At 44.1% G+C, this 62,929-nt stretch overlaps 4 protein-coding genes across 5 annotated transcripts; 1 reads left to right on the forward strand and 3 right to left on the reverse strand.

The window, feature by feature from the left end:
* Positions 1–14,500: 14,500 nt before the first annotated feature.
* On the reverse strand, positions 14,501–18,633 carry LOC139541272 (proteasome subunit beta type-5-like). Its single transcript, XM_071345734.1, has 3 exons — positions 18,370–18,633; positions 17,457–17,763; positions 14,501–15,092 (listed from the first exon to the last, which is right to left on the reverse strand). The coding sequence occupies exons 1-3, from the start codon at positions 18,586–18,588 to the stop codon at positions 14,803–14,805; spliced, it is 816 nt and encodes a 271-aa protein (XP_071201835.1). The 5' UTR covers positions 18,589–18,633; the 3' UTR covers positions 14,501–14,802.
* Positions 18,634–24,160: 5,527 nt separating this feature from the next.
* Positions 24,161–25,066, reverse strand: LOC139540605 (proteasome subunit beta type-11-like). Its single transcript, XM_071344426.1, has 2 exons — positions 24,736–25,066; positions 24,161–24,531 (listed from the first exon to the last, which is right to left on the reverse strand). The coding sequence occupies exons 1-2, from the start codon at positions 25,064–25,066 to the stop codon at positions 24,161–24,163; spliced, it is 702 nt and encodes a 233-aa protein (XP_071200527.1).
* A 6,113-nt stretch (positions 25,067–31,179) lies between these two features.
* Positions 31,180–45,647, forward strand: LOC139541274 (protein sel-1 homolog 3). Of its 2 annotated transcripts, none has more exons than XM_071345735.1 (24): positions 31,180–31,414; positions 32,014–32,584; positions 32,804–32,930; positions 33,570–33,691; positions 33,913–34,028; positions 35,053–35,117; positions 35,321–35,444; positions 35,600–35,732; positions 35,905–36,045; positions 36,184–36,401; positions 36,512–36,691; positions 36,780–36,902; positions 37,038–37,178; positions 37,288–37,350; positions 37,438–37,614; positions 37,725–37,852; positions 39,841–39,924; positions 40,119–40,200; positions 40,401–40,476; positions 40,698–40,801; positions 40,972–41,093; positions 41,198–41,312; positions 41,720–41,783; positions 42,320–45,647. In XM_071345735.1, exons 1-24 carry the CDS (start codon positions 31,349–31,351, stop codon positions 42,622–42,624), a joined length of 3,447 nt encoding a protein of 1,148 aa, XP_071201836.1. In that variant the 5' UTR covers positions 31,180–31,348; the 3' UTR covers positions 42,625–45,647. The 2 variants fall into 2 exon arrangements, with proteins under 2 accessions (XP_071201836.1, XP_071201837.1); XM_071345736.1 differs by having other exon boundaries at positions 42,335–45,647.
* Positions 45,648–46,353: 706 nt separating this feature from the next.
* Positions 46,354–56,246, reverse strand: LOC139541275 (sodium-dependent phosphate transport protein 2B-like). Its single transcript, XM_071345737.1, has 12 exons — positions 56,197–56,246; positions 55,953–56,087; positions 54,169–54,297; positions 53,681–53,824; positions 53,207–53,318; positions 52,849–53,044; positions 50,617–50,712; positions 49,652–49,772; positions 48,737–48,904; positions 47,899–48,015; positions 47,602–47,726; positions 46,354–47,483 (listed from the first exon to the last, which is right to left on the reverse strand). The coding sequence occupies exons 1-12, from the start codon at positions 56,240–56,242 to the stop codon at positions 46,932–46,934; spliced, it is 1,941 nt and encodes a 646-aa protein (XP_071201838.1). The 5' UTR covers positions 56,243–56,246; the 3' UTR covers positions 46,354–46,931.
* Positions 56,247–62,929: the final 6,683 nt, after the last annotated feature.

Below are 62,929 nucleotides of genomic sequence, written 5' to 3' on the forward strand. Positions count from 1 at the left end.
TGTGGATGGACCAATTCAGGTTGTACATGATGTCTACGGCGAGGAACTTGAAAACTTTTCACCTTCTCCACTGCTGTCTGTCGATGTTGATAGGGGGATGCTCCCTCTGCTGTTTCCTGAAGTCCACGATCATCTGCTTTGTTTTGTTGATGTTGAATGAGAGGTTTTCCTGTCATCACACTCCGAGAGCCCTCACCTCCTCCCTGTAGGCTGTCTCATCGTTGTTGGTAATCAAGCCTATTACTGTTGTGCCATCTGCAAACTTGATGATTGAGTTGGAGGCGTGCATGGCCACGCAGTCATGGGTGAACAGGGAGTACAGGAGAGGGCTGAGCACACACCCTTGTGGGGCCCCAGTGTTGAGGATCAGCGAAGTGGAGATGTTGTTTCCTACCTTCACCACCTGGGGTCGGCCCGTCAGGAAGTCCAGGACCCAAATTCGCAGAGCGGGGTCGAGACCCATGGCCTCAAGCTTAATGATGAGCTTGGAGGGTACTATGGTGATGAATGCTGAGCTATAATCAATGAACAGCATTCTTACATAGGTATTCCAGTGTGCAGTGTGATGCGATTGCATTGTCTGTGGACTTATTGGGGCGGTAAGAAAATTGAAGTGGGTCTAGGGTGACAGGTAAGGTGGAGGTGATATGATCCTTGACTAGTTTCTCAAAGCACTTCATGATGACAGAAGTGAGTGCTATGGGGCGATAGTCATTTAGTTCAGTTACCTTTGCATTCTTGGGTACAGGAACAATGGTGGCTATCTTGAAGCATGTGGGGACAGCCGACTGGGATAGGGAGAGATTGAATATGTCCGTAAACACACCAGCTAGCTGGTCTGCGCATGCTCTGAGGACGCAGCTAGGGATGCCGTCTGGGCCGGCAGCCTTGCGAGGGTTAACACATTTAAATGTCTTACTCACGTCGGCCACAGAGAAGGAAAGCTCACAGTCCTTGGTAGATTTTGTATCAAGACTGCCCAAATGTGCCTAACTGGTTTATTAATAACTTTTCAAGTTCATAACTGTGCACTCTCCTCAAACAATAGCAAGGCCCGTCTGTCCTGAGCCGCTAGAGCCGTCCGACATTCGGTACTGTCACGTTCTGACCATAGTTCTTTTGTGTTTTCTTTGTTTTAGTGTTGGTCAGGACGTGAGCTGAGTGGGCATTCTATGTTGTGTGTCTAGTTTTCCCGTTTCTATGTTTGGCCTGATATGGTTCTCAATCAGAGGCAGGTGTTAGTCATTGTCTCTGATTGGGAACCATATTTAGGTAGCCTGTTTTGTGTTGGGTTTTGGTGGGTGGTTGTCTTCTGTCTTTGTGTGTCTGCACCAGACAGAACTGTTTCGGTTTTTCACATTTGTTGTTTTGTATTTTGTAGTGTTCACGTTTATTGTCTTTATTAAACACGATGAACACTAACCACGCTGCACTTTGGTCCTCTCCTTCGTCCACAGAAGAAAGCCGTTACATGGGTGGTGTACGCGCCTCCAAAGTCAGACCAGAAGACCGCTCCGTCTTCCTCTTCTCCGGCAGCGTTGTTTTGGGTCAGCCTCTGGAATCAGTTCAAATGCCCTGGGTGGTTCGGACAAAGTATCCACTTCGGAAAAGTCGTATTCCTTGTCGTAATGCTGGTAAATTGACGTCGCTCTGATATCCAATAGTTCTTCCCGGCTGTATGTAATAACACTTAAGATTTTCTGGGCTAACAATGTAAGAAATAATACATGCAAAATACTGCAAAGATTTCTAAGGACTAGAAGCGAGGCAGCCCTCTCTGTCGGCACCATCTTGATCAAGCCTTCATCTGTGACCAACAGATGCATATCAGTATTCCCAGTCATGTGAAATCCTTAGATTAGGGCCTATTGAATTAATTTCAATTTACTGATTTCCTTATATGAACTGTAACTCAGTAAAGTCTTAGAAATTGTTGCCTGTTGTGTTTATATTTTTGTTCAGTGTACTATACAATCGAAGTTACCTGCTGCAGTTTATCTCCGAGTTCTGTGCTTAGCTCTTTTGCCGTCAGTTGCCCTCGGTGTATCATACAATGCGTCCATATGGCAGAGGGAGACACATTAATAACTAAAGTGCAGAGGCCTGCCCGCCATCCCGCCATAGATGGAGCCCCATCCGTGCAAAAGACCACCATTCAATCCCATGGAATATGTTTTTCGTCAATATAGCAACGCAGCACACTGAACATCCCCTGTGCTGTTTCATGCTTGGGGAATCGTGAGACAGAACAATATGTTCTCATGAATATTATCCCCTGACATGTATAGCGAACAAAGGTCAAAACATGGGCATCTCAGCCCTCACAGCTAATGTCCACTTGGAGAGCATAAGCTGGGGAGTTTTTGAGTCGTTCAGTCAGTTTCCTCTTGATTGCTAGCAATAGCATAAATTCTTCTTTTAACAGTGTTATCTGACAAAGGTATTGATGTGAGTTTCTGTGCCTCTGTCTCCCCACACATAGCTTTTACTATATCAATTGTGGCCAGTAATATCAAAGTCTCTGCAATAGTGTGTGGTTTCATAGCGTAGCAGGCCTAGCCATTCACCGTGGGAATGATTCAAGTGCAATGGTCAACTGCAGAGTTTTCTCATGATCTAAGGGCGCTCTCTGGTTGAATTTTATCTTTTAGATTTGACTGATTTTCATTTAGATTTTTAAGGTTAACCACATTACAATGACTTTAAAATACAAAGACCACATTTTTTTTGTATAGATACAGTATATGCAGTGCATTCAGAAACTATTCAGACCACTTAACTTTTTCCACATTTTGTTACATTACAGCCTGATTAAATAATTATTTTCCTAATCAATCTACACACAATACCCCATAATGACAAAGCGAAAACAGGTTTTTACATTTTTGATAATTTATAAAACATTTAAAACAGAAATATTCAGACCCTTTGTTTTGAGACTCGAAATTGAGCTCAGGTGCATCCTGTTTCCATTGATCATCCTTGAGATGTGTCTACAACTTGATTGGAGTCCACCTGTGGTAAATTCAATTGATCGGACATTATTTGGAAAGACACACACCTGTCTATATAAGGTCCCACAGTTGACAGAGCAAAAACCAAGCCATGAGGTCGAAAGGAATTGTCCGTAGAACTCCGAGACAGGATTGTCTCGAGATACAGATCTGGGGTAGGGTACCAAAACATTTCTGCAGCATTGAAGGTCCCCAAGAACACAGTGGCCTCCATCATTCTTAAATGGAAGAAGTTTGGAATCACCAAGACTCTTCCTAGAGCTGGCAGCCCGGCAAAACTGAGCAATCGGGGGAGAAGAGCTCCAGAGTTCCTCTGTGGAGATGGGAGAACCTTCCAGAAGGACAACCATCTATGCAGCACTCCACCAATCAGACCTTTATGGTAGAGTGGCCAGGCGGAAGCCACTCCTCAGTAAAAGGCACATGACAGCCTGCTCTCAGACCATGAGAAACAAGATTATCTGGTCTGATGAAACCAAGATTTTACTTTTTGGCCTGAATGCCAACCGTCACGTCTGGAGGAAACCTGGCACCGCGCAAGGTGGTGGCAGCATCATGCAGTGGGGATGTTTTCAGAAGCAGGGACTTGGAGACTAGTTAGGATCGAGGGAAAGATGAACGGAACAAAGTACAGAGAAATCCTAGAAGAAAACCTGCTCCAGAGTGCTTATGACCTCAAACTGGGGCGAAGGTTCACCTTCCAACAGAACAACGACCCTAAGCACACAGCCAAGACAACACAGGAGTGGCTTCGGGACAAGTCTCTGAATGTCCTTGAGGGGCCCAGCCAGTGCCCGGACTTGAACCCAATCTAATGTCTCTGGAGAGACCTGAAAATAGCTGTGCAGCGACGCTCCCTATCTAACCTGACAGAGCTTGAGAGGATCTGCCAGAAAGAATGGGATAAACTCCCCAAATACAGGTGTGCCAACACTCAAGGCTGTAATCGCTGCCAAAGGTGCTTCAACAAAGTACTGAGTAATGGGTCTGAATACTTATGTAAATGTGATATTTCAGTTTTGTATTTGTAATAAATTTGCTAAAAACTGTTTTTGCTTTGTCATTATGGGGTATTGCGTGTAGATTGAGGGAGAAAAACAATGTCAATAAATGTTAGTATATGTAACGGTCCTGACCTGTTTTATGTTGTTTTTGTATGTGTTTAGGTCAGGGCATGTGTTTTGGGTGGGCAGTCTATGTTATCTGTTTCTATGTTGGTTGTGGTTGCCTGGTATGGCTCTTAATTAGAGGCAGGTGTTTTGCGTTCTCCTCTAATTAAGAGTCATATTTAGGTAGGGTGTTCTCACTGTTTGTTTGTGGGTGATTGTCTCCTGTGTCGTCGAATGTATGTACCATACGGGACTGTTTGGCTGTTCGTTTATTTTGATGTCGTCTGTTTCCTGTCCGTGAGTTTACGTTTAGTTATGTAAGTTTATGTTCAGGTTTCGTCAACGTCGTTTTCTTGTTTTGTAAATTTGTAAGTGTTTTGTTTCGTGTTGCCATCGCGTATCAAATAAAAGATGGCTTATTTCCCGAATGCTGCATATTGGTCTGATGATCCTTCTCTCCTCTCCTCGTCCGAGGATGAGGAGAGCGACAGCCCTAACAGAATCACCCACCACGCTAAGACCAAGCGGCAAGGGAATGCTCAACAGAGCAACAAGGACTCCTGGACTTGGGAGGAGATCCTGGATGGTAGAGGACCTTGGGCTCAGCCAGGGGAATATCGCCGTCCCAAGGAGGAGTTGGAAGCAGCGAAGGCTGAGAGGCGCTGGTATGAGGAGGCAGCGCGTCGACGCGGTTGGGAGCCCGTGAGTCAGACCCAAAAATTTCTTGGGGGGGGGCACACGAGGAGTGTGGCAAAGCCGGGTAGGATACCCGAGCCAACTCCCCGTGCTTACCGTGGAGGTAGAAGGCGTCGTACTGGTAAGACACCGTGTTATGCGGTAAAGCGCACGGTGTCCCCAGTACGCGTGCTTAGCCCAGTGCGGGCTATTCCACCTTGCCGCACTGGGAGGGCTAAGTTGGGCATCGAGCCGAGTGCCATGAAGCCGGCCCAACGTATCTGGTCTCCAGTACGTCTCCTCGGGCCGGCGTACATGGCACCAGCCTTACAGGTGGTGTCCCCGGTTCGCCTGCATAGCCCAGTGCGGGCTATTCCACCTCGCCGCACTGGCAGGGCTACGGGGATCATTCAACCTGGTAAGGTTGGGGAGGCTCGGTGCTCAAGAGCACGTGTCCTCCTTCACGGTCCGGTATACCCGGTGCCACCTCCATGTACCAGTCCTCCGGTGGCAGCCCCCCGTACCAGGCTGTCTCTCCGGGTTCTCTCTCCAGCTGTTTCCTCCTCTCCAGCGCAGCCAGTGCCTAGACCACGCACCAGGCTGTCTCTCCTTCTCCTCCCTACAGAGCCGTCCTGCCATGACCAGCCAGAGCCGTCCTGCCATGATCAGCCAGAGCCGTCCTGCCATGACCAGCCAGAGCCGTCCTGCCATGACCAGCCAGAGCCGTCCTGCCATGACCAGCCAGAGCCGTCCTGCCATGACCAGCCAGAGCCGTCCTGCCATGACCTGCCAGAGCCGTCCTGCCATGACCTGCCAGAGCCGTCCTGCCATGACCTGCCAGAGCCGTCCTGCCATGACCTGCCAGAGCCGTCCAGCCAGGACCTGCCAGAGCCGTCCAGCCAGGACCTGCCAGAGCCGTCCAGCCAGGACCTGCCAGAGCCGTCCAGCCAGGACCTGCCAGAGCCGTCCAGCCAGGACCTGCCAGAGCCGTCCAGCCAGGACCTGCCAGAGCCGTCCAGCCAGGACCTGCCAGAGTCTCTCAGCCAGGACCTGCCAGAGTCCCTCAGCCAGGACCTGCCAGAGTCCCTCAGCCAGGACCTGCCAGAGTCCCTCAGCCAGGACCTGCCAGAGTCCCTCAGCCAGGACCTGCCAGAGTCCCTCAGCCAGGACCTGCCAGAGTCCCTCAGCCAGGACCTGCCAGAGTCCCTCAGCCAGGACCTGCCAGAGTCCCTCAGCCAGGACCTGCCAGAGTCCCTCAGCCAGGATCTGCCAGAGTCCCTCAGCCAGGATCTGCCAGAGTCCCTCAGCCAGGATCTGCCAGAGTCCCTCAGCCAGGACCTGCCAGAGTCCCTCAGCCAGGACCTGCCAGAGTCCCTCAGCCAGGATCTGCCAGAGTATCTCAGCCGGGACCTGCCCCTTGTCCCGGTGCTGCTCCTTATCCCGGTGCTGCTCCTTATCCCGGTGCTGCCCCTTGTCCCGGTGCTGCCCCTTGTCCCGGTGCTGCCCCTTGTCCCGGTGCTGCCCCTTGTCCCGGTGCTGCCCCTTGTCCCGGTGCTGCCCCTTGTCCCGGTGCTGCCCCTTCTCCCGGTGCTGGCCGTTCATTTAGGGGATGTTAGTTTTAGGGTGGTCATTGGGAGGGGAAGACAGAAGCGGGGAGTGACTATGGTGGTGTGGGGACAGCGTCCAGAGCCGGAGCCACCACCGTGGTCAACTGCCCACCCGGACCCTCCCCTGGACTTTGTGCTGGTGCGCCCGGCGTTCGCACCTTGAGGGGGGGGTTCTGTAACGGTCCTGACCTGTTTTATGTTGTTTTTGTATGTGTTTAGGTCAGGGCATGTGTTTTGGGTGGGCAGTCTATGTTATCTGTTTCTATGTTGGTTGTGGTTGCCTGGTATGGCTCTTAATTAGAGGCAGGTGTTTTGCGTTCTCCTCTAATTAAGAGTCATATTTAGGTAGGGTGTTCTCACTGTTTGTTTGTGGGTGATTGTCTCCTGTGTCGTCGAATGTATGTACCATACGGGACTGTTTGGCTGTTCGTTTATTTTGATGTCGTCTGTTTCCTGTCCGTGAGTTTACGTTTAGTTATGTAAGTTTATGTTCAGGTTTCGTCAACGTCGTTTTCTTGTTTTGTAAATTTGTAAGTGTTTTGTTTCGTGTTGCCATCGCGTATCAAATAAAAGATGGCTTATTTCCCGAATGCTGCATATTGGTCTGATGATCCTTCTCTCCTCTCCTCGTCCGAGGATGAGGAGAGCGACAGCCCTTACAGTATAAGGCTGTAACGTAACAAAATGTGGAAAAAGTCAAGGGGTCTGAATACTTTCTGAATGCACTGTATATATTTTTTCTTCAGAGTTCTGGGTCTGAATACTTATGTAAATGTGATATTTCAGTTTTGTATTTGTAATACATTTGCTAAAATGTATAACCTGTTTTTGCTTTGTCATTATAGGGTATTGCGTGTAGATTGAGGGGGAAAAACGATTTCATAATTTTTGAATAAGGCTGTAACGTAACAAAATGTCGAAAAAGTCAAGGGGTCTGAATACTTTCTGAATGCACCGTATATATTTTTTCTTCAGAGTTCTGGAAATTCTCCCATGACCCCATTTTCATTTCAGGGACGCAACCCTTAGTTTGGGAACCGCTGATATAGCCTATTCTTGTACACTCATCCTAGCACCTGTGACCCAGTACACATTATCACTGAAGTCAGAGGGTGCATCCATCAATCAGCCAGTTGTAAACAATATGGTGTTTTTGTTATGGGAAAGTGTAATAGTTTGAGTCTGAAAATAGTCCGTCACCTTGCAGCCTTGCACTCACAAATAAGAATGCTCTGCATTAGTCATCTCCCCATTAATCACTCTTCAATGGCCTCTTCGAGGTGGTGGCTGTTGAGGTAGAAATATGCTGAGTAGAGTAAAACTGAGGTTGGTGAATACCACAAGAGGTTGGTGGCACTTTAATTTGGGAGGACGTGCTCGTGGTAACGGCTGGAGTGGAATGGTATCAAATACATCAAACAAATGCACTGTGTTCGAATACTCATACTAACCGTACTATTTGTGATGTAAATTGAGTATATAGTATGTTTATTGGTCATAGTATGGATATAGTTAATATGCCAAAAGATCCCGGATATCGTACTAAATTCTCCAAAATACGAAATATACACACAGTGGACAACATTTCCGTGCTTTTGGGGCCCATAATGCAATTCTTCAGAAAATGGCGTGGCTTCACAAAGTTTTCAGATTTGAAGAAATTGGTGGAAAATATGCAGCCGAAGTCCGACGAGAGCGGATAGAAATTAATTGCTTTAACTAATTATGACAAATGTTAAGAAAATGTTGAGCAATGTAATAAAGTAATGACTTTTCAAATAAGTTATGTTACACGTTATGTTGGCTGTCAATTTGTTTGCTACGCTATCCTTACGAACCGCATAGCATTACAGCAGTATGTACCGGTATGTTACTATTGTTAGCTAAGTTAGTTACCTAACGTTAGTTGGCTACTAATACACCGAACAAATGCCAGGAAGTATATTAACTATCTGCTATCTAACTAACTACCCAACGTTTATTGACTTGATTATTCACATCATTCTTAGCTAAGTGGTATAGTCGTTGTGCGTTCTCAATGGACATTGTTAATTCTGGCTATCTACTACGATTTCAGAGCACTCTCGTCTGAGTGTGCCAGAGCACAGAATAACTGATTAATTTACTAATGCTCAACACCTGTTGAATATGGCCGGTGTCAGTAAACGTTGGCAAAAAAAGTGGAATTAAATTGTTGCCAGCAGCACAGTTAGTTACCAACTTTCTAGATAACATGAAAACAGCCAAACCAGCTTTGCTAGGGCGAGTAAAATGGTCACAGTGAGGTGTTCTCTGTGTCTGGAAGTAGCTAGCCAACGTTAGCGTGGGTGCTTGACTGCCGTTGAATGCTTGGATCAATCCTACTCCTCGGCCAGAGCGGTCCAGTGTGCGCTCTGCACACTCTGAATTTACGAATGGACAATCTGACAACATTATGGATTTATGAACACCCAGAGTGCACTCTGGCACTCCAGATTGAATTAACGAACACTTCAAAATTGTAAAATGTTTAGCTAGTCATTTGTTATGCTAACAAGAGGTTGCATAGCAACAGCATAATTTCCCAGTAGACAGGCGAAGCGCTAGTACGCTCAACTGAAACGATACCATCCCTTTAAAATATACTTAAATTAACTAATACTATATAGTATATTGTACAAAAGACTATTGAGAGTAAATATTAGTTCATCATAGGAGAGCTGTAGCTCCGCCCACCGGTGATGTGACGCAGAGCTTGCTGCGCAATCTCTAACTGAGTAGGGAGTAACTAGAGAAAGTACACAGGCCGTGATAAATTGCAGCCATCTCCTGTGATTACCACTAGTTAGTATTCTTTGTTTTAGCCAAGGCCAGTGTGTGTCCTTCAGAAATGTGAGTTAATATTTCTCACAATTCATGTCAATTCACGCACTCCTTTGTTATGCTAATTATAGTGTTTACTGCGAACTAGCAACTGTAAGCTTGCTAACCCTGTTGTTTTTGTCATCTCATTTCAGACATTTAGTCACAGCCATGTTGTTAGGTTGTATTGCACTGTGCAGAGGATAACATATTGTAGCCATATTATTTATAGCTTATGTAATTGGAGGTTGTATTAAGCCTATACCTGCCATTTGCGATTGTATTTAATTTCCCCCTTTTCAGAACCACACACACTCTTGGTTTACACAATTGTCAGGCCATACACTGTGCTGAGCTACCACAAAGAGCCACCAGCCAAAGGCAACCAGAGCACCCACCAGGTCACTGACCAGGTCAGGTTCCATGGATACCTAGGCCAGACACTCAACCCCATCCGCAGCCCACTAGAGGCTTCACTGCCGCAGCAGCAGTGCAGACCTACAGAGGGCCTAGGCCAACCATCCATAACTTCAACAGCCGAGACCCAAGTGAGTTTGCTCTCCTGAAGATCGTACTAGGGAACCTCATGCCAGCTGACGGGAACGAGCTCTTCTTCTGATCCTAGTGGATCACTTAAAGCTAGAAGAAACCTGGCTAGTGGCAGATTCATACCTCAACTCCCCCATGCCTTACTCAGACACCATGGCAGCCCTGAATGAGAAGTTTGGACAGCCACACCATGTCGCCCTGAAGAAGATAGCCAGTGTCATGGACTCTCCCGATGTACGCCGTAAAGATACAGCTGCCTTCGAGAAGTTCACACTACAGGTCCAGTCCTTAGTGGGCATGCTCCAGACACTGGGTCCAGATGGCAACATAGAGCTGATGTGTGGGTCTCATGTGGCATGCCTACTCAGCAAGCTACCACCCGAGATGAGGTCAGACTTCTGCCGTTGCATGTTTCATCAGTCAGGTACCACATACACCTTACTCGAGTTCTCAGAGTGGTTACAGTATGAGTCCTGGTGTCAACACTATGATGGCCAGTCATCAAGCAAAGGGCATAAGGACAGACTTGGGCAGAAATCAGAAGGGCACCATGGGAAACGTGCAACGTCCATCCTTCACTGAGCTAAAGACAACCCTGAGAGTGGAGTCGCTGCCTCAGCATTCAACAGTTCAGCTGCAAGAAGAAAGGCAAGGTGAAGCCATACTGTCCTTATAGCAACAGCCCCGAGCACTATCTCAACAGTGCTCAGCCATCCAGACACTCACCAAGGAGCAAGTAACAGAGTGGATCAAGACCAACAAGAAGTGCTGGCGTTGTGGAAGGGACCATCAGGCATCCCAGTGCACCTTCAAGAAGCCCGGCAGTCTCTGCAAGTTAACGCATCTACAAGTCCTTCATGAGGTCAACCCCCAAAGAGGCACCCAAAGAGGAGAGCTGCCTGGTAAGCACAACCACATAGGTGCTCTACCTAGACAGACCAGCTGACTGTAATCGCATCCTACTGAAGGTGATCAGGGTGCTCCTACACCACGGAGACCGTACCCTCGACACTTACGCTATTCTGGATAACGGGCCCGAGCGTACCATGCTCCTTCCAGATGCTGCACAGAAGCCTGGGTTACAGAAGACCCCAGAAGAACTAGCCCTCAGAACCATTCACCAGGACATCCAGACCCTCCGTGGTGCATCAGTGACCTTCCGCATCTCTCCTGCCGCATCTCTCCTGGTTTCGGCGAGGATTCCCACAGATGACATCACAAGAGGCAAGACTCTGAAAGACCTTGCAGAGCCCAACAGATGGAGCCAAGGACCACCGTTTCTCCTTCAAAGTCCAGACGAGTGGCCAGCTAAGCCAAACGCTCATCCTAAAGAGGACATGTCTGAACTCCAGAAGCCCACCTTCTGCGGTGTCACTGCAGTTGCTGGTCCCCAAGACCCAGATGTCAGCCAGTGTACCACATGGAAGGAGCTTCGAGAAGTCACTATGCAAGTGCTACACAGGGCGACAGGTCAGGGTAGTGACCCTACTGCCGAAGACTACCAGAAAGCGGAGACCGTCAGCTACAAGAGAGCCCAGCGAGAGTTTCCCAGGTGAGCTCCGTCTCTTGAAAGCTGGTAAGCCTGTCCTGTCCAGCAGTCGCCTACTTACTTTGTCACCTGAGCTTGACAAGTCCGAAGAGCTCATCGGAGTTGGTGGTAGACTACGTAGTGTCGAAGATCTAGAACATGCTACAGTTCATCCCATCCTCCTTGATCCTGGTCATCCATCCACCAGACTCCTGATCCAAGATTACGACAACCATCTGTGCCATCCTGGCCCTGAGAGGGTGTTTGTGGAGATCCGCCGCACCCTTTGGATCCTCTGCGAGCGGGAAGTCATCCGGCGCTTCCAGCACACCTGTACAGAATTCTGTAGATGGAAATCCAGACCTGCTGTCCCCAAGATGTCTGACCTGCCAGCTGCACGCCTGCACCTCTTCAAGCCAGCCTTCCACTCCATGGGCATGTACTGCTTTGGGCCCTTCCAGGTCAAACTGGGGCAGCGCATTGAGACGAGATGGAGGATAATCTTCAAGTGTCTCACCACGAGGGGTGTATACTTGGAACTCCTGACCAACATCGATGCCGACTCCTTTTTGATGGCCTTTAGAAGATTAATAGCCTGCCATGGGATGCCGGCTAAGCCGTTCTCTGACCAGGGAATGAACTCCCGGAGAGGAGAGAAGGCCTTTGCTGTTTTGGCTCCCAACCTGCAAGAGCAGCTTGCAAAACAGAAGATTCCCTTCCTCTTCAACCCCCCTGCAGCACCGCACTTCGGAGGAGTTTGGGAGAAAGAGATTTGCTCTCAAGACTGCCCTCTACACTACAGTGGGTGCCCAGTCAATGACCGAAGAAGTGCTCAGAACTGTCCTCATTGAAGTGGAGGGTATCCTGAATTCAAAGCCCTTGGGCTATGTGTCCTCCAGTATCGCAGACCTGGACCCCGTGACCCTTAACCTCCTGTTGATGGGGCGGCCAGACGGATCCCTACCGCAAGTGGTGTACCCGGAGACTGAGCTCCTCAGCAGACATCGATGGAGACACTGCCTGTTCCTGACGGATCACTTCTGGTGCAGCTACATCAGGTACTACCTCCCCAGCCTTCAAGCCCGCCAGAAGTGGCATGCCATCCCTGCCGACCTCAAAATGGATATGGTGGTCATGTTGGTGGACCCCCTTCTTCCGAGAGCCCTCTGGACCATCGAACGTGTCATTAAAGTTCACCCAAGCGCAGATCGTCATGTGAGATCTGCCGAGGTAGGATCAAGGACAGAACATACACCCGTCCTGTTGCCCAGCTGGGAGTCCTTCCAGCTCTCCCGGACAGAGAATACGAAGACTGCCGTAACCACTCCCAAGAGCCCTAAGCCTTTCTCAGGAGCAAATTGACGTTGCAATTTGGGGTATGAAAGACTATTGAGAGTAAAAATTAGTTAATCATAGGAGAGCTTTAGCTCCACCCACCGGTGATGTGGAGCAGGGCGATCTCTAACTGAGGAGAAGGAAGTAACTTGAGAAAGTACACAAGCCGTGATAAGTTCCAGCCATCTCCTGTGATTACCTCTAGTTAGCATTCTTTGTTTTAGCCAAGGCCAGTGTGCGTCCTTCAGAAATGTGTGTTCATATTTCTTACAATTCGTGTGTTGTGAACGCACTCCTTTATGTTAATGAGCGTTTTTACCACGTCCTAGCAACTGTACGCTTGCTAACCCTATTGTTTCTGTCATCTCATTTCAGACATTTAGCATTTCAGTGTCTAGTCTTATATGCCCTGTGGATATATGGATGTATACTGTATAGATTATGTGGGTATTTTGTTAGCAATGTGCCTTGTGGATGCATTATACATTCAAGTACATGCAGTTTTGTGAAGATGATGGTGCTGCTCAGTAGTGCTGTGTAGTTGCACTCATTAGTGAAGTCACAGCCATGTTGTTAGGTTGTATTGCCCTGTGCAGAAGATAAGCTATACATAATATGGCTACAATTGGTTATGTAATTGGAGGTTGTATTAAGCCTATACCTGCCATTTACTATTGTATTTAATTTCCCCCTTTTCAGAACCACACACTCTTGGTTAACACAATTGTCAGGCCATACACTGTGCTGTGGCGTTACTGCTCTATGTGAATCAGCGTCATTAAACAACCACAACTGGAATCCTACCGGTCTGTCATCTGTGCCCTTACAAGCACCTAGGAGAGAAGTAACCCTTAAGAATATACAGTCCACCAAGTCCTCAACTACATCATATATACGATTTAAGTATGTTGTATGTTAGTATGGGTATTCAAAAACAGCTCAGGTTTCTGTTTTCCATTCGCTCCATTCCGGCCATTATCGAGCCATCCTCCCCTCAGCAGCCTCCTGTGGTGAATACATATAGTATGCCTATACTAGTGTGATAAGAACATGAATCATTTCCATTTTTACATGTGGAAACATGACACAGGAAATAAACAATATTTTACCAAGTCTGCACAACTTCCCAAGTGCATGGAACCCCACGGTGGATGTTATATGGTACGGCAACTGCTCGGCCTCCGACTGCAAGGCACTACAGAGGGTAGTGCGTACGGCCCAGTACATCACCGGGGCCAAGCTTCCTGCCATCCAGGACCTCTATACCAGCCGGTGCCAGAGGAAGGCCCTAAAAATTGTCAAAGACTCCAGCCACCCTAGTCATAGACTGTTCTCTCTGCTATCGCACGGCAAGCGGTACCAGAGCGCCAAGTCTAGGTCCAAGAGGCTTCTAAACAGCATCTACCCCCAAGCCATAAGACCCCTGAACATCTAATCAAATCACTAACGAGACTATTTGCATTGCCCCCCTCCCCCACTACTGCTACTCGTATCTATGCATAGTCCCTAACTCTACATGTACATATAACCCCTATACTCCCTGTATATAGCTATTTAATGTTATGTGTTTTCCCCTTTAGGTATTTTCTTAACTGCATTGTTAGTTAAGGGCTTGTAAGTAAGCATTTCACTGTAAGGTCTGCACAGGTGACAAATAAAATTTGATGTCTGGGCTGCATACTGAAACTGGTTAATTCCTTTAGCCTTGAAAGTGAGAGTAGCGCTATTGCTGTTTTCACTGAAAACTCATATTTCCTTTGCCCTAATCCTTCATGACAATAATGTAATCTTATTACTGGTCTGTTCAATTCACTGCTACCAATAAAATAAAAAGCACACAGATGAGAATGAATGAGAACATTTATTGAAAATGTTAGAGCAGTCAAAATAAAAAAAAATAAAGTCAACAACGCCACTACGTAGCAACACCCCTTTATCCCTGGCAGAGCATGGAAAATATAGTGACAACCAGGTTACAAATATCTTTAATATTAGTCATCCAGATCCTGTGCCAAGCTTGGATGTGTGTAAACACCATTCTTTTTTGATTGAATGGTCTCCCCAAGGCTGTCACATAACATCTACCCTCCCCTACATTCTATTAACCCCTGCCCTTCTCTCGCCATACATGAACCATCTCCTCTCTATGCCTTCTCTGACTGGTACTGTTGGTGCAACATTAGGACATCTGACTGGGACACTCTGGTCCAGCCCTCACTGTGGACGTGGTAGAGGTTGACCTGTCCTCCACTGTAGGCGTCACGGTATGTGGCCTGATAGATGGCCCTGCGACCCAGATCACAGGCCTCCTCCACTGTCAGGTCCTTCTGCTTCAGACCGCTGTCCACAATGCCATACGCGTACATGGAGCCAGAGCCCACCGCAAACAGGTCCCCACACACACGGTTACCCTCAGAGTCCACGTAGTAGAGACCTGGAAGGGGGAGAAAGTGAAATGTTAATATTAGCGAACGTTAGCCATGTGCAGTAAATCACCTGTTGGTGTCGACGAATGGAGGAGATTGAACATGTAGAATCGTTGGGAAATAAAAATAAATGACGGCTGCTGTACTGTGGTCTGAGGTGATAGGACGGTGTGTTCCTCTTTTCGATTTTTGTCTTTAGTGCACCTTAATAGGAGCTTTCCCTCCCTAAGGGGAAGGATGTGCCATACATTTATAAAATCATGGGAGATATGACATTTACGCTACATCAACATGTAAACTCAGCAAAAAAAGAAACATCCCTTTTTCAGGATCCTGTCTTTCAAAGATAATTTGTAAAAAAAAAATAATTAAAAGCTTCACAGATCTTCATTGTAAAGGGTCTAAACACTGTCTCCCATGCTTGTTCAATAAACCATAAACAATTAATGAACATGCACCTGTGGAACGGTCGTTAAGACACTAACAGCTTACAGACGGTAGGCAATTAAGGTCACAGTTATGAAAACTTAGGACACTAAAGAGGCCTTTCTACTGACTCTGAAAAACACCAAAAGAAAGATGCCCAGGGTCCTTGCTCATCTGCGTGAACGTACCTTAGGCATGCTGCAAGGAGGCATGAGGACTGCAGATGTGGCCAGGGCAATAAATTGCAATGTCCGTACTGTGAGACGCCTAAGACAGCGCTACAGGGAGATAGATGGACAGCTGATCGTCCTCGCAGTGGCAGACCACGTGTAACAACATCTGCACAGGATCAGTACATCCGAACATCACACCTGCGGGACAGGTACAGGATGGCAACAACAATTGCCCGAGTTACACCAGGAACGCACAATCCCTCCATAAGTGCTCAGACTGTCCGCAATAGGCTGAGAGAGGCTGGACTGAGGGCTTGTAGGCCTGTTGTAAGGCAGGTCTTCACCAGACACCACCGGCAACAACGTCACCTATGGGCACAAAACCACCGTCGCTGGACCAGACAGGACTGGCAAAAAGTGCTCTTCACTGACGAGTCGTGGTTTTGTCTCACCAGGGGTGATGGTTGGATTCGCGTTTATTGTCGAAGGAATGAGCGTTACAATGAGGCCTGTACTCTGGAGCGGGATTGATTTGGAGGTGGAGGGTCCGTCATGGTCTTGGGCGGTGTGTCACAGCTTCATTGGACTGAGCTTGTTGTCATTGCAGGCAATCTCAATGCTGTGCATTACAGGGAAGACATCCTCCTCCCTCATGTGGTACCCTTCCTGCAGGCTCATCCTGACATGACCCTCCAGCATGACAATGCCACCAGCCATACTGCTCATTCTGTGCGTGATTGCCTGCAAGACAGGAATGTCAGTGTTCTGCCATGGCCAGTGAAGAGCCCGGATCTCAATCCCATTGAGGACGTCTGGGACCTGTTGGATCGGAGGGTGAGGGCTAGGGCCATTCCCCCCCAGAAAGGTCTGGGAACTTTCAGGTGCCTTGGTGGATGAGTGGGGTAACATCTCACAGCAAGAACTGGCAAATCTGGTGCAGTCCATGAGGAGGAGATGCACTGCAGTACTTTATGCAGCTGGTGGCCACACCACATACTGACTGTTACTTTTGATTTTGATCCCCCCTTTGTTCAGGGACATATTATTCAATTTCTGTTAGTCACATGTCTGTGGAACTTGTTCAGTTTGTGTCTCAGTTGTTGAATCTTATGTCCATACAAATATTTACACATGTTAAGTTTGCTGAAAATAAAGACAGTTGACAGTGAGAGGACGTTTCTTTTTTTGTTGAGTTTGTGGCTCACGTGTGTAATTCAAAATTCAGATCCCTAGTTGTCCAATCTTGCAGTCTAAGACCGCAAGATCTGATAGAGATTAGGGTCTAGATTTCATCCAGACCACGGAATATCCGCATTATAGTGATTGAAATTTAAAGATGTTTGCCGTAAAAAATGCACGTCAGCTCAATCGGAAAATCCCTTTACATTTCAATCGCGCTATAACATGGATCTTCCATCCTGATTGAACCTAGTTTTAGATTTATCAGGGCTGATCTTATGTGTGATAGAATGGGTTAGCTAATATATATTGTCCCTATCCAGCTTAGACTATGACGTCAGTTGGTGCACGTGTAACAGAGACAAGATCGTACTGTAAGCTCACTCCACAGCTTCAAATGTCTCCACTCATGTTGCCGAATGGCTTACTTTTTGGTGGAGCAACTGGCTAGCAAGTTGTCAAGTGGGCGGTCCTGTGTGTTTGCGAAGCAGAGGATCACTTGTTTGAGCCCAGTAAGAGGACATCGACAGTGAGGGATGCTATACTGCTATTAAGCTAGAACAGTGACGCACACAGTTCATATCATATCCATACCTGGTCCAGTCTTGTCCCAGCCACACACCATGGTTCCCATGCTAAGGCCCATGCCTTTGTACTGGTACACCATGTTGGCCAGCAGTTTTGAGGCAGCTGCCACTGAGATGCGTTCCTTGTTGCGGAGCTCATAGACACGGCACTGGCGGGCCAGCAAGCGCTCCCAGAAACTGCAGTCAGCTGCACCTCCAGCCATGGTGCCCAGCAGGTAGGGGTTGATCTCTATTACCTTCTTCACTGTCTGGGAGGCGATGTAGGAGCCGGCTGTGGCTCTGGAGTCCACAGCCACAATGACACCATGCTGAAACTAGGGAGAATGGATATGAGGCAGAAGACAATGGTTAGCCTTGATTATTTCAGATGTAATTGTTTAAACAAGTAGCCTATCGAGATAGCTAAAATGGCCATGGAGGAGCCATTTTAGTCTGCCTATGTTCTCATTCAATATGTTGTTTGTGTTGTCTGTCTAAGGATGTTACTAGGAGCCCTTTCACATGGGGTTATAGGTCACTTGTAGGTACACAGGTGACCTGGAAGTGTTAGCTGTCACAGGTGAGAATTGCTTATGGGCTGCACCTCACGTTGGTTCAGTAAGTTAATGTTTTTGCATTGGAACGCTGTAGTTAGTTATTTCATATTCAGTAATACATGGCCCAACTAAAGATCTAACTAACGTTAGTTAGGTATAGAAAGCAAAATGTACGTGGATGCGTGATTAACTTCTCTTAAACTGTGACAATGGCGTTTCATAACGTTAGCGTTACAGTTAATTCCTTGATGATACAAGCTAGCTAGCTATCGTGCAAACTGTTGGCGAACTATTCTTAACTAACTAAAGTTAGCTATGTCGATAGCCACCGTTCGCTAGCAAGCATATTAGCTAGCTACCATGAAAATTAGCTAGCATACTTACTTTGAAGGCTAAAGTGGTTGTGCCATGAAGGAATTCAATCTTTCTATCTGGTCCATCTCCGTTAGAGCACGAGGTTCTCAGAGCGAAAGAGAGGCTATCTCCTCCAACAGACTCCAAACCCAACTCTGTTTCATACAAACCACTGGCGAAGCCACGACGCTGGCGACCATAGTTGGAAAAATCTACTGACTCACTCTGCAACACACTAGCAAGAGCCATCTTTGAACTACGGATGATGATGACGATAGGGTATCCGACTTCCGTACGTTCAAATCAACTGGGAATTCGGAAAAATCGAGCTCCGACTGGAAAAAAACGATTTGGGGAAAAAACGATTTGAACGGTCATCCAACTCTGAATTTCAACTCGGGAACTTAGACCTCTTTCTGGAGCTCCGACTTTTCGACCGGAACGGATCACCGATGTCATGATTTGACCTCGTATTTTTCCGAGTTCCCAGTTGTTTTAAATGCGGCATTTTATTTTATTTTTTCATTTTATTTAACCATTATTTAACTAGACAAGTCAGTTAAGAACAAATTCTTATTTACAATGACGGCCTACCAAAAGGCAAAAGGCCTGCAGGATACAAAATAAAAAATAAATACAATATAAATATAGGACAAAACACACATCACAACAAGAGAGACAACACAACACCATATAGAGACCTAAGACAACAACATAGCAATCAAAAGCTTTGGCCAAGTCAATAAAAATAGCAGGACAATATTGCTTAGAATCAAGGGCAATGGTGACATCATTGAGGACCTTTAAGGTTGCAATGACACATCCATAACCTGAGCGGAAACCAGATTGCATACCCGAGAGAATACTATAGACATCAAGAAAGCCAGTCAGTTGATTATTGACAAGTTTTTCCAACACTTTTGATAAACAGGACAACATAGAAATAGGCCTATAACAGTTTGGATCAGCTTAATCTCCCCCTTTAAATAAAGGACAAACTGTGGCTGCCTTCCAAGCAATGGGAACCTCCCCAGAAAGCAGAGACAAGTTAACAAGTTTGGAGATAGGCTTGGCGATGATAGGGGCAGCAACCTTAAAGAAGAAAGGGTCTAAACCATCTGACCCAGATGTTTTTTCGGGGTCAAGTTTAAGGAGCTCCTTTAGCACCTCGGACTCAGTGACTGCCGGCATGGAGAAACTTTGTAGGTCGGCAGGGGGAAAAGAGTGAGAAGCATCAGGGATAGTCGCATTGGAAAGGGTGGGAGATGAGGAAATGTTAGACGGGCAAGGAGGCATGGCTGAGTCAAGTAGGAATCCTCACTTAATGAAGTGGTGATTAAAGAGCTCAGCCATGTGCTTCTTGTCAGTAACAACCACATCATCAACATTAAGGGACATGGGCAGCTGTGAGGAGGAGGGTTTATTCTCCAGGTCTTTAGCTGTTTTCCAGAACTTCTTGGGGTTAGACCCACAGAGAGAGAACTGCTTCTTAAAGTAACTAACTTTGGCCTTCCAGATAGCCTGAGTGCACTTTTTTCTCATTTGCCTGAACAATAGCCAGTCAGCCTGAGTATGTGTGTGCCGAGCCTTTCGCCAAATGCAATTCTTGAGGTGGAGTAACTCTGCAAGATCACGGTTGAACCAGTGGCTGAACATGTTTTTTATTCTAATTTTCTTTAAGGGGGCGTGTTTGTTAACAATACCACTGAAATATTAAAAAAAGAAGGTCCAAGTGTCTTCGACAGAAGCGATCAAGCTGATTCTATACCATTTTACAGAGGCCAGTTCATGAAGGAATGCTTGCTCATTAAAGATTTTTAGCAAGCATCTATGACAAATCAGGACAGGTCGTTTCACCTAGCAGCCGTTATGAACGCAGGCTGTAAAACAGTGATCACTAAGGTCATTACAGAAAACACCAGACTGATACCTATCAGGATTATTTGTGAGGATAACATCAAGGAGAGTAGCCTTTTCTGGGTGTTTGGAGTCATACCTTGTGGGATTGGTAATAATCTGAGAAAGATTTAGGGAGTCCCATTGCTTTAGGACTTGGTCAGGTGGTTTAAGCATGTCCCATGGTTAGGTCACCTAGCAGTACAAATTCAGATTTAGTGTAAGGGGCCAGGAGAGAGCTTAGGGCAGGTAGGGTACAGGCCGGTGCTGATGGAGGACGATAGCACCCAGCAACAGTCAACAAAGAGCTATTTGAAAGTTTAATGCTTAAAACCAACAAATCTAATTGTTTTGGGAGAGAATTGGTGGAGACAACTGAGCACTGAAGTTGATCCTTGGTAAAGATTTCCACTCCCCCACCTTTGTAAGATCTGTCTTGCCAAAAAAGGTTATAACCAGAAAGGTTAACATCAGTATTCAAAACACTCTTCCTTAACCACATCTCAGTAATGACCAACACATCTGGATTGGAGCTGTGAACCCACACTTTCAATTGATCCATTTTAGGTAATACGCTTCTTGTGTTATCATACAGAAAACCCAGGCTTTTACGAGAGCAGAAATCAGTGAAGCAGATATCAGAGCACAAGTCAGAATTGAGGCTAGCAACAGTAGATGGGCCAGGGTGTACATGCACATTTCCAGATATCATCAAAAGTAATACAATCAAGGCACGGCATAGGACAGGGAGAGCTCTGCAGTGCTGATTTATGACATCTGAATGTGCATCAGATGGCAACAAGATCATATTGTACAGCAATTTCATCAGGTAACATGATTACAAAGCGAGAGGTGGTTAGAATAGGATGGGAGGCCAAAGTCTGAGTAACCAATAGAGAGTCAGAGTCCCTAGTGTGGGAACATACATAGTCTGTCCCATGGTTGGGTAAAGAAAGTTTGTAGTCAACAAAGTGTGCAGGAGTCATGAGGCAAATAGCAAAATGCAGAATAATTTTTTTAAATATATAATGACTTTGGGATAGCCATTGTAAGTTCAGAGTCACTCACCCCAACAGTGTGTGAGTGCTGGAGGCGAGCGAAAGCTCGGGAGAGAGTGGTGAGTGTGGTGGGGGTACCTGTACCAGACAGGGGAGACAGGCCATGGCAGACTGTGAACAGATCGCCAGGTGGAATCCAAGCAGCAGTGCAGCAGGTAACGGGAGTAGGTGTCACACCCACTTGGGAGAAGCTTTTATTTCTGAGGCAGATTTCTTGTAGAAAATGGCAGTGAATGGTCTTTGAACAGCAGGAGGGGGCTTCAGAGGCTGCTTCAAAGACTCCTGCCACTTGTTGGGCCCAAAGGCCTCGACACCTTTTACTTCACTCCTTAGTGCTAATTTAATTTGTATCTGGTCTGTCCTTGCAAGCCTGGGAGCCTTAACTCAGCATTTAGTCCCCATAAAGTAAAATATATCATTGCCATGTACTTTATTTTTATTTTTTATTTTTATTCTTGGCTTTCAAAATAGCATCAGACCAAACACTACTCACTCAGTTCCAGGTTGGATGGTGTCCTCAGGTCTCTGCTGTTTGTTTGCTAGAGTACCCTCTGTATGGCTTGGCATGATCCTATCTGTGTTGTATCTGTCCCATTATGGCGTCTGTGAAAGCATGGGCACCACCATTGAGGCCATCTACTTCTATAAGTTGGTAAACAAACTAAAAGGGTACGTACTGCCACTTGGAGTGTGTTGTTTGAACCGGTATAAAGCCAAGGTTGGCGATTTACTGCCACCTGCAGTTATGGAATGTTTGCTCACAAGTATAATGCATTGGCCGATCCCTCCTGATGACCTGTGTGGAATTATGTGACCCTTCCTTAACGCATAGGAAATCGCACCCAGCTGACTACTTCAAAATGGAGAAAGTCCTCAATGGGGCTGCCCATGCTAAAATGGGATTTTGGACATTAGAGTCCTTCATCTCTAAGAGATGACCCAGTAATTGTAGTTGGCCCCACTAAGATATTTGGATGATTCCCTATAGTTCATTGTCAGCTACAGATGGGTTACGAAAACGATGCACATGCTTCAATGGGGCAGAAGTCTGTGTGTTGTTGTGATTCTGGATGGCCAGATAGCTAGCCACAATGTCAAGAAGCTGCCATGTGTGGAATCATAGGTGGCTTGTTCTTGATACCATGTCTTGTTTTGAGATGCTTTGACTGATGTCAAGTCTATGCTAATATGGCAAAAAAATTGCTCGCTAGCTAACCAACAACTGTAACAATGTATTTGAGAGACAACAACTGCTCATTGTGCACATTTATTTAAAAATGTTCAATAAACATTGGTGACGAAATATAGTTTTTATGTTGTCAACAATCTAAGCCAACCCCCTTTGTTTTGCCCCATAGTTCTATAGGCAGAGAGGAAAAGGGTATTTCGATATTATAGAAGTTCATTATGGGTTATTATTTGGTAGAAGTTTGTTTACACATGATAAAGAAAAATCTTTATGAAAATATGATGGTTCACGATGATGAAAATGCAGTATTAGGCTTCATGATACATATTTCTTATTTGTTGAGAGAAATGACATGTAGTTTTACTGTACTGAAGATCTCTGAACACACAGTATGATTGATTTACCTTCAAAAATTATTTTATGGATTTTACAGCCTCACCTCATCTTCAACCTTGGTTGACCTGTCATGATATATTGCTTGTTTGTTTTTTTGCTCTTGAAGCGCTTTGAGATTCTATGAAAAGCGCTATAGAAATGTAATAAATTCATATCATTATTATTTTTATTAACCTATCCCGCCTCCCCATTCTCCCCTCCTCCCGTCAACATACCTAAACAATGAATGACATCACAGTTCTTATAATGTCATAAAAGCTGTATTGTGTTCTGTTTCCATGGCAATTTTTTTAGGTATTTTTCTTAAAACTGCATTGTTGGTTAAGGTCTTGTAAGTAAGCATTTCACTGAACATGTTGTATTCGGCGCATGTGACAAAAATAATTTGATTTGATTTTGATTTAGATTTGAATTATGCTTCTAAATTCTTATTTTATTTTATAAAGACAAGAAACTTTCCAAGAGCTTAATTTTGAAAATTGAAAATTGAAAATGAAGAGGAAAGGCGTGAGTACATGTTTCTTATGGATAGTTTCAGAGATTACCTGTCTGCTGGTGACTGTTAAGTCTTGGAAGTCTCAACCATACTACCCCAAGGAACCATGCATATCCTTTGATAAGATGCAGGCGCACCCAACAGTGACCTCTTGGCCTTACTTCTTTCTACTGGCAGATCGTGCCCCTTTTATCTCCCGAGAGGCACAGAGCCTCCATCATGTGGACAGGGCCCGCACATCCTCATCCAGCCCTGCAGCCTGGGCCGACCCCAGAGGAGAGGAGCCTCCTTCACAACCTCTATGAGCCTTACCGTAGACTCCCTGTGGTTGTCTGATTCACAGGAAACAAGGTAGATGCAGGTTGAGGACCAGGTTGTGGCCCACCTTCCTTCTGCAGTCCAGGGACATCTTGCATTAATGCCTCCAGAGACGTCTTGGCAATTCTCCGAAATTATTTTTCTGATGAATTCTCCGAAATAAATATGTTTTTAATTCAACGTCATTGTGGTTCAAGACTAAATTCTAAATCAAGCACTACATTTCTATCAAGAATAAATGTGAATAATGTGAATAATCTAGTCCATAATCTGGTTTTGAACATAAATTAACACATGTTAATTTATGTTAATTTAATTTATGATGTTTACAAAAAGGATCAATATTCATTGGTCTACAAACAATCTCAGTAAAACCCTGTAGGGTACAGTTTTTGGTCGCTTACAAGTTTCTTGTTTTCTTTCTTCTTCTAAGCCTTTATTTCCAACTCTCTTTATCCTTCTTTAGTTTCACTTCTTTCTACCACTGCTCTGCCCATCTTCCACTCCTTCCTGTTTCTCCCTCCTTTCCTTCACCTTCACTCTTTCTCTCTCCTTCTCTCTGTAATACTCCTCTCTCAGTTCCTCTCTGTCCCTGCGAGTCCACCCATGTGAGGTGATATGGTACACATCGACACAGTTCCCAGAGTATGCATCCCTGTGTGTGGCCCTGTACACAGCCTCTCTGGCCAGTGAGATGGCCTCCTCCACCGTCAGCCCCCACCGTACCCCTCCATCCAGCACAGAGTAGGCATAGGGCGAGCCAGAGCCCACAGAGAACAGCGCTCCCTGCAGGCGAGTCCCGTCACTGCAGACGTAGTACAAGCTGGGGCCAGAGAGCCCTAGCTGTTTACCTCTAGCAGAACAGTGCTGCCGACTCATGGCTGGTGAGAGGCACGGATTCCTTCCCCGTGCCTCTGCTTGAGAGATTGAGTCACTTTCTGATGTCTTTGACAGATCGTCTGTTTCATTCCCCATCTTTGATCTGTTCTCTTGCTGATCCACCCCTTTGCTGCTATGCTCAAGAGGACATGTTTCCACCTCACCTCCGTCCCAACCACACAAGGTGGCTGCCACACACAGCTCAGTGCCCTTAAACGGGTGCAGCATGTAGGCTAGTAGCTTGGCAGCGCCAGCTGTGGACAGCCTTCTGCCATGGCGGAGCTGGTAAAGCCGGAGCTCCCGAGCCAGGATCCTCTTCCATAGGGCACAGTCGGCGGATGTGCCCGAGGTGGTGCCCACCAAGTGGGAGTGGACAGGCAGGATCTTCTGGGAGGCTGGGCAGGCCACAAGCCCATTGCAGCTGGACCGTGTGTCTGCTGCAGCTATCACTCCCCCCTGGAACATGAAGGCCAGGGTTGTGGTACCATGAGACATGGGGAAAGGCAGAGGGACAGAGGGAGAGGAGGAGGGAGGAAAGCCAGGAGGAAAAGAGAGGAAAGGTAGGTTTGAATCCTGGTGAAGGGGGGTGATATGGTTTGTTGCAGTGTTGGGGTTGATTTGGCCAAACTGTATTGGGCTTTCACTGAGGTATTCCGCAGCTGGTATATAAAGATGCAGTGGGCTCTCACTGTTGCTCCACGACAATCCCCTGCTTGATATATCTCTGGTTCTCTTCCCAAAAAGCATGCAGGTGTCTTCCTGGGCCATGCGATGTGAAGCTGGAAAATTCCATCTAGAGTTGAGAAAATAGTCCTTGAAACCGCACAGATCCTGTAATGCCATTGAAAAATGTGTCCCTCAATATGTAAAGTAACCTATTTATCCATATTTAATTCCCCTCCACTGTTAATCATTGATTCTTATGTTTTTTCTTCTTTGAGAGTCCAGGTCGGGGTCTGTTTGTCTCTGTGATTGGGGATGCACTGACCTAAATGTAGTAAATTGCATCCTTTTTATATAGTAAATGATCCCTCAGTTGTATTGTCCAAACAAGTAGCATGACATCAATAGCATTACATTACCTCATTACTGGGACGCATAAAAAGTGTGGAGTAAGCCACGCCAGTCATCGAAAACTGTGCTTTTGAACACGATACCTGTCTCATAAATCATATTGATATGCTGATTGTACTGGCGTTGATTTAGATTGATGAAATGAGATTATGTGTCTGTAGTTCAGTCTATCCCCTATTGGTGAGTATCACGCCCTGACCTTAGTTCCTTTTTTATGTCTCTATTTTGGTTTGGTCAGGGCGTGAGTTGGGGTGGGCATTCTATGTTTTGTGTTCTATGTTTTCTATTTCTGTGTGTTTGGCCGGGTGTGGTTCTCAATCAGAGGCAGCTGTCTATTGTTGTCTCTGATTGAGAACCATACTTAGGTAGCCTTTTCCCACCTGTGTTTTGTGGGTAGTTGTTTTCTGTCTTTGTGTCTGTACCAGACAGGACTGTTTCGTTTCATTCTCTTTGTTATTTTGTTTAGTGTTCTGTTTTAATAAATTAACATGAACACTTACCACGCTGCGCTTTGGTCCGACTACTCTTCATCCGACGACGAAAAACGTTACAGAACTACCCACCACCAACGGACCAAGTAGCGTGGTAACGAGGAGCAGAGGGTTCAGGACTCTTGGACTTGGGAGGAGATATTGGACGGTAAGGGACCCTGGAGACAGGCTGGGGAATATCGCCGCCCGAAAAAAGAGCTGGAGGCAGCTATAGCTGAGAGGCAGCAAATATGAGGCAAGGCAGCGCAGCAGGCACGAGAGGCAGCCCCAAAACATTTTTTGGGGGGGTACACAGGGAGATTGGCGGAGTCAGGCGATAGACCTGAGCCAACTCCCCGTGCTTACCGGAAGCAGCGTGGTAGTGGTCAGGCACCGTGTTATGCGGTGAAGCGCACGGTGTCGCCAGTGCGCGCTCATAGCCCGGAGCGCTATAGGCCAGCCCCCCGCAAGTGCCATGCGAGAGTGGGCATCCAGCCAGGGTGGATTGTGCCAGCTCAGCGTGTTTGGTCTCCGGTGCGCCGTTTCGGCCCAGGGTATCCTGCGCCGGCTCTGCGTACTGTGTCTCCGGGGCGCTGAGAGGGTGCTGTTCGTCCTATGCCTGCGCTCCGCCCGTGCCGGGATAAAGTGGGCATTGAGCCTAATGGAGAGGTGCGAGCGGTAAGCACCAGATCTCCAGTGCTCCCCCACAGCACGGTTCGACCTGTGCCTGCACTCTGGAGGGGCCAGGCTAAAGTGGGCATTCAGCCTGGAGGAGTGGTGCCAAGGCTGCTCACCAGAGCTCCAGTGCTCCCCCACAGCCCGGTTTATCCGGTGCCTCCTCTACGCACCGGGCCTCCTGTAGGTCTCCCCAGCCTAGTGGGCCCTGTGGCAGCCCCACGCACCAGGCTGTCTCTGCGTCTCCTCCCTCCAGAGTCGCCCTCCAGCCCGGAGCTGCCAGAGTCGCCCTCCAGCCCGGAGCTGCCAGAGTCGCCCTCCAGCCCGGAGCTGCCAGAGTCGCCCTCCAGCCCGGAGCTGCCAGAGTCGCCCTCCAGCCCGGAGCTGCCAGAGTCGCCCTCCAGCCCGGAGCTGCCAGAGTCGCCCTCCAGCCCGGAGCTGCCAGAGTCGCCCTCCTGTCCGGAGCTGCCAGAGTCGCCCTCCTGTCCGGAGCTGCCAGAGTCGCCCTCCTGTCCGGGGCCCGCTGCGAGGGTTCCCCGTCCGGTGTCGGCGGCGAGGGTCCCCGCTCCAGAGGCGCCACCTAAGTGGGCCACGCCTAAGGTGGAGCGGGGTCCACGTCCCGCACCAGAGCCGCCACCGCGGATAGATGCCCACCCAGACCCTCCCCTATATGTTTAGGTTTTGCGGTCGGAGTCCGAACCTTTGGGGGTGGTACTGTCACGCCCTGACCTTAGTTCCTTTTTTATGTCTCTATTTTGGTTTGGTCAGGGTGTGAGTTGGGGGGGGCATTCTATGTTTTGTGTTTCTGTGTGTTTGGCCGGGTGTGGTTCTCAATCAGAGGCAGCTGTCTATCGTTGTCTCTGATTGAGAACCATACTTAGGTAGCCTTTTCCCACCTGTGTTTTGTGGGTAGTTTTCTGTTTTTGTGTCTGTACCAGACAGGACTGTTTCGTTTCATTCTCTTTGTTATTTTGTTTAGTGTTCTGTTTTAATAAATTAACATGAACACTTACCACGCTGCGCTTTGGTCCGCTGATTCCTCATCTTCAGACGACGAACGTTACATCGTAGGCTACACTGGTCAGGAATCGTGAATTTGCCCAAGGTGTGGAAACTCTGTATACAAGGATAAGGCGAACAAATTCTATAAAGGTTTATTAGACAAACAATAGACAGACATATCCGTATGGGGAGACAAACACGTTCGTCCTCCAAGTGTTCAGGGCCCCTGGTCAAAACATTAAATCAGAGCTGAGACCATTCTGGTCAAAGTAGGCTACACAGGCTCAAAGTAGGCTATACATTTGAACATCTTAATTGCTTGAGAATAACCCTGACTGGATTACAGCTAAGGGCCCGGATACCAAGCAGGTTCTGCTTTATGGTGACCTCTGACCCTAGAGAGGTTACGCAGAGGCTAAATTACAATTGGGAATAAGCATACATTTTTTTAATTCTTAACGTTACACACTTTTTCTTTGGAGGAAAGTGACTCTCTTTTCCTCCTCTCTATCAGGACATTTCAAACAGTGGGAGAATGAAAGCAGCTTCCATGAACCCAAAAATCCTTCCAGAAAATGAAGAATGATATAAGGAAGGTAAATAGACTTCATGGAACTAACCTACTCTATTGAATAATTGTACTGGATAGGAAGAAAAGCCATTGACCCTGAAGCGATGTTGTGCAGAGGGGCAAAAATCAACATCACATCAATTATACTTTATTAAACATCTCATGCATCATGGTACTCATGGTCTATCAGTTGAAGTCAAGTGAAATGAGTGTTGACTGTATGGTTCATAGTAATATGTTATTAGTAGCTTTCGGCAAACACTTTAATAATGCAATATCTTAGTAAGATCAAGTGTTGACAGCATTCCATTGTTTGATTTTATTACGCTCCTAATCGAACAGAGGGATCGAGGTTGCCATTCCTCTCCCTCCCCAGCACATCTGGTGTTTGGGTGAAAGATAAGATGTGCTCCTGGCGTTGTGAACTCAAACAGGCTGTAAGAGACGGTGGAAAATGTTTAACATACGTAGGGTATATAAATAATTGAATAGGATGCGTTTTTGTTACAGTTTCTGTTTTATTTTGAGTGTGTTTCCTTAGGTTACTGCTGGATGGCCTTGTTTCTAGTTTCCAGTTTACCCTAATTGTTTCTTATTGGTTTCACCTGTGTGTGATTGCCCTCTCTGGTTGCCTGGCTATTTCGGTTCCTCTGTTGGCCTGGATCCTTGCTTAGGTCTTATGTTTTGTTTAGTGCACTCTTGTGCTATTGCCTTGTTTCTGACAAGACTTTAAGTAAAGATCTGGATTTACCCTTACCTCTGCTTGCTGTGTTTCTCTGCGACTGGGATCGAGTTCGTACAAGCATCACTGTAACAGTGTTTGTTAATCTGACATGATTTCAAATGATTATTTCTCAATTCGATAGAGTTTGAATAACTCCAGTGAATTAAGTGAGACGGTAATTTCAAATAAAACATTTATTTTCCATTGCGTGGAACACTATCCAAAATGTCTTTATGTGTTTATTTTTATTTTTTGGTTTTGTATGTATTGCTTTGAATGATGTATTACTGCCACTTTGGAGCTAGAAACATAAGCATTTCGTCCCACTTGCGATAACATCTGCAAAATATGCGTACATGACCAATAAGATTTGATTTGAAAATGTAATTAAATAGATCCAAAGAAATGTTTTTAGTACAACGGTTGTGAAACAAAAAGAGCTGATAAGCTGGCACCAACTTTTTCAGGCCTTAGCAGAATTGTTAAACAACATATTTTGACTATTTGATCTCCCAGGGACAGAAAGTACAGAACTCAAGCCATACGTCAATGCAACAGGTCTAGACGATAAGATTACAAGTGGAAGGAGGTCTGGGATTGTTTTACTTTAGTAGGTTCCTATTTGCTTAATGGGACCATGTGTTGTCTGATGTGTCTCCAGTATGAGTATATGTATGGTTTTATCTAGGTTTCCTGACAAAATGCAGTAAGATTGATTAGAAAAGAGAGGGAGGTACAGTAATAGGCCTAGTAATAGTGAATATTGACTTTTTTTGGACTGATTTAAGATTTAGCATACTGAAAACAAATTAAAATATATATATTCCAGGAGAGGATGTGGGGTCCCCTACCCAGTATTCTGATGAGTTTAACAATTATTCTGTATCACTCCCTTTGAAATGCTTCCTGAGGCCTGCTGCCTTGAGAGAGCAGTTAGTGAAATTCTGCAGCTCTATAAAGGTACTCAAAACTGGCCATTAAGGGAGCTCCCAATTAATTAAGGCCTGGCCATTTGTTTGTTTTTGCCCCTACATTTTCTGAAGTATCGATTGTCTGAATTTTGGTTTCACGCATACAAGTTCTCCTGATGAAAAATATACTGGAAAACAATGTGTGACCTTGGAAAGTGTTCTATATTTGTTATTTGACTTAGAAAATGTGGAGTAAATTGTGTAGTCCAGTAGGGAAAAAAATCTAATTTATTCTCTTTGAGGTTTAATTTTAAGGCAGCAAAATATTTAGACTATGCAAGGGGTGTGTAGACTTTCACTAGGGACTGTATTTCTACCTTTCTGTAAGTGTATGTTCTGCTAGTGTCTGTTTTGTGCTAAATTGGGTCTTAAATTCGAATGGTAGACTCATAGTTAATTTTGACGCCAGGCTATTGAAGGTAAGGACAGTTTCTAAACCCAGAGGCGCAACATCGCGAGACTTCCGGGAACGATTGCGAAACAGACCAGGCATGTGTTTGAGAAGTCAATGAGAGAGGTGAACAATTCTTCCTTAGTTGTAAATTTTTTCAAAATCTAAAGGCACAACCTAGATTCCAGCAAATGTTTTACATAGTTGAGCATGTTATTACTCCAACCTCGTGAAAGTGACAAACTGACACATTTTCATTTGAGTCAAAAACAACTTTATATCGAACGAGTGCCTAGGATTGTAAGACCTGCACATGCGCAGTTGATGTGATTCTGCACAGCCAACACATCGCCTACAAGTGTGATCGGGGATTTCTGTTGGAGAAGCACTTTCTGCTTATCTTCACACTGTACTGTCTTTGGCTTTATCGTGTGATAAACTGATTTCCTCGTGTTTATAGAACATTGGTGCTGTGAGATTATGATGTATGAGGAGAAACGTGTTGCTGAAATACTGCCTAGAAATATATCCAATGATGATGTTTATGAGATGTTTAATAAATAATATGTTTTGCCACTGCACAACCTCGCCAAAGGATCACTGGCTCTGTCGGAGGCGAACGACAGAGTAGCGGAAGGATTTAGTGTGTCGTCAGGCTAATTTTGCACGGCGTAATAGGCTCCACCTGCAGAACAGGTGCTACCACATAGCTCCACCTGTATCACGGAAGTGAGGAATAACGAGGCAACGCAACAGAAAACTGTATTTGGATTAATAACATTGAATTGATCACATTAATACAATTATAACCACGATTTGAACATTAAATAACATTCGATATAGTCCTAAAAAAATCGGGAAGACAGAATTCAAGGATTGTATGAAATGCACACTTGAAAATGAAAGTTTTTGAAAGTTTTAACCTTTGTGGACATGCTGTCACCGTTGTAATTGTTTTGTCGCTGGTAAGAAATATACATAATTGAGTATCTAATACAAGGATAATGAATATGGCTATGTAAACGGTAGTCTATTTGAATAAATTGCAAACTTGTGTAAATATTTGTGTGTAGTTTACAGACTACCACCACACATCACAACTCACAACTAATATCCACAAATGTCACATTTAGTGCCTGGTCATTAGCTGACCTCGTTTCAAATGTGATGTTTAATATGTACATACCAGGCTAGGCCCACGATGCTTTTTGGCCATTTTCAGCAATTTAAATCTGTATGAATATGCATTTTACCAGTCTTAAATTCCAACAAAAGTGATTATATTTCAGCCATAACACACTGATAGTCACCAGTGCTGCCTGGAGGCATCTCCGAATGAATCTTACAAACAAGTTAGAGTGAGGAAAATTCCCACAGGCTTTACTCATTATTTCAGTTTTCTTGGTTTTATAAAGGGATAATACACTAGAGACATTACCCATTTATTATAGTAAACCATTCAAGGAGAGGTCTTCTGAACACCAAGCAAGCATGCTATGCAATGGACATAACGTTACTGTTGAATCCAGCTAATTTCCACCTATATTTAATTAATCTCGACCAGGCACTATGTGAGTCTTCATCCCACATCATGCCTACCTCCTCATCCCCAGCTGGAGAGAGCTCAGTGCTGCATGGCGATTCCATACAGTTTGACTTGGTCCCAGACATAGTGATGCATGGCTCAGTGGTCCAAGTTAGTTACCAGTGCTCCAGGGCCTGTGAGGTGGGAGTGGAGGTGGTGGTCTCCACACAGACCAAGACAGGAGTGGCTGTCTTCAGGAGGAGATGGACCAACCACAGACGCCTCCATGTCCCCAGGACTCATCCAGTGAAGCTTTGGTTCCCTCCAGGCATGGCCTACAGAAAGGACCTCTTCATGAGGCGCACATTGGACGTCCATAATGTGATGGTTCGAGCCTGGTTGGACCACCTTGAGCAAGGCATAGGAGACAAAGGCCATGTGAATAGGACCAGCACATACAATGGGTCCCTGGTGAGAACGTTCAAAGTGCTTCAGGCAGTACTTCCCTCTGAGCGTCCAGCTAGACATTATCCTGGGTGCCCCTCCTGGATGGCTGATCTTATGTGGCAGCTGACCAGAGACAGAATCCGCCAGTGCCCACATGAGTCAGGTCTGGTCTCAATCAACCAATCATGTTTTGTACTATATGTGTGTGTTACAATTAGACTCACATTGCTGTCAAGTACACTTTATGATAAACAGTTTGGTGCCAGTGAATTGAGACATAGAAAGAAAAATACTGACATATTATTTATTTTGTTAAAGAAGGTATTCTCAGTCCTTATTATAGTTGTAGTGTATACTAATATTTTCTTGAATTGATTTGTAGACACTGTGGATATGTTGACATTTCCAATGGTTAGCACTGGAAAGAGTTTTGGAGTGATTCGCAAGATCCACCCTTTCATCAACAGAGATCTTGAGAGAGATCGTGTCCTCACTGTGGAGCAGCCCAGGTTTGGATTTAACTTCCCTCTAAATAGTATTTATTTGCATTCATGACACATTTCCCTACGTTATCATGAGAGCTGATCCTTTGGGTAGTCTTGTGGAAAACAACTCTGCAAGTGGACTGACAATGTCACCTGGAATGACTCACATAAACATGAATAGTTATAACCAGTATAATGCCAAATTAATTATACAATATATTGTGACCTCTCTTACAAAGTGAGTTATTTTAAAGTTCAACTAAAAGGGTCCATGATTTAGCATTTTGAAAATGATAGTTTCAGTCATCTGATGTTTCTGACTCCATGCACCTCCTTAGGTCAGTTACAGAAAGATCTCTGTCTTTTCAATGCTGACAGCTCATTTCACTTCCATTTTTAATTCACTTAGCATATACATTTCCATATGCTACAGTTCTTTATTGTTTACATGCTTTAAACAATGCATTGAACGATCAGCGAACGAACCTATGTAGAAGATGATACCAGTGGGCATGCTTTATGGATGCATAATCAATAATTTTATTAAGATATAATCACAGATTACAACTACACAAATTCATTAAATCTCCTCCCTGTGGCAGCTATGGAACAGTGACACAGCAAATTGAATGTGAAAGATCTCATTAATCTCCCTTTCCCCAGTATCACAGTGTCTATATGGGTCTTTCTGGTGCAGTGGTGTGACAAGAAACTGTGTGGAATCATCCATCATGTTGATCAGAACAGCAAATACGACACTCCTCTGATACAGCTCACTGACACAGGTGAGGCATAGCATGGAAGCTTGTTGTGGATTCACCTGATAGGATGTTAGTGTGTATTTGTTCTGTTTCGGTCTCACCCGATACTTATGATGTAATGTTGGGCTGTGAATGTGATCAAGCTGCTGTGTCTTTGAGCGGTAGGTAGTGTTATGATTAGATATCAGCATGCATTATGGTAGATGTCTGTCTTATGATTTAATAAAGTACTGTCTAATGTTTAGGAGATATCATAATTCAGGTTCGTGTGGTGTCTGGGGGAGATCAGGCATTCAGAGCCCACACAGCTCTGCCTCTCTGGACCTGGATCAGACTAGACTGCTTCATACAAGGCTCTAAGGTACCATACAATTGAATTTAATAAACTATTATTCCAATGATGGGAAATTGGATTTGTCACCAGCAAGATATACTGAAAAGAAATCTAAATGCAACATGCATCAATTGAAAATATTTTACAATGTTGCATTTCATATAAAGAAATCAGGCAATTTAAATGAATTCATTAGGCCTTAATCTATGGATTTCACATGACTGGGCAGTGGTACTAGGGAGCCAGGCCCAGCCATTCAGAATTTGTTTTTCCCCACAAACGGCCTTTATTACAGACATAAATAATCCTCATCGCCCACTGCCCCTCAAACGATCCCACAGGTGAAGAAGCCGGATGTGGAAGTCCTGGGCTGGCGTGGTTACATGTGGTCTGCGGCCGGTTAGACGTACTGTCAAATTCTCTAAAACGACATTGGAGGCAGCTTATAGTAGAGAAATGAACATGAAATTATCTGGCAACAGCTCTGGTGGACATTCCTGCAGACAGCATGGCAATTGCATGCTCCCTCAAAACTTGTGACATCTGTGGCATTGTGTTGTGTGACAAAACTACACATTTTAAAGTGGCCTTTTATTGTCCCCAGCACAAGGTGCACCTGTGTAATGGTCATGCTGTTTAATCAGCTTCTTGATATGCCACACTTGTCAGGTGGATGGATAAACTTGGTAAAGGATACATGCTTACTAACAGGGATGTAAACACATTTGCACACACCCTTTGAGATAAATAAGCTTTTTGTGTGTATAGAAAATGTCTGTGATTTTTAATTCAGATCATGAAACATGGGACCAACACTTTACATGTTTTGTTTACATTTTTGTTCAGTGTACATACAGCAACAACATATGCATACAGTACATCAGAGACACACTTGGTAGCTTAGGGTGCTACAGTTAGGAATGGGGTATATCATTAAAGTCCCATTTCAGAATCTACATACCATCTTTTCACATCATGATATTTATACATACTTTATATATTGGAGTTTGTAGTTGTGAATTTATGAATTCATGTCTTGTGTGTCTTTCAGGTGACACTGCAAGTTAAACCTGAAATGACATCGGGAGGAATGGTGGGGCACACGCACATATTTGAGTAAGCCATCAAAGCTTTTTGGATAATTACAAACTTTTTTTAGCCATAAATATTTTGATATGTAAACACAGAAAAGGGATTGGAGTGAACTTAGGTGTTTTTAAGACTAGCTCACTTCAAACTGCACCAAAAGCCTTGAGGAGGACTTTGCATAACTTAGTGTCAATATTTCTTTCAAATGTTGAGTGTTGAATATTTTGCAGCTTTCAGAGTGACATCCATTACAATGACACTGGTGGATACTTTGTGATTGGAGGGGGCAGGTTCATGCCAGGTTTCCATGGCTATTTTGGACCAATCAAATACTATCGTTTGGGCACAGAAAAGGTGTGTCCAAATGCCTTGAAACTTTTTTTAAAACAATTGTTCAATATGAGAAATGAAAATGTACAGAAATGTATTATATAGGCCTTACTGTACTACTGTATTAAGAGGTATAGGTTCATGTTGTTACAGTATCATGACAGTTAAATATATTACAGGTGATCAACTTCCTTTCCCCTGCCAAGACATTAGAGGGCCTGGAAAAGACTCACAGAGAGTGTGATGTTATCAGAGAAGTCACTGCAGCCTTTCTTCAGGCTGTGACACACAACCAGGAAGTCTTTATGACAGGTGAGCTCTATACTGTGTAGATTCATGTTTAGTCATCTGTGTGAGTGGTGTGCCAACACCAAATGGATCTGTGTCTTGAAGGCAAACCCTAGCACTGTGAATATGGAGTCTGGGGGAGTTTTATGTCACATTATTATGGATAAACCAGATCTGACTGAGTTAGATTTTTCAGGTTTGTGTCACTCTCACTACATCAGTTTATGGAGAAGGTTTGGACAGAATACATGTAGGCAGACATGGACCTGGGAAGCACAGAAGAAGCACCGTGCACTTTTCACCTTCTTAGAGACCCAGCAAAAGGACTTCCCCACAGGTATATTACCTATAGGCAATATACCCATCTCATACAGGTGCCTTATGTACTTAAACCTACATCACCTGCAGGTAGTGTTTGACTGCACACACATATTCTTGGTTACATTTACAGTATCTACTCCATTGATACCTGTAGGAACTAAGAACAGGAGAACACCCCTTCACCTTGGAAGCAGATTGTTTGAGCATGTAGTGAATAGACTGTCCAATAGAGGAAGCAACCAGATGGACTCCACCTCCTCCTCCCTGATAGCCTTGCTGCAGATGTCCTCCTGCTATGGCTACCACCACGCCTCCTTGCTGCTCTCCACCATCCATCTGGCTGGCCTGGGGGCCCCTGTGGACCAACAGCAGGTAGCGACCAGTCATCTGACCTCATCACTAGTAATGCCATCTTTGTCATGAGCTGTATGTGACCCCGGACCCATGATGAGTGACCTTGTTATGACCTCTGTGTATTCCAGGGTCATGTCTACAGTCTGATTGGTGCACTGGGAGACAACCGTTTAGCCCTCATGCATTTGGGCTACAAACACACACAAGGAATTGACGGGTTCGCCAAAGACTTTGACATGGCGTACAGTTACTACTCCAATGTTGGGGCACAGACCAGTATTGACCAAGGGCGGGTACTGGGGAATCAGGTGAATTTATAAAAAAAGGACTTGAGGAACTTTAGTTGTACTGTTACGTTAGTATAACTGTTAACCATACATTTCCTCTCACCCCAAGCAATATATCACTGAGCACATTCTTATAAGCAACGAGAACCACCTGAACAGCCTAACCCATGAGACAGGTGACACCTTTCAGTATATCAAACTTCAAGCTGACAGAGGAGACGTTGAATCACAGGTACAGTATATATCAAAATACTTAGAAATCATTGCGCTTTTAGTCTATACTAAAGTACTTAGAAGTGTCTTCTACGTCAAGTTAGGAATGATTCAAGGGAATTAATCGGAAAATGACACAACTTCATTTATGCAGAAACTTCTAGCAAAGCTTCTATTCTGGGGTCAAAATGGTGTCTCTAAGGATGTTGGGAGTGCAGTTAAGTGGTACGCTAAGAGTGCCATGGAGCTGGAGGATCCTGCAGCCATGTATGAGTACTCTATCTTATTATTTAAGGTAAGCATCATGTCTTGTGTAAGTAGGGGATATAGGACTTCAATATTGCCAGATATGTGTTGTGTATGTGTAGACTGATTAGAGGACTGATTGATAATGGTCTCTCCAGGGACAGGGGGTGAAGAGGAACATGACTCTGGGTCTTCAGATATTGGAGAAAGCTGCAGCCAAGGTATGTGTGCTGTAATACTCTACCTTGTGGTGTGTGTTTATGTGTGTCTATGTGTGCTTGCCTTTAATGTGCATCTCTGACCTCTAGGGTTCAGTCCAAGCCTTGAATGGGCTGGGATGGTATTACAGCACCATACTGAGAGACTACAAGACTGCCTACAAGTACTTTGAACAGGCTGCCCACAATGGCAGTCATGACGGCATGTTTAACCTGGGTGTGTATCACTTAAATGGGAAGAACCCACACAACCCAGAAAAGAATGAGGTAGGACCAACCTCACCCATACTTTTTAAAATCAACTTGAGTTTTAAGTTGGAAGCCTTTTACAGATTTATGAAGGGTCTAATACTCATTGTGTTTTCTGTACTCCCCAGACTGCTGCGTTTCATCTCTTCCTAAACTCCTCCCTCTATGGTCACGTGGACGGGGCGGTGGAGGCGGCCTGGTACCTGTCCACAGGAAACATGGAGGGGGTCTCCCGGGACACAGAGAGGGCTGTGATGTAAGTCTCTTATCCGCTCAGCTCAGGGAGTGAAGAAAACTCCTGTATGATCCACTGCACCAGAGGGTAGCCTGCAGAAAAGTGTCATCTGACTAAATGCTGGACTAATTCAAGGACCTGTGTATTTGCATTTGTAAAAAATAAGTGCCACTGTCACAGCGTGGCTTAGAGTGAGAGACCCTGTGTAGTGCTGAGTTACTCATGTCTTATGAATCCCCAGATGAAGCTGTTAGTGTCACAAAATATCTTAGATCAGGGCTGATGTGTCAGAGTAAGAGTAAACCTTTAGTCACTGAGCTTATTGTAGTCCTTAGTATTCTGTACCAAATGTGTACAGTCGTGGCCAAAAGTTTTGAGAATGACGCAAATATTAATTTTCACAAAGTCTGCTGCCTCAGTTTGTATGATGGCAATTTGCATATACTCCAGAATTTTATGAAGAGTGATCAGATTAATTGCAATTAATTGCAAAGTCCCTCTTTGCCATGCAAATGAACTGAATCCCCCAAAAACATTTCCACTGCATTTCAGCCCTGCTACAAATGGACCAGCTGACATCATGTCAGTGATTCTTTCGTTAACACAGGTGTGAGTGTTGACGAGGACAAGGCTGGAGATCACTCTGTCATGCTGATTGAGTTGGGTGGTGCTTGGAACCATTGTTCTTCCTCTTCCTTCCTCTGTCAACTGTGGTTACCTGCAAGGAAACACGTGCCGTCATCATTGCTTTGCATTACAGGCAAGGATATTGCTGCCAGTAAGATTGCACCTAAATCAACCATTTATCGGATCATCAAGAACTTCAAGGAGAGCGGTTCAATTGTTGTGAAGAAGGCTTCAGGGTGCTCAAGAAAGTCCAGCAAGCGCCAGGACCGTCTCCTAAAGTTGATTCAGCTGCGGGATCGGGGCACCACCAGTACAGAGCTTGCTCAGGAATGGCAGCAGGCAAGTGTGAGTGCATCTGCACGCACAGTGAGGCGAAGACTTTTGGAGGATGGCCTGGTGTGAAGAAGGGCAGCAAAGAAGCCACTTCTCTCCAGGAAAAACATTAGGGACAGACTGATTTTCTGCTAAATGTACAGGGATTGGACTGCTGAGGCCTGGGGTAAAGTCCTTTTCTCTGATGAATCCCCTTTCCGATTGTTTGGGGCATCTGGAAAAAAGCTTGTCCGGAGAAGACAAGGTGAGCGCTTCCATCAGTCCTGTGTCTTACCAACAGTAAAGCATCCTGAGACCATTCATGTGTGGGGTTGCTTCTCAGCCAAGGGAGTGGGCTCACTCACAATTTTGCCTAAGAACACAGCCATGAATAAAGAATGGTACCAACACATCCTCCGAGAGCAACTTCTCCCATCCATCCAGGAACAGTTTGGTGACGAACAATGCATTTTCCAGCATGATGGAGCACCTTGCCATAAGGCAAAAGTGATAACTAAGTGGCTCAGGGAACAAAACATCGATGGGTCCATGGCCAGGAAACTCCCCAGACCTTAATCCCGTTGAGAACTTGTGGTCAATCCTCAAGAGGCGGGTGGACAAACAAAAACCCACAAATTCTGACAAACTCCAAGCATTGATTATGCAAGAATGGGCTGCCATCAGTCAGGATGTGGCCCAGAAGTTAATTGACAGCATGCCAGGGCCGATTGCAGAGGTCTTGAAAAAGAAGGGTTAACACTGCAAATATTGACTCTTTGCATCAACTTCATGTAATTGTCAATAAAAGCCTTTGACACTTATGAAACGCTTGTAATTATACTTCAATATTCCATAGTAACATCTGACAAAAATATCTAAAGACACTGAAGCAGCAAATTTTGTGGAAATTAATATTTGTGTCATTCTCAAAACTTTTGGCCACGACTGTACTTTCTGTTGATTTACGGTAATAATGATGTCATGATAATAACAATACTTTGTTGTTGTCGTTATGTGATGAACCTCTGATTCAATACTTGTTTTATGTATTATGTTGTCCTGCCCTCTAGCATTCTGAAACAGATCTGTGAGCAGAATGGTTACCTGGGATACATCGTAAGAGAGGCTCTCCAAGCCTACCTCCAGGGCTCCTGGTGAGAGAAGCAAAATAGACTCTAGTTCATCAGTCCAATTTCCCTCATTCATTTGATTTGTCAAATCGAGTTACTGATGTTACAGTGTTTGTGTGTGTGTGTGTGTGTGTGTGTGTGCACATGTGTGTACATGGGTATGGGTTAAACTTAGTTTGTTGTACTGTTGTAGCATTTTTTCTGTATTGTTCCTAAAGGGGCGAGGCCCTGGTCAGGTATGCCCTTGCCGCTGAAACAGGTTTGGGAGTGGCCCAGAATAATGTTGCCTACCTATGTGAGGTAAGGAGTCTGGCATTTGAATTCTTATTTTCTCATGGAAAGATACTGCATCTCTCATATTCTTCTAAAGCCAATTGGTTCAGATTTAGTGACACATTCATTTGAGAGACACACAAAGACACCCCAGGGCCTTGACAGAGAGACATTCATTACCATAAGCTATATCATACACTTGAGTTACCACTCTTTTTTGATTCCAGGAGTTGAAGCAGAGCTATGATTGTCAATGGAGGTATTATAACCATTCCACAATGAACTATGCCCCACATGATTCTGGTGAGTTCCTGTCCTACAGTGTCATCACAGCCTCTAGTCAGTAGTGGAAAAGCTAGTTTACATAAAGCACCTGTTTCTCTGTTAGCCTGGTCCCAGATCTGTTTGTGCTCTTGCCCACTCCATTGCTTTCATTGTCAAGCCAAACATTTGGCATTACAAAGAGTGACAATGAGTTGGCATGATGGCACAGACTGACACTCAGGCTATCGCTCTGGTTCCAGGTTTGCTGAAGATGGGCGACTACTACTACTCAAGCAGCAGGCTAGGAGCTGTTGATCAGGCTATATCACTGTACAGCAGAGCAGCCCTGGCAGGCAGTTCTCAGGTGTCTTACCATGTATTATCACTGTCATTTACATGCTACAATTAAGCCTCCAGAATCTTTGATCCTTCTGTAACAGTAACAGTAATCAGAATTACAATGCATTCAGACATGTCAGTTTGCATGCTTTTGATTACTGTTCTCATAATGATTTTTCCCTTATGAACCATCAGGGAATATATACATTGGTGGTTTTGGCAGAAGAGGGACATGATGTCCCATTGATCATCAGAGAAAGATTAAACATATCAATTCATGATGGGCTGGACATTGTGGTGGAGAGACTCTTACAAAGGTACTTCCCCTTCTACTTAGCAGAATCATATCAGACTCACTAATGAATAATAGACTGTGTATGCCAATGCTTTGTTTTTGTTTTGTTCTGTTTTCCCCACATAGATGTGTAGAGTTGGATGAAGATGAGGATCTGACACCATGTACTTTAGCTCTACTCAGAGTCCGCATGGGAAAATCCTGGAGAAAAATGACTCAAGACCCTATACAGCTGTCACTGGTAGGCCTTTATCTTTAAGTATCACAAGGATCGCCGTTTCTCCTGCTCATCATGTGATCTGACCATGGCTAGTCAGAACCATATGACAATGCCTTTATCAATCACATCCCACTGGCCACAGACGTCAGTTCAAATTTCGTCATGTCATTGGATTTGGGTTAAAATTTGGGTGAAAAAAAGACGAAATGGCCTCACGTTGATGACTTTTTGCAAATCAAATCAGTTTTCCACATTGATTCAACCTCTTCACATTGATTATTTTGGTTGAAATGACGTGGGAACAACGTTGATTCAACCTGTTTTTTGCCAAACGGGATAGCTCATGGTTTTTAACAAAATGAAATGCAAGACAATTTCAAAGTTGTCTAATGGAATGCAAATGTGATCCTGTAAATCCTGTCTTCCAGGTTTATATATCTGTCGTTACTCTCATCATTGCTCTGATTACTGTGCTAATCCAAAGTGCTCTGGGTAAGTCAGTTTCCTGAATACCTCCTTGCTAAAATACTGTTACATTTCAGTGTAATAATGAATAGTCTTGATGTCCACCTATCATAATCACATTTCCATGTCTTAACACCACCTCTGTATAGGCATCTACATATGTATGCCACATGGTGGTACTGTTGCCTCAGTTGGTTATCTGTCACAAACATGGTGTGTTACAGCTACAGCCTAATGTTAAATACATCAGAGGAGGCTGGTGAAGGGAGGACCGCTCATAATAATGGCTGGATTGGAATCAATGGAATGGTATCAAAAACTTGGAAACCATGTGTTTGATAATGTCCCATTTATTTCATTCCAGCCATTACAATGAGCACGTCATCCGATTTAAAGGGTCACCAGCCACCATTGGAATACTGTGCCGTTCTGCATGTGTCATATTTATTTTTGTCCCCTCCATTGTAAATATAGAAAGCCTATGTTAAATTGTAAACCCGGCCCATTGTTTTTTCAAGACAAACTCTTGTGATTTATTACATCAATGCTTGACTGGTAAACAGTTTCTTTGCCCCCAGAGTGTGTCCAAGTGCACATCCCAGCTAGACAACGTAGGCATACCACTGACTGTGCAGTAGATGACAGGACAGGGACATACCCTGTCAATCAAGCAGAAGTCAATGGTAATGGACAGCAGGATCAGAATGACCCCATCAGGAGAGAAGACAGAATGTCCAGAACTGTTAGAATGGCCCAGGGTCTATGGTCCATTCTACTGAGGGATGGACAGACAGTTGACCTGGCTGTTACTGTGTCTGGGGTGTTTCTCTGTGTCCTCTGCACATTGATCCTCCATCATCTGCTCTGATAGTTGTCTTACACGGCACAGGAAATTACAACACAGGAAATGCCTGAGACAGGAGATAACATATAAAGGAATGTATATGCTTTATGTTGGGAAGCAAGCCTGTAAATATTATAAAACTGAATTTTCTGAGATATCTGACTAATTTTAACTTGACAGGTGGGAGTGAACAGACTCATATGACTGATACAGATGTAGAATCTTAATATGATCACTCTTTTGTTGCTGAGAATTTTTCTGTGCAGGAGGAAATGCAGATGAACTATGTGATTTGCATAAATTCACTGAAAACTCACATTTACAAACGGTTACATTAACAGTATTGCACATTTCATGTAGCCTACTTTTGGCCAGCTAATAGCCTAACCGCCGAGCAACATTGTGGACTAAATGTTCAAAACCTGTTGCTGCAGGATTATTTTGCTGTGACAATATAGGGCAAATTAAGATCCTACATCTGTAGGTGTATGAGTCTGCTATCTGGTTGTTTTGTTTCAGCCGCATGGTGCTGAATCACACGTTTTTTCTGGGGCTCCTAAACGTCTGTCTGTTTGGGGCCGTTACGTTAGGTTAGTCCAAGGCCGATCAGAAGGACTAGTTTCTGCTGGTTAACTTATTACAGTTTTTGTCTGAGCAGTTGTCCAGAATCTTCTTGATTTATTGGTAAGGGTTATGAATCATACGTACAGTTGAAGTCGGAAGTTTACATACACCTTAGCCAAATACATTTAAACTCAGTTTTTCACAATTCCTGTCATTTAATCCTAGTAAAAATTTCCTGTCTTATGTCAGTTAAGATCACCACTTTATTTTAAGAATGTGAAATGTCAGAATAATAGTAGAGATAATGATTTATTTCAGCGTTTATTTCTTTCATCACATTCCCAGTGGGTCAGAAGTTTGGATACACTCAATTAGTATTTGGTAGCATTACCTTTAAATTGTTTAACTTGGGTCAAACATTTCGGGTAGGCTTCCACAAGCTTCCCACAAAAAGTTGGGTGAATTTTGGCCCATTCCTCTTGACAGAGCTGGTGTAACTGAGTCAGGTTTGTAGGCCTCCTTGCTCGCACACGCTTTTTCAGTTCTGCCCACAATCTTTCTATGGGATTGAGGTCAGGGTTTTGTGATGGCCACTCCAATACCTTGACTTTGTTGTCCTTAATCCATTTTGCCACAAATTTGCAAATATGCTTGGGGTCATTGTCCATTTGGAAGACCCATTTGCGACCAAGCTTTAACTTCCTGACTGATGTCTTGAGATGTTGCTTCAATATATCCACATAATTGTCCTTACTCATGATGCCATCTATTTTGTGAAGTGCACCAGTCCCTCCCGGGCTTCACAGTTGGGATGGTGTTCTTCGGCTTGCAAGCCTCCCCATTTTTCCTCCAAACATAACGATGGTCATTATGGCCAAACAGTTCTATTTTTGTTTCATCAGACCAGAGGACATTTCTCCAAAAAGTACGATCTTTGTCCCCATGTGCAGTTGCAAACCGTAGTCTGGCTTTTTTATGGCGGTTTTGGAGCAGTGGCTTCTTCCTTGCTGAGCTGCATTTCAGGTTATGTCGATATAGGACTCGTTTTACTGTGGATATAGATAATTTTGTACCTGTTCCCTCCAGCATCTTCACAAGGTCCTTTGCTGTTGTTCTGGGATTGATTTGCACTTTTCTCACCAAAGTACGTTGATCTTTAGGAGACAGAACGCGTCTCCTTCCTGAGCGGTATGACGGCTGCGTGGTCCCATGGTATTTATACTTGCGTACTATTGTACAGATGAACGTGGTACCTTCAGGCATTTGTAAATTGCTCCCAAGGATGAACCAGACTTGTGGAGGTCAACAATTTTTTTCTGAGGTCTTGGCTGATTTCTTTTGATTTTCCCATGATGTCAAGCAAAGAGGCACTGAGTTTGAAGGTAGGCCTTGAAATACATCCACAGGTACACCTCCAATTGACTCAAATGATGTCAAGTTAGCCTATCAGAATCTTTTAAAGCCATGACATAATTTTCTGGAATTTTCCAAGCTGTTTAAAGGCACAGTCAACTTAGTGTATGTAACTTCTGACCCACTGGAATTGTGATACAGTGAACTATAAGTGAAATAATCTGTCTGTTAACAATTGTTGGAAAAATTACTTGTGTCATGCACAACCGAACTGACTTGCCAAAACGATAGTCTGTTAACAAGAAATGTGTGGAGTGGATGAAAAACGAGTTTTAATGACTCCAACCTAAGTGTATGTAAACTTCCGACTTCAACCGTAACTATGATGGGTTACCCAGAGTAAATATGGTGGGTCCGCAAGAGTATGTGCAGTGTGTGCAGCATTCCTAGACCCTTGCCCAGGGTTTAAGTCTGATTTTTTTTCATGCAATGAACTGTCTGTTCTCCATATGTGGGTCAATGAGTGAGATATGATTGTATTCTGTGAAACACACTAAGCCCCATCATGTAGATACAGTACTTCAGATAAGGATTTCATATTATGGGGATGGTAGAACTGCTACTCTGTTTCTGAATTATGGATTTCATAATAGGTTGGGGAACTTCTAGGAGCTAAACAGCAGCATCCTTTCTAGTATTTGCTTGATCAGCTGTTATTTACAGCATAAACTGCAACTGTTGGAGGGCTTTCTCTTTCTCTCTCATTAATATGCAGTTATTTAATCATTATATGACGATTGATATTACCTTGAATCTTGACAACAACAAACACTGATGAACAAGATTAATTGCCAACAAACACTGTTGCCAAATGTAATAAATGTGACAGTTTAACTGCTATCACGTTGTGCTTTGTAATACTATTCTGTTTAGTCAAACTCATTTAATAGAAATGTTTCCCACGGGCAACCTTTATAATCATTTATGGGTAGTTTTTTTCATGGAGACTTTTCGACTTTGTCAACATCCAGGACATACAGAGATTGAGTTGATGTGTGGTCTAAGCGATGCATTAAACCATAGTTTATAAACTGTCCTTTCAGAAAATAAAGACCAACATGTATTTGAAACAGCTGAGTATTCAACTATTTATCCAAGGTTATCACCAGTTCCAGAACTTTCTCTACCTGCATATTTTCTTTCATTACTATAACATTACTCAGTCTGAAAGAATAGATCGAATTGGTAGTGTATGAATCAATATTTGAGAAATCATTGCAATGATAACCTTGTGTTTGGTTTTCTGATCTGCTGCCAAGGGTGCCAATTGATTTAGACACTGTAGTTAACTATAAAGTACTATCACCGTATTCAGAGTTCTACTCATGAAGTGCACCTTGGCTTGAGCAGGGGTGGTCTCCCAGGTGAACTATAGGGCAAGACAGGCATGTGCGTGGCAGGAGGTGATGCAGCGTGTGTACAGTGTACCTGCTGGTCTCTATGGGCCAGCAGGATGTTGGTTCTGCCCAGATGAAAAGTTCTGCCCAGATGGCTACTGTCCAAAGGCACATCTGATGCATTTCACTTACTACTATCAGTAGTACACACTGATACAACCTCCCAAAAACCAGCTACAGCATTGGAGCACAACTCACTCGGGGTAACCAGTCTACTGTACCCATTAGCTTACAGTTATGCATTATCAATCACATGACCAGGCATTTTGAAATCTAAAATATATATTCTACAACACAAAATATATCATAATACCAACTCAACCATGCAAATAATATTTCAGTTTTTTACCTATAAGCATGACACAAACTGATGAATTGGTTTCTAATATTTATTGATGAGAGACAATACTGTGATGTATTCAGTCCGACAGAATGTAAAATTACAGTCAGTCATGATACAATACACAATGCAATACAGTAAATTATCAATGAGGAACATTACACTAATTGGAAATATATCACAACATTCTGTTTACAACTAATAATTTGTATTATTTACAAATATCAAAAGGTAAAACATTTTTAAATAGTCAGTGATACATCAATTCAATAAAAAGTGCATGTTTATCCCATTCTATTTCATCATGAAAGTTGAAATGATACATTCAATAAACATTATCAAAAATATATCTGTTGTATGATTCCATGGAGTGGTTTTAGCAATATATGTATTACGCCCCAATAAATATATACAGTGGATACTCAACACTTTTTGGTGATGTTCTCCTACAAGAAGTACAGTTGCCGTGTTCGGGCCTTCACCACTTCATGATACAGTATCACCGAAACAGAGACTGGTTAACTCCATAAAGCCTGAGCAAATGTGGAGGATTACATATATGTTACAAATAGGTTATATATGTCTTACAGATATGTTACAGTGAATTCATAACTGTGTCAGAGCTGTGTAGCTTTCACACTTTCCTTGGGAGCTTCTAGTGGCTCATCGTCTCTGGTTAGGGCTGGGTTATCATACATCTCTTGACTCTTCTTCCTCTCCTTACCACCCTTCTCTTCATCCTCAGTCTTCTGGCAGCACTTACAGCAGCAGCAGCAGCGGGTGCCGCAGAAGGCCATGCCAGACATCACCACTCGATCCCAGGGGGCCATGGAGTGCAGGGGGCGGGGCAAGAAGTCCCAGTTCCGGAGCCTGCTGGGCAGGTACCGAGGACAACGTGTCTGCATCAGGTTGACGATGATGATGAAGATGGCCAGGACAACGATGGGCACGGCCACCCCCACCAGGACCTGCCAGCCGGCCAGGGAGAGCCCCAGGATGGTCAGGGGCATGAGGAAGAAGCAGAGCAGGAGGTAGATCGCTGCGAACCAGCGGTAGTTGGCTGTGCGGTTCCCCAGGGCTCTGGCCAAGCGGATGGGGATCCGAGTGAAGGGGATAGGATACCACAGCAGGATCCCCGCTATGTTGAAGAAGAAATGGCACAGTGCAATCTGCAGAGGAGATGCAAACAGGGTGAGTGAGACTTCAATAACACTGATGTATAGAGAGATAGAGTGGACAGAGAGCAATATGACACCGCCATAAATATAAATGATAACTACAACAAACCTGCAGTGAGTTGGCCAGGGTTTCCCCGGGAGCAGCCATAGCAGCAAGAATAGCAGTGGTAGTTGTGCCGATATTAGAGCCCAATGTCAGGGGATAGGCTCTCTCAAGGCTAATAACACCAATACCTGTTGGACAATAGAGAGAAGGAATAAGACATGGGCCAGAGAAAAATAATACATGCAGGGTTACATGATACTGAAAGAATACTTGAGTGTTACCAGTAGGTTTGGATGCAATAGGAGACAGCTAAAGGTAAATGGATAGATAGACGCTAAACAAATTTGCCTAACTACTCACCAACAAGGGGCGTGATTGCAGAGGTGAAGACAGAGCTGCTCTGAACGATGAAGGTCATTCCTGCTCCAACCAGGATGGCAATGTAACCAGTGACCCAGCCGAAGGGGAAGGGGAAGTCTGAACAGACAAGACAGAGCAGGTTAAGCATGGGCTCCCGAGTGGCGCAGCGGTCTAAGGCACTGCATCTCAGTGCATCTCACTACAGACCCTGGTTTGATTCCAGGCTGTATCACAACCGGCCGTGATTGGGTGTCCCATAGGGCGACGCACAATTGGCACAGCGTCATCCGGGTTAGGGTTTGGCCGGGGTAGGCCGTCATTGTAAATAAGAATTTGTTCTTAACTGACTTGCCTAGTTAAATAAAAATTTTAAAGCTTGGAGACCTTAACCTTAAGATCACTTTGACTGTATTATGACCCCTTCAACATCAAAGTGAATTTTAGGATTACTTTCAACATGAACATCAAAGTGAATTTTAGGATTACTTTCAACATGAACATCAAAGTGAATTTTAGGATTACTTTCAACATGAACATCAAAGTGAATTTTAGGATTACTTTCAACATGAACATCAAAGTGAATTTTAGGATTACTTTCAACATAAACATCAAAGTGAATTTTAGGATTACTTTCAACATAAACATCAAAGTGAATTTTAGGATTACTTTCAACATGAACATCTAGGTGACCATAAGAATCACAGGATAGTCATGTAACAGGACCAGAGCACCTGATGTGACCTTCAATCTGCAGAGTGGCTAATCCTGTGTTATCAAACAGGGCGTATGTTCTACCAGCGTTCTGAGTAGATTGGGAAGATAGCCAATGTCTTCTCACCTGTGTTGAGCACCTTTTTGATGACCACGGCCACCTGTCCCTTGAGCATGGAGTTGAGCAGCTTGACGATGAGGATGAGGCAGGTACAGAGGATGAGCAGGGACAGGGCCAACAGGATGAGGCCCACAGCCAGGTCAGGCAGGTTAGCATAGGCAAAGATATGGTTGCCTGCATGGGAAGATGCCAAATGTTATTAAAGATATACCTGGGACAAGGGTGGGATAAAATTGAAAGATTAGAGAGAAGGTAATTAGTTTGGTGGGATTAGTGATAAGGTAATTTTTCTGTCCTGACAGGACTTCCACCGATTTGATGGAAAGGATAGGAAGAATGTTACTTCAACAGTCAACATGTTTTTTCCCCCATAGCTTCTACACTTAGCCCTGACATGTCTGGTGAAGATTTGGAGTTACTTCAACAGTCAACATGTTTTTTTCCCCATAGCTTCTACACTTAGCCCTGACATGTCTGGTGACCCAAAGTAATGGGTTACATTACAACAGGATCTGATCCAAGCCAAAATGAGAGTGATGACCCTTTCCCTTGTTTTGATTGGCTGATTTTCCAAGCATACAGGTATTCATTTTGTTTGGCTGTGTTAGACTTGGGAGTGCTGGCCCGTCGTTCGGCCTTGGGCCACTCAGGTGCTTCTGCTGGCCAGAATGAATGGGACTTTTAAGCGGGTAGAGGGGGTGAGGGGAGGGTATTTGAGCAGGTAGAAGAGGTGAGGGGAGGCGATGAGTCACTAAATAGACTGAATGGAAGTCATTGTCCTTGTGTCAGGTGGTGGTGGTGGGGAGGGGGGGGGGTTGTTCTCTGGTTTCACAGATGTTTGACTGAGCGTATCAGGTAATCCAAATTGCTCTGTATAGGCCTTTTATGTGATCATGGGCACAGTGATTGTGCTGTACTTACATCTCTCTAGATTGATCGTCTCAGTCACATTTATCTGCGTCCATGTCTTGTTGCCTTCCACCCAACAGGGGACGCCGATCGTGCAGTTGGCAGCTGAGGGAACTGTTATATTTAAAAGAGTCTAAAAAACAATAATAAAAGTTTTTTCGCCAATACAGATAAATGCACAGTGCGTAATCATTGTAATCAAAACCTATGGAAACAATAACATCCACATTGACTAGTAAAGAAAGGGCATTTTATTAAAGGTCCAACACAGCCATTTTTATCTCAATATCAAATCCTTTCTGGGTAACAGTTAAGTACTTTACTGTAATTGAATACAATTACAATGGTCAAAAAGAAACAAAAATAGCTTCTTAGCAAAGAGCAATTTTTCAAGCTGGTATTTTGATAGGACTGTCTGGGAGTGATCTGAGTTGGGAGGGGCAAACTGAAAATGTGCTGTTATTAGCATAGAGGTTTGGAACTCTCTTATTGGTCTATTAACTGATTTACCACCTGGTGATGTCACAAGGCATGCCAAAACAGGCTGACACCAAAACAGGTTGACATTTCAGGCGGTCTATTCAAACAGCGCCTACACTAAAAGGGCATTATAATAATTTTCACAATTTCACAGTATTATTCCAAACTCATAGTGGAAAAATATATATAAAAACACAGGAAATCACGTTTTGACTGCGCTGCCGAAAATCCCACCTTCATTATGGTATTGTGGCAATAAAGCACTGGTCCTTATAAGTAGAATCACTCTGGCCAAGCTAAAAGCTGTCAAACATTAACCCTGCGACAGAGGGCTTAAGAGATAGCACTCCCAGCTGTACTACAGTGTTATCTTGTTTTTTTACTATCGGAAAAGTCTTCATCATCAATCATCACAAACTTGGTCAAAAATAACCCATTGTTTGACTATCTGATGAATAATTCCTGTGTGTGACACGGCTATTATGACAGGGTCTTACCGTGATTTTCTCTGTTTTGCACCAGATTTTGATCAGACTCTTGTTTCTGGCCGCTGGGTCACCCGTGGCAATGTCACTGATGACCGTTTTATCCAGCTAGAGGGAAAGAAAGGTTTCTGTTCAGTTGTATATCATTTTATTATAGCCTACTAAAGTTCTCTATCAACTCAAATGTAATATTAAGCTGATGTTTCAAATATGTTTCAGGGTTGTAAAGGTGTCTTGCTAGCCTTTGGAAAGTATTCAGACCCCTTGACTTTTTACACAGTCTTATTCTAAAATGTATTTAAAAAAAATATTTCCTCATCAATCTACACACAATACCCCCTAATAATGAAGCCCCCTAATTTTGACATTATTGCTAATTAATAAAAATAAATTAAAAAAATGAAATATAACATCTACCTACATAAGTATTCAGACCCTTTACTCAGTACTTTGTTGAAGCACCTTTGGTAGCGATTACAGCCTTGAGTCTTCTTGGGTATGACGCTACAAGCTTGGCACAACTATATTTGGGGAGTTTCTCCCATTCTTCTCTGCAGATCCTCTCAAGCTCTGTCAGGTTGGGCGGGGAGCGTTGCTGCACAGCTATTTTCAGGTCTCTCCAGAGATGTTCGATTGGGTTCAAGTCCTGGCTCTGACTGGGCCACTCAAGGATATTCAGAGACTTGTCCCGAAGCCACTCCTGCGATGTCTTGGCTGTGTGCTTAGGGTCGTTGTCCTGTTGGATGGTGAACCTTCGCTCCAGTCTGAGGTCCTCAGTGCTTTGGAGCAGGTTTTCATCAAGGATCTCTCTGTACTTTGCTCCTTTCATATTTCCCTCAATCCTGACTAGTATCACAGTCCCTGCCGCTGAAAAACATCCCCACAGCATTATGCTGCCACCACCGTAGGGATGGTGCCAGGTTTCCTCTAGAAGTGACGGTTGGCATTGAGGCCAAAGAGTTCAATCATGGTTTCATCACACCAGAAAATCTTGATTCTCATTTAGGTGCCTTTTGGCAAACTCCAAGTGGACTGTCATGTGCCTTTTACTGAGGAGTGGCTTCCGTCTAAAGGCCTGATTGGTGGAAAGCTGCAGAGATGGTTGTCCTTCTGGAAGTTTCTCCCATCTCCACAGAGGAACTCTGGAGCTCTGTCAGAGTGACCATCGGGTTCTTGGTCAACTCCTTGACCAAGGCCCTTCTCCCCCGATTTCTCAGTTTGGCCAGCTCTAGGAAGAGTCTTGGTGGTTCCAAACTTCTTACATTTAAGAATGATGGAGGCCACTGTGTTCTTGGGGACCTTCAATGCTGCAGAAATGTTTTGGTACCCTTCCCCAGATCTGTGCCTCGACACATTCCTGTCTCGGAGCTTTACGGACAATTCCTTCTACCTCATGGCTTGGTTTTTGCTCTGACATGCACTGTCAACTGTGGGACCTTATATAGACAGGTGTGTGCCTTTCCAAATCATGTACAATCAATTGAATTTACCACAGGTGGACTCCAATCAAGTTGTAGAAACATCTCAAGGATGATCAATGGAAACAGGATGCACCTGAGCTCAATTTCGAGTCTCATAGCAAAGGGTCTGAATACTTATGTAAATAAAAATAAAATTATTTCTGTTTTATATTGTTTATAAATTTGCAAAAATTTCTAAAAACCTGTTTTCATTTTGTCATTATGGCGTATTGTGTGTAGATTGTTGAGGAATTATTTTTATTTAATCTATTTTAGTATAAGGCGGTAACGTACAGAATGTGGAAAATGTCATGGCGTCTGAATACTTTTCGAATGCACTGTAAATACATTCTAATACGTTTCTCATATTGTAGTTAATGCTTTATCAGGTGCATTGGGGACACTCATGTGATAATAATAAATGCCATTTAGCAGACACTTTTATCCATAGCAACTTACAATCATGCATGCATTCATTTTACATATGGGTGGCCCCAGCGGGAATCGAACCGACAGTATTTGCTGTTGTAAGCGTCATGCTCTACCGAATGAGCCACACAGGACCACCTATGTTATAGCAATCTGTCAGTCGATGACACAGTCGATGACGAAGCACGCAACCATTGGTTGATGTCTGCAATGTCTGGGCAGGAGCAAAAGTACTATCCTTTGCTTGCTCATAGTTAGTTAAAATCCCATGATGTACACCAGATGACATCATCCAGAATGGCATTTTATATAGTGATTAACAAGATGCTTCATGATGGTGAAATGCTGCTCCTACCTCTATGATGGCACTGGTGAGGGGGTCAGTGATGACGTTTAGCAGTTCAGGGGCATTGTCACCCCCCTGGATGTTAAAGGAGTCGATGACAATCTTGGTGAGTTTATACAGGACACCAGTGGCTGCCTCCAGTGGCAGCAGGATCAGCACAGACAGCCAGTTAAAGAAGTCATGCACGGTGGCACCAGCAAATGCCCTGGAAGAAATAACACCAGGATCTACATCTCACTATTTATCCAGCATGATACAATTCTGCTTGTTACCAAGCAACAAATTATAATGTTTTTTCATAGTCCAAAATGGTGAAGTAAATTTCTATCAATTTAGGCTGCTTAGAAAGTTATCGAGTCAGATGTACCTGCGGAACTCATTTCTGTCTCCTGCCTGCATCATCGCCACGATAGTGTTGGTGACTGAGGTTCCAATGTTGGCTCCCATAATGACAGGCACTGCAGACTGGACCTCCAGCACTTCAATGAAGATACAATCACTTTAGGATTAAATGAGACAATAATCACTTGGCTTTGATCATGTAGTTATGTATACAGATGTGTATGAGTGAGTGAAAATGTGTTTGTTTATATTTTAGCAGACGCTTTTATCCAGAGCAACTTATAGGAGCAATTTGTGTTAAGTGCCTTGTTCAAGGACACATCTTTCTCACCTAGTTGGCTTGGGGATTCAAACTAGCAACCTTTTGGTTACTGGCCTAACACTCTTAACCGCTACGCTATCTGTTTGTGTGTGTATGTGCATCCTGTACATGCGTGAATGTCTATGTGTGCATGTGTGTATGTGTCCCATGTGTACTTGTATGTGTGTGTATACTCACATCCAGAAGACACCATGCTGACCACAATAGAGGAGGACGTGCTAGAACTCTGGACTAACACTGTGACCAGCACTCCAATCACCAGGCCAGCCACAGGGTTGGACAGCACCGCGTTGTCCTGGAAGATGTCCCCGGCTGCCTTACCTATGGATACACAGTGACACACAGCCAAATTCATCATGAAAACATCCCATAAATGCTTTGATATCCATAAACAGCCCATTTTATGATATTTAGAAACAGAATAAGAGGACAGTTGTAATTGTGAATAATATTGTGTAATGTCATCAACATGAAAGTATGAGAGTATCATTAAATGAGCAGAGCTAAAACATAAGTATGGACAATAGGTCCCTTATCAGGACCTGGTTGACAACAAAGATTAACTTTTAATTACTTTAATTTGATTATGACTGTATTATATGATTGGGTTGGGTTGAATTCATTTTCTCTACTCTGACAGAGAGAGAGAGCGGGTTTAATGTTACCTCCAACTAGCTGGAAAGCAGAGCTCAGGACGTCCAGAGAGCAGACGAACATGTAGAGAAATCCAACCAGCAGAATGAACTTGACGATGGAAGTCAGAACCCGCATAACCTTCCCTTTGGTATCCAACTCTGTTTCCAAAGAGAGACTGAATTCTTGTTGGTGTAGTCACACAGGTTCTCACTTCAACATTAATTTTCATCCCAGTGATAGGTAAAGAAGGTGAGCTAGGCTGTGTCTGAAATGGCACCCTATTCCCTACGTACAGTGGCATGCCAAAGTATTCACCACCCTTGGCATTTTTACGATTTTGTTGCCTTACAACCTGGAATTAAAATTCATTTTTGGGGGGGTTTGTATCATTTGATTTACACAACATGCCTACCACTTTGAAGATGCAAAATATTTTTTATTGTGAAACAAGTCAACACTTTGTAGAGCCAACTTTTGCAGCAATTGTAGCTGCAGGTTTCTTGGGGTATGTCTCTATAAGCTTGGCACATCTAGCCACTGGGATTTTTGCCCATTCTTCAAGGCAAAACTGCTCCAGCTCCTTCAGGTTGGATGGGTTCCGCTGGTGTACAGAAATGCCACAGATTCTCAATTGGATTGAGGTCTGGGCTTTGACTAGGCGATTCCAAGACACTTAAATGTTTCCCCTTAAACCACTCAAGTGTTGCTTTAGCAGTATGCTTAGTGTCATTGGGACGGAGGTTCACCCTCCTGCTGGAAGGTGAACCTTTGTCCCAGTCTCAAATCTCTGGAAGACTGAAACAGATTCCCCTCAAGAATTTCCCTGTATTTAGCGCCATCCATCATTCCTTCAATTCTGACCAGTTTCCCAGTCCCTGCCGATGAAAAACATCCCAGCAGCATGATTCTGCCACCACCATGCTTCACTGTGGGGATGCTGTTCTCGGGGTGATGAGAGGTGTTGGGTTTGTGCCAGACATAGCGTTTTCCATGATGGCCATCTGACCAGAGTACCTTCTTCCATATGTTTGGGGAGTCTCCCACATGCCTTTCTTTAAGCAATGGCTTTTTTTCTGGCTACTCTTCCGTAAAGCCCAGCTCTGTGGAGTGTACGTCTTAAAGTGGTCCTATGGACAGATTCTCCAATCTCAGCTGTGGAACTTTGCAGCTCCTTCAGGGTTATCTTTGGTCTCTTTGTTGCCTCTCTGATTGATGCCCTCCTTGGTGGGCGACCCTCTTTTGGCAGGTTTGTTGTGGTGCCATATTCTTTAAAAAAAATTATAATGGATTTAATGGTGCTTCGTGGGATGTTCAAAGTTTCTGATATTTTTTTATAACCCAACCCTGATCTGTACTTCTTCACAACTTTGTCCCTGATCTGTTTGGAGAGCTCCTTGGTCTTCATTGTGTCACTTGGTTGGTGGTGCCGCTTGATTAGTGGTGTGGCAGACTCTGGGGCCTTTCAGAACCGGTGTATATATACTGAGATCATGTGACAGATCATGTGACACTTAGATTGCACACAGGTGGACTTTAACTAATTATGTGACTTCTGAAGGTAATTGGTTGCACCAGATCTTATTTAGGGGCTTCATAGCAAAGGGGGTGAATACATATGCATAGACCACTTTTCTGTTTTGTATCTTTTAGAATTTTTTTAAACAAGCTCATTTCTCAATGGGGATGAATACTTTTGCAAGGCACTATATTGCACAACGTTTGACGAGCGCCCAGTGGTCAAAAGCTGTGCACTTTGTTGGGAATGAGGTACAATTTCCGACACAATTTCCGATGCAACCACACTCTATCTCACCTGACCACTTGAGTCCAGTGTCCTGCAGTTCAGGGAGGTTCCAGGGGTCATCCTCATCCGGGTCCTTGTCCACCAGGTCCATGGTAGAATATGCCGACAGGACGACTGAGTCTTTAGGTGCCTTACCAGCATCATCTGTGAGATTAGGATAATTGTGAGTGGAGGTTGCCTCTGTGTATGGTGATGCTGCCTGGTGGTGAGGTATGGACTTCATAGATAGTAAAGCGTAGCCTACTGTACATACCAAGAGTGGGAGACGGAGTATCTCTGAATTCTGGATGAAGAGGCATTGCCCTATAGGAAAAAATAACTTACTTTGCAGTAAACCATGAAGATCATGTAGCAAACCTCAAGGTATATTGGAGTAAGGCTAAACAGTTTTGACTTGAATAAATCAATTTGGAAAGAAAAATAATTAAATGTGAAAAGCCAGTACCTGTTCACTTTTTAAATCTTTTTCTCTCCCAGAGGAAACAAATACACAGTCCTTTTATATTGAGACACCTCTATTTGATAGTTTCTAAAAAATATAATATTTTTGTATCCTCCAACGCAAAGCCAAGCAACCTTGTGCCTGTCACAAGATGTTACCAAATATGACAATTTCTACTTTAAATTCTGGAAACTTATTCCATGGGAATAACTCATGGTGATGTTGCTTTTTCACATCCACGTTGACAAAGTCCACAGAGAAATACAAATATGACTGTGTGCTAGGGGCCTACAATCCTCAAGAAACCATACAAAAAGTTGAATCAGTACAGCTCTCTAAGCTCAAAATTTCCAAGGATCAAAATGAGTTATCTCAAACAAAAATAGTGTACAACAGAGGCATACTATGTCTATTACTAGGCTAGAACTAATACAATGAATACCTATTATTCTAATAATAACAATAATAGTTATTTCATCGTTATCTTTGCAACATTTGACAAAAAGAGAGCGAGGTAAAACAGCAGAAGGTATCACTCCTGAAAACAAGCTCCACCAGTCATTGGCTCCACATTGTGTATAGCTGCGTGCCAACAATAATAATAATCATCATTTAGAGGTTATAAGCGCATACAGCTATAGGTAACAATTCCTAACATATCCTTGTTTGTTTGTTGTAGTTTTATTTTGTTGTGATATTACCTGAATGAGTCTTGTTTCTAATGTGTGGTGTATTGCAGTATGAAGAGTGGTAATACGCACCTGTAGTGGAGGCTTTGCCAGAAGTCCTTCACCTGAGCTACCTGGATACCGCATGCTGCTTATAAAGCGCAAAACACGCTGGACCCTGACTGTTCAAAGTCCATGGCAAAAGGGGCGCTCTGACAGTGAGTGAGCTTACCTGAGCATCTGCAGTGAATGTAGGTCAGGCAACGTCAAATTATTAGTGTATGATGGAATATTCCTACTCTGGCATGAGTTTTTACAACTATGTTGGCACTAGGTAAAAAGTAGGCTAATGCCTGTCATAAGCTTTTTATTTTTTTTGCGGGATGATAGTGGCAGTCAATCTCAGAAAAGTAGCAAATGAACTAGGCTTAACCAAATAACCTTGATGATTTCAACATGGATTTACTGTATTGCCACATTTTCAAATATCTAAAAGGCCAGTCTGTTAATATTTATCACACTTTTATTGAGAATAGGGTATTCAAATAACGGATTTATAGAAGTTTTCACTAATATGCCTAATTGAATTAAGACTTTAAACAGGTTTAGACCATCTAGATTATTGCTATACCCTAGCCCTTTTCCTGACCTTAACCTAATTATCCTGAACTGCTACATTAATTATCTTAACCTGCTGCGTAAATTCCCCTAGAACCTGCTATGAAAAAGTCACTTTCGATTTGAGCTGTATCATAGTGGCATGTTTTTAGGCTGTCCTGGCCGGCTCAGTTTGCATTTGTGTGTAATGCATTTCTCTTCTGAGTGGAGAAAACATGCTCTCTGGTGGTGACTTGTGGTGGCCTTTGTAGGTTAAGCCAAATTCTTTGGCAAATATTGTAGAGAACAAAAACAACAGTAAAGTATGTTGTGGGTAAAAATAAAGGTAAGATCTATATAGGCCTACTTTATTATGTAAACAACCAAAGGACCATAGGCAATACACTTTAGTATATCAGAGATAAGACTATTATCTGATTAATGTTTGATATGGCTTGGCTTGATCAGGACTATAAGATAGACAATATTATCATGTTGACACTCTTATAATGGCTCTGGCTGTATGTGGGAATTTAAAATAACAGTTTCATACTGCATCATACAGGGTTGAAGAGCTCAACTGTGATTATCACATTATTATAACAGTCTAAGCAACTGTGAGGAAAGAAAAGTCTAAAACATGATAGCCCTACAGTAAGTAACTTCACGTTAAAATGTAATACAGTATGGCAAAGATAGACTATGAATCCAAGTTGGCAAATGTAATTACATTTAGTATCCCTCTCCCTCTCCCTCTCCCTCTCCCTCTCCCTCTCCCTCTTCCTCTCCCTCTCCCTCTCCCTCTCCCTCTCCCTCTCCCTCTCCCTCTCCCTCTCCCTCTCCCTCTCTCTCTCATGTGCACCCATGCTCACACACGCACGCACGCACGCACGCACGCACGCACGCACGCACGCACGCACACACACACACACACACACACACACACACACACACACACACACACACACACACCCTCTTATCAATCTGCTGTATCATACATTTGAAAGTACTTTAAGTTTTCCCACATGTTGTGCAGCAAAAACAAACCAAGCAACCAACCAAACAAACATGGACACTACAAAAGGTTGATTCCACAGGGATGCTGGCCCATGTTGACTCCAATGCTTCTGTCAAGTTGGCTGGTGGGGGACCATTCTTGATACACACGGGAAACTGTTGAGCGTAAAAAAAACATCACTACAACTCCCCTATGGACTCGGGAGAGGCGAAGGTCGAGAGCCATGCGTCCTCTGAAACACGACCCTGCCAAGCCGCACTGCTTCTTGACATACTGCTCTCTTAACCCGGAAGCCAGCTGCACCAATGTGTCGGAGGAAACACAATCCAGCTGGCAACAGAAGTCAGCTTGCAGGCACCTGGCCCACCACAATGAGTTGCTACAGCACAATGGGACAAGGAAATCCCGGCCAGCCAAACCACCCTGACAATGCTGGGCCAATTGTGCGCTGCCTCATGGGTCTCCCAGTCACTGCCGGCTGTGACACAGCCTGGGATTGAACCCGGGCTGTAGTGACGCCTCAAGCACTGCGATGCAGTGCTTTAGACCGCTGCGCCACCCTGGCAGTTAAAACTTTTGTCTTGGCCATTCACCCTCTGAATGGCACACACACAATCCATGTCTTAATTGTGTCAAGGCCTAAAAATCGGTCTCCTCCCCTTCATCTACACTGATTGAAGTGGATTTAACTGGTGACAGCAATAAAGGATCATAGCTTTCCCCTGGATTCACCTGGTCAGTCTATGTCATGGAAAGACCAGGTGTTCCTAATGTTATGTACACTCAGTGTATATCAGATCAACATTCAGTTTTGGTTGAATTCATATAAATCAACCTCTGAAACCATTGGGTGACATGGTCACTTGCATCAGTAGCTGATTTTTACTTGAAATCTACCTTTAAATAAAACAAATGTTGAGTATTACAGCATGTTGCAGAGAGGTATCATTTATTTAGAATCAGGTTTAGGACCTTGTTTGTGCCATCATAAATCCAAGTGTACTTCAGTTCAAGCCTATATGCCACACACATTATTGGTGACTGATTTGTCATGAATGGCATTTGAAGTTCATAACCATGCAACCAACCAACGTCCAATCAATGGAAAATGCTTCATCAAGGATATTCCCCTACTGTTTTGTGCTTACATGTTTTTCTACTAAAGATACATTTTTTTCAAGATATAGTGATAAATAGTAAAGACAAAATGTATTTGCAAAACACAACTCATCTGTTGAGGCTTTTGCTGAGGAAAATGACCTCTCCCTCAACAAAATGAAGGAGCTGAGCAGCGGAGAGGGTGAAAACCTGAAATAGTCCCTTTACACAGACAGTGTGGTGAAGAAGGCGCAAAAGCGCCTCATCAACCTCAGGAGGCTGAAGAAATTCAGCTTGGCCCCTAAGACCTTGACAAACTTCTAAACTTCTTCCTGTCGGGCTGTATCTCCGCCTGGTACGGCAATTGCACCATTCGCAACCGCAGTGCTCTCCAGAGGGTGGTGCGGTCAGCCCAACACATCACCGGGGGCACACTGCCTGCCCTCCAGAACCTACAGCATCTGGTGTCACAGGAAGGTCAAGAAGATCATCAAGGACCTCAGCCACCCAAGCCACGGCCTGTTCACCCCACTACCATCTAAGGAGGAGACAGTACAGGTGCATCAAAGCTGGGACTGAGAGACTGATGAACAGCTTCTTTCTCCAGGCCATCAGACTGTTAAACAGTAACCACTAGCCGGCCTCCGCCCAGTACCCTGCCCTGAACCTTAGCCACTGTTACTAGCCAGCTACCACCCTGTACGCTACCCTGTACCTTAGAGACTGCTTTGCCCTATGCACATAAAGTCATTGAACAGTGGTCACTTTAATCATGTTTACTTTACATACTGTTTTATATGTATATACTGTATTCTAGTCAAGGCTCATCCTATATAAATGCTGCTGTTAACACCTTTTCTATTCATATACTGCCCATACAGTCTATACACACCATTATATACTGCGCATTCGGAAAGTATTCAGACTTTTTCACATTGTTACATTATAGCCTTATTCCCTCATCAATCTACACACAATACCCCATAATGGCAAAGCAAAAACAGATTTTTAGAAATGTTAGCAAATTTATACCAAAATAAAAAAGCTGAAATATCACATTTACATAAGTATTCAGACCCTTTACTCAGTACTTTGTTGAAGCACCTTTAACAGCGATTACAGCCTTAAATCTTCTCGGGTATGACGCTACAAGCCTGGAACACCTGAATTTGGGGAGTTTCTCCCATTCTTCTCAGCAGAACCTCTCAAACTGTCAGGTTGGATGCGGAGCATCGCAAAGCTTTTTTCAGGTCTTTCCAGAGATGTTCGATCGGGCTCAAGTCTGGGCTCTGGCTGGGCCACTCAAGGGCATTCAGAGATTCCTGTGTTGTCTTGGCTGTGTGCTTAGGGTCATTGTCCTGTTGGAAGGTGAACCTTCACCCCAGTCTGAGGTCCTGAGCGCTCTGGAGTAGGTTTTCATCAAGGATCTCTCTGTACTTTGCTCCTTTCATCTTTCCCTGGATCCTGACTAGTCTCACAGTCCCTTCCACTTAAAAACATCCCCACAATATAATGCTGCCACCACCATGCTTCACCGTAGGGATGGTGCCAGGTTTCCTCCAGACTTGATGCGTGACACTCAGGCCAAAGAGTTCAATATTGGTTTCATCAGACCAGAGAATCTTGTTTCTCATGGTCTGAGAGTCCTTTAGGTGCCTTTTGGCAAACTCCAAGCAGGCTGTCATGTGCCTTTTACTGAGGAGTGGCTTACGTCTGGCCACTCTACCATAAAGGCCTCATTGGTGGAGTACTGCAGAGATGGTTGTCCTTCTGGAAGTTTCTCCCATCTCCATAGAGGAACTCTGGAGCTCTGTCAGAGTGACCATCGGGTTCTTGGTCAACTCCCTGACCAAGGCCCTTCTCCCCCGATTGCTCAGTTTGGCCAGGCGGCCAGCTCTAGAAAGAGTCTTGGTGGTTCCAAACTTCTTCCATTTAAGAATGATGGAGGCCACTGTGTTCTTGGGGACCTTCAATGCTGCAGAAATGTTTTGGTACCCTTCCCCAGATCTGTGCCTCGACACAATCCTGTCTCGGAGCTCTATGGACAATTCCGTCTACCTCATGGCTTGGTTTTTGCTCTGACATGCTCTGTAGGACCTTATATAGACAGGTGTGTGCCTTTCCAAATCATGTCCAGTCAATTGAATTTACCACAGGTGGACTCCAATCAAGTTGTAGAAACATCTCAATGATGATCAATGGAAACAGGACGCACCTTAGCTCAATTTCGAGTCTCATAGCAAAGGGTCTGAATACTTATATAAATAAGGTATTTCTGTTTTTCATTTTTTATATATTTGCAAACAATTCCAAAAACCTGTTTTCGCTTTGTCATTATGGGGTATTGTGTGTAGATTAATGTGGAAAACAAATAATACATTTTAGAATAAGGCTGTAATGTACAGAATGTGGAAAATGTCATGGCGTCTGAATACTTTTCGAATGCACTGTAAATACATTGTAATACGTTTCACTTCTCATATTGTAGTTAATGCTTTATCAGGTGTTAAGCAATTTGTGTTAAGTGCCTTGTTCAAGGACACATCTTTCTCACCTAGTTGGCTTGGGGATTCAAACTAGCAACCTTTTGGTTACTGGCCTAACACTCTTAACCGCTACGCTATCTGTTTGTGTGTGTATGTGCATCCTGTACATGCGTGAATGTCTATGTGTGCATGTGTGTATGTGTCCCATGTGTACTTGTATGTGTGTGTATACTCACATCCAGAAGACACCATGCTGACCACAATAGAGGAGGACGTGCTAGAACTCTGGACTAACACTGTGACCAGCACTCCAATCACCAGGCCAGCCACAGGGTTGGACAGCACCGCGTTGTCCTGGAAGATGTCCCCGGCTGCCTTACCTATGGATACACAGTGACACACAGCCAAATTCATAATAAAATGTGGAAAAAGGGAAGGGGTCTGAATACTTTCCGAATGCACTGTTTAGCTACAGTATATACTGTATATATATATATATAATCCGTATTCTGACATTGCTCGTTCTGATATTTCTTAATTTATTTCTTTTTACTTTTTGAATTATGTGCGTATTGTTTTGTAAGGTATTATTACGGGACTGTTGGAGCTAGAAACACAAGCATTTCGCTGCACCTGCAATCACATCTGCAATCTGTGTACATTAACAATTCACTTTG

The sequence above is a fragment of the Salvelinus alpinus genome, chromosome 16 (assembly GCF_045679555.1).
Source record: "Salvelinus alpinus chromosome 16, SLU_Salpinus.1, whole genome shotgun sequence".
NCBI classification, from domain to species: domain Eukaryota; kingdom Metazoa; phylum Chordata; class Actinopteri; order Salmoniformes; family Salmonidae; genus Salvelinus; species Salvelinus alpinus.

Bases quoted from the DNA above. Each gene is read 5' to 3' on its own strand.
- LOC139541275 (XM_071345737.1), bottom strand. From the start codon at position 56,242: ATGCCTCTTCATCCAGAATTCAGAGATACTCCGTCTCCCACTCTTG. The intron at 48,905-49,651 runs GTAAGTACAGCA...CTTCCCATGCAG, and splicing joins GACGATCAATCTAGAGAGAT to GCAACCATATCTTTGCCTAT. The intron at 47,727-47,898 runs GTGAGTAGTTAG...ATTGTCCAACAG, and splicing joins TGCAATCACGCCCCTTGTTG to GTATTGGTGTTATTAGCCTT.
- LOC139540605 (XM_071344426.1), bottom strand. From the start codon at position 25,066: ATGTCTCATGGTACCACAACCCTGGCCTTCATGTTCCAGGGGGGAGTG. The intron at 24,532-24,735 runs GTGAGGTGGAAA...GTAAACAGCTAG, and splicing joins CTTGTGTGGTTGGGACGGAG to GGCTCTCTGGCCCCAGCTTG.
- LOC139541274 (XM_071345735.1), top strand. From the start codon at position 31,349: ATGAAAGTTTTTGAAAGTTTTAACCTTTGTGGACATGCTGTCACCGTT. The intron at 35,445-35,599 runs GTGTGTCCAAAT...AATATATTACAG, and splicing joins ATCGTTTGGGCACAGAAAAG to GTGATCAACTTCCTTTCCCC. The intron at 40,201-40,400 runs GTAAGGAGTCTG...TTTTGATTCCAG, and splicing joins ATGTTGCCTACCTATGTGAG to GAGTTGAAGCAGAGCTATGA.
- LOC139541272 (XM_071345734.1), bottom strand. From the start codon at position 18,588: ATGGCTCTTGCTAGTGTGTTGCAGAGTGAGTCAGTAGATTTTTCCAAC. The intron at 17,764-18,369 runs GTAAGTATGCTA...CATTCTCCCTAG, and splicing joins CAACCACTTTAGCCTTCAAA to TTTCAGCATGGTGTCATTGT. The intron at 15,093-17,456 runs GTATGGATATGA...TCCCCCTTCCAG, and splicing joins CTGGGACAAGACTGGACCAG to GTCTCTACTACGTGGACTCT.